The sequence below is a fragment of the Phyllostomus discolor genome, chromosome 3 (genome assembly GCF_004126475.2).
Source record: "Phyllostomus discolor isolate MPI-MPIP mPhyDis1 chromosome 3, mPhyDis1.pri.v3, whole genome shotgun sequence".
In the NCBI taxonomy this organism is placed as follows: Eukaryota; Metazoa; Chordata; class Mammalia; order Chiroptera; family Phyllostomidae; genus Phyllostomus; species Phyllostomus discolor.
The window spans coordinates 79,049,391-79,121,479 of record NC_040905.2 but is presented as its reverse complement, the minus strand read 5'-3'; positions in this window follow the sequence as shown (position 1 = coordinate 79,121,479).

Below are 72,089 nucleotides of genomic sequence, written 5' to 3'. Positions count from 1 at the left end.
GTTTTTTTTGTAAATCAGCTGTTCTGATCCTGTACCCATATTTTAAAGAATTGTTTCTACTTTCTTGTTTGAGTAAATTTTTTATCAAATATTTATTCTATCTATTTTATGTTTTACAAATATACAGGGTGGGGCAAAAATAGGTCTGGAATCATGAGTATGTGAAACATAGCTTACTCTTGTAGTATTACTTAATAATTGTATTTTTTCCATATGAAAAACTATAAAGCTATTGCACTTTTGTCCCACCCTGTACTCTCCCAGTTTATGCTTTGAATTTTTTATGAAAAGACTTTGATCCAGTTATAGTATCACATTTTCCTTTGTCATTTATATTTTTGTGACTTCAGAATCCCTTATTATACCTATACCATAAACAAAAGCTCATATTTTTCTTTAAAACCTTTTAGCTATGTTTTTCTAATTTATATCTTTATTTCTTTAAAATTGATTTTTGTATGAGTGTCAGGTAGGGGTCAAATTATATATATATATTTTTTCCATATGGATCAATAATTGGCCTGGTGCCATTTACTAAAAAGTAATTTTGCCATTGCTTTGTGAAGGTATCTCTGCTATATGCCAAGCTCTCTTATCATATGCTTGCTTCTGAGCTCTACTTCTTAATTTTTGTTCTTTTTGATTTTTCTAAATGATAACCTGAAGGTTTAAAAAGTGCTTCAGGTCAAATAAAAATTCAGTTGCCACTATAATAAATATTCACTGAAATTTCTTTAACAACAGCATTTAGTACAGGGACATTCCTAAATTTCAGACAGTCCTGGGCTAATTCCAAACTGGCCAGGGGCCATCAACATGTGGTTAATTATTCTCCATTCCATATCCTTATCTGTAAAATGGAAAAAAAGAAAATAATCTCTACCTGCTTATCATCGATCACTCTGCTTATCTCCTTCCTTTCACAAACCTTGTCATATGCTATCATTTTCATTTGTTTACTTACTTACCTCTTCATATTAACAAGACTAAAGAACAAGTCCATCCATTTACCATTTTGTTCCCATTGCCTACATGATAGTGCCTAACGTGTAAGTTATAAATTTCATAAATGTATGTCAAATGGTGAACAATTGAATGAATTACTACATTTAAAGGAAGAAGTTTAAAAAAACTTTGTAATTTTGCTATGAATATACATATTGCAATTTCGGGATTTTTTTTCAACCTATACCTAGAGCCAGTTATTTTAAGAAAACAGGAAATATAATCCATAAAACATTTTAATAATACTATAAAACCTCATGATTATTCAGTCCTTAAAGGACTAATATATACTCTACTTCTTAAGATATTGAGAGGTGAAAAGTTGCAATATGGTTTGGAACTGTTCTGAAAGGCCACATGGGGATTCTCAGCAAATGGATAGAAAATAGATAGGATGTATAAGTGAGTAGAGAGAAGTAGCAAAGATGCTACCTATACGGGACAATGGGACAAAAGGCTCACCTGGGAATGAATATGGAGTAGTTGAAGTGAGAATTTAATTAAAGAGTCAGTAGATATGGCAAGATGTGATATGAAATTTTAAAATTTCCCCCACTAACACACACCCCCTTTTTACTGTTATTTTAAAAAGGAAAGGACTAATATTGTACTTAAAATATTTCCTTGTGGTAAGCAAATTAGGTAAGAGGTTGAAATTCTTCATTCCTCCAATATCAGGACACACAAACAACATTAAAACCTAATTGACCTGCAATCTTAGAGAAACCAGCCCTTCTGCCAGATTTCCGGTATTTCCTGCTTCCTGGTAGGATGTGCTCTGAGCATTCTAACAGTACCTCTGAAGCGAAGCAATAATGGGGTTTTTCATGTTATTTTAACACTGACTATGAGTATCAGAATAAATAGGCTTAAATGGGCTGAATTTTGTAATTTAATTCCAAGCATAAGGCATCCTAAATTGAATTTGATTTTCACAAAGTCTATGTTTTATTTCAAAGTGTGGCTATCTTCTGCAATATCAAAGTAAACTTTGCTTGTGTTTAGTATGAAAAACACTATGGTATTAAATCAAAGAAAGCGAAGGGAAATTATATAACATAGTCTGTGAGAGGAATAATTAGAGATTTGTCAATATGATTAATATTTGCATTTTTACTGACTACAGAAAGTCCAGTTACTTTTAGTTGACTGTTCTGGGTTCTCTATCTCTCTGTCATTAGTCTAGTGGCCCATTAACAAATGTCTCCTGCTTGGACCAAAATTTTAGTCTGTCTAATTAAAATTTTTAAAACTAGCTGTGGCAGCCCTGCATAGGAGGTTCAGTTGGTTTGGAGTATCTCTTCATACTACAAAAAGCTGCAGGTTTGATTCCTGGTCAGGGCACACATCTAGGTTGTGGGTTTGATCCTAGGTTGTAGGTTGGGTCATATATGGAAGGCAACCAACCAACATTTCTCTCTCACATCTCTTTCTTTTCTTTCTTTCTTCTTTCTTTCTTTTCTCTCTTTTCTTTCTTTTCTTTCTTTCTTTCTTTCTTTCTTTCTTTCTTTTCTTGCTTTCTTTCTTCTTTCTTTCTTTCTTCCATCTTCCTTCCTTCCTTCCTTCCTTCCTTCCTTCCTTCCTTCCTTCCTTCCTTCCTTCCTTCCATTCTCTCTCCCCCCCACCTCCCTTCCACTCCCCTCCCCACTCTTCCACTCTCTTAAAATCAATAAACGTATTGTTGGGTGAGGATAAAAAAAAAAACTATGGCAAAGACTTATTAAGAAGAAAAAGAACCTTGACATTTATTTTGCATGGTTAAGGATGTTGATTTCAGTGATAATTTGGAAAAACTTATGATGTTAATAATAAAAGATCGATTTTTTAAAAGTTCACATATCTATACAAATATATTTAACTATAACTACAATTAAAGGGCAGTGAAATAGACTTTTTTTTTGCTGCTTGTCAGTTTGTTTTATTCACTAGATTGCACATATAAGTGAAATCATATGGTAATTTTCTTCCTCCAATTGGCTTGTTTAACTTAGCATAATACTGACCAGGTCTGTCCATGCTGTTACAAAGGGTAAGAGTTCCTTTTTTTGTGCAGCCATGTGGTATTCCATTGTGTAAATGTACCACAGCTTTTTTATCCATTCATCTACTGATGGGCATTTGAGCTGTTTCCATATCTTGGCTATTGTAAATCACATTGCTGTGTACATTGGGGTGCATATATTATTTCTGATTGGTGATTTGGGATTCTTAGGATACATACCCAGAAGTGGGATCACTGGGTCAAAAGGCAGTTCCATTTTTAATTCTTTGGGGAAACCCACACTGTTTTCCACAGTGGCCATGCATAGTGTTAAGAAGGTGGTCTAGTTTCATTTTTGCACATATCTGTCCAATTTCCCAATACCATTTTTTGAACAGACCATCTTTAGCCAATTTTATGTTTTTGCCTCCTTTGTCAAATGTTAATTGACTATAAAGAGATGGATTTATTTCTGTGCTCTCTACTGTTCATTGATCTACATGTCGGTTTCTGTGCCAGTACCAGGCTGTTTTGATGGTCTTGAAGTATAGTTTCATATCAGGTAGCATGATTCCTCCAACTTTGTTTTTATTTCTCAAGATTGCTGTGACTAGTCAAGAAAATTTGTGATTCTATAAAAATTTTTAAAATATTTGTTCTAGTTCTGTGAAATATATCATTGGTATTTTGATAGGACTTGGACTGAATCTATGGATTGCTTTGGATAGTTGGACATTTTAATGATGTTAATTCTTCCAGCCCATGAATATGGTATATGCTTCCACTTACTTGTATCATCTTCAATTTCATTCTTCAGTGTCTTGTAATTATCCAAATCCAGGGCTTTCACATCCTTGCTTAAATTTATTCCTAGGTATTTTATTTTATTTTTGATATAATTACAAATGGGATTTTTTTCTATTTCCTTTTCTGATAATTCATTTGGTGTGTAAAAATACAACTGATTTTTGGATATTTTGTATCCTGCTACTTTACTAAATTCATTTATTAGTTCTGGTAGTTTTGGTAAAATCTTTCAGGCTCTCTATATACAGTATCATGTCATCCGAAATTAATGACAGTTTTATATCTTCCCTTTTAACATGGATGGCTTTTATTTCTTCTTCTTATCTGAGTGCTATGGATAGAACTTCCAGTATTATGCTTAGTAAGAATGGTGAAAGCAGACATGCCTATCGTGTTCCTGATCTTAAGGGAAATATTTGTAGTTTTAGCCTATTGAGTATGATGTTGGCTGTGGGTTTGTCATATATGGCTTTTCATACATTGGGATATCTTCCCTCTATTTCCATCTTGCTGAGAGTTTTTAATCATAAATTGGTACTGGATTTTATCAAAACTTTTTCTTGATGTACTGATATGATTGTGTGATTTTAATCCTTCATTTTATGTGGTGTATCACATTTATTGATTTGAGGATATTGTACCAATTCTGCATCCTCCAAAATCACCATCCTCCACACTTCACCATGGTGTATGGTCTTTTTGATGTATTGCTGGATTCAATTTGCTAATATTTTGTTGAGGATTTTAGCATATGTGTTCATGAGGAATATTGCCTGTAATTTTCTTTCCTTGTAGTATATTTATCTGGTTGTAGAATTAGGATAATGTCCTTCCAAAATGAGCTTGAAAGTTTTCCTTCCTCTTGAATTTTTTGGGATACTTTAAAAAGGATAGGTGTTTGTTTTTCTTTGGATGTTGGGTAAAATTCACGTGTGAAGCCATCTGGCCTCGTACTGTGTTTGTTGGGGTTTTTCATTATTACTTCAATTTTATAAGTTGCATTTGGGCTATTCAGATTTTCTTATTCTTCCTGATTCAGTTTGGAAGACTATATGCTTCTAGGAATGTATCCATTTTGTCCAGATTGTCTAATTTGTCATCATATAATTGTTTGTAGTATTTTTTTTTACAATCCTTTGTATATCTGTGTTGTCAGTTGTTGCTTTTCCTCTTTCATTTTTGTTTTCATTTATTTGGATCTTCTTTTTTTCTTGATGAGTCTGGTTATAAGTTTGTCAAATTTATCTTTTCAAAGAACCAACTCTTGATTCATTAATCTTTTGTATTTTTTTGTAGATTCAACTTGTTTATTTCTGCTCTGATCTTTATTAGTTCCTTTCTTCTACTCACTTTGGGCTTTGCTTGTCCTTTTTCTAGTTCCTCTATGTGTAAAATTAGATTATTTGAAATTTTTCTTGCTTCTTGATTGGGGCTGCAATGTTATAAATTTCTCTCTTAGAGCTGCTTTCACTATGCCCCATAGGTTTTGGATTGTTGTGCTCTCATTTTCTTTTTTAAAACTATATTACTATTTATTGATTGATTGATCGATTGATTTGTTTATTGTTTTTCAAGTACAGTTGTCTCTATTTTCCCACCATCACTTTCCCCCATCACAGAGATAAAGCAAAATTTACATCATGAATAAAAAAGGGAATGAAGAAGGAGGAATGGAATATAAGAAGGGAAGCATATAGTATTTGGTTTAAAGATAAAATAAATAAAATAAAACAAAATAAAAAATAAAATAAAATAAAATAAAATAAAAATGAAGAAAAAAGTAAATAAATAATAAAAATATAGGAGTCAAATTGGAGAGACAGATCCACCACAGCACTATCAACAACAAATGAATTAAAATTAATATAGGTGGTATGGGAATAAAAGGGGGAAGGGACAAAGAAAGAAAAGCTTAAGTGATGCATAGGGGAATGGGAACTAATTTTGAAATGCTAGAAGGAGAGGGAATACTAAGAGTGAGGAACAAAAACCAGGCTAAGACAGGGAAAAATTAAAATTTGAGATGAATAGGAAAAGAAAAAAGAAAAAAAGGAGAATAAATAAAAAGGGCAAGATGAAAAAGAAAAAGAAGAAAGGAAAAAATAAAAAACAGACTAAGGGCAAAATTAAAAATTTTAGATGAAAAAAGAGTAAGATAGTGAACTGGTAAAACTTGAAGTACAAAATTAGTGAAGTTCTGGAGATAAAATTGAAACAAAATGGAACAGCAACTACCCTATCCACATCCAACTAGCAAAGATTGCTAAAGGTAGAGAGAGAACATGGGTATTTTAAGAGTGAGGAGGAAAAATGATTTTCTTGACCACTGACAAGAAAATTGGTTTTGTGAGGCTGGATGGAGGATGATTCAGCACCAGGATCCCACATCTACTCTCTCAGTTCTCTCCCCAAAGCCTCTACCTCCCCAGTCTCTCCTCAGGCATCTCCAGCCCACTCTGTCTGAGCCCAGAGTAAGTGGCTGCAAATGAAAATGTGTGTTGTCCCTTTAAATGTCTCTTTGTGTCTGCAGCCATCTGTCTCTAGGAGAGAGCAACCCTGCTACTTTTCACACTGCTTGTTATCTGTGTACTTTTGGGGCTCTGGTATTCTAGGTTGGGTATCCCAGTTTAGTGTTTAGACCCTACTCTTCTCAGGAAACCCAACCAACTGCTTAATTATTCCCCATGCTGCCATCTGTGGGCACCCACCCAGCCCTTTCAAGTCTCCCCCACATTCCTTAAGAGTCAGGTTGTGCTGACGTTGATTCTTCTGCCTGTCCGAGGTTATAAGGCTTCTCTCTCACTATTGTTCAGTTGTTTGTTCTGGTGGTTTCTCCACAATTTATTTATAATTAGGATTGGACCTAGGAGAAGGTTAGTGTGACTTCCATTTACTCATCCTCCATCTTGCCTCATTTTCCCCATGTTCTCATTGTCATTGGTTTCAAGGTGGGGTTTTTTTTTCTTTCTTGGTCTCATTGTTAACCCATTTATTTTTGTTAATAACATGTTATTTGGTCTCCATGTGTTTGTGTGTTTTTCAGTGTTTTGTGTGTGTGTTTGTGTGTATGTGTGTGTGATTGATTTCTAGTTTCATACTATTATGGTCAGAGAAGATGCTTGGTATGATTTCAGTCTTCTTAAATGTACTGAGACTTGTTCTGTGGGCTCAGATGTGGTCTATCCTAGAAAATGTTCCAAGTGCACTTGAAAAGAATGTACATTCTGCTGCTTTGGGTAAAATGATTTTGAAGATATCAGTTAAATTCATCTGATTTAGTAAATCATTTTTTAAAATTACTTTATTACTGTTCAATTACAGTTGAGATTTTGTAAGTCATTTAATACCACTGTTTCCTTGATGATTTTCTGTCTGTAATATCTATCCATTGATGTCAATGATGTGTTAAATCTGATTGGGTACATTCTACTACTTTGTCTTTCAAACCTCTGATTGACCCTCTGCATTATCTAACTGAATGTTTATTCCTTTAGTGTATTCTTCATTTCAGATACTGTATTCTTCATTCATGATTTCTATGTCCTTTGTTATGGTGTTAAAGTTCTTACTAAGTTCTTTGAGCATCCTAATAACCATTTTTTACCTCTATTTCTGATTAATTACTTCCCTATTTTCATTTAGCTCTTTGTCTAGAGAGTTCCCCTGTTCTCTCACTTGGTGTCTGTTTCTTTATCTCCCCATTTTGGCTGCCTCTTTCCACATATTAGGTAGATCTGCTATGTCCCCCAGTCTTGGTATTGTGGCCTTATGCAGTAGATTTCCTGTGGGACCCAATGGCACAGTCTCCTTGATCACCTGATCTGGGTGCCCCAGGAATGTCCCTTCTGTGGGTTATGTGTGACTTCTTGTTGTGAGTCTCGATTACTATTGGCCTATTAATGACTGGGGTCAGCCCTCAGGCTGGCTGACCTACCACAGTATATGAACTCCTGTGCAAGCACAGACCACAGAAAGTGAAATTTCCCTCAGCAAGGATGGGTGCCTGCCAATGTCTTCCATCAGATATTTGGCTTGTGAAGCTTATTGGATCCCACTCTGAGGTTGTCTGAAGCTGGCCACTTGATGTGTCTGTGTTAGGGCCTTTTGGAAGAGACTCTGGTGCAGGTCAGTGTCAGACACTGCCTTGACTGGCCCTGGGCAACCTGTTTTGAGTTACAAAGTGATCCACAGTTTGTAGCTGCTTCTACTGGGTCTTGGTGTGTGGGGGAAGGACAAAACTGTGCAACCAAGGCCTGCTTTTATCAGAACTGAGCCCGAAGGCAGGTTAGCAAACAGGCCAAGGCACCCTGAGATCCACCTATGCCTGCCAGCTGACTGTTAGACTCAGTCACTGAACGAGCCTTTGGCAGTACTGGAATTGCATGAGGTTGGTTCTCAGTGAGTCACCAGGTAGGGGAAAAACAGATTTTTTTCTTAACCTGATTATCTAATCAGGATAAATTTCTCCCTTCTACACATTAAAAATATTTCTATTATCTATGGTGTTTAATTAAAATTACTATGCATTAGATATCAACTTCCCTATTTTAGGAAATGAGGTTGAATAATAGAATAATTTTAAATGCTGTCTAATATAAGTAAACTTCAAGCAAATCTCAAACCAACAACTCAAGAAAGAACTTTCTAGAAGCAACTTAACTATTCTCAATTAGATCAATACAATCACTATGGTGACTTGGCTGTCAAACCAAGTGATTTCATAATGGCCTCTAGCTTTTTCCTGCAAAGATCTGTCACACATTTATTTTCTGATTTTCTTACATGTTTTTGAATAATAATATTATCTGTATATATAAATAAAGTACTTCCAACACTCCAGATAAAGAATATTCTAGAATCTTGAGAAGTTGCATGCCAACAGACTTTTTTGGAAGGGGGATGGGAAGAGAAGGGAGGACAATATTTAGTACAATACTGCTAGAGACAAGACTCTGAAATGAAGATAAAATTCCTCTTGTGGCTACTTTTCCTCCCCACCCTCTTATAAGGTGGTATAAGGTCAGAACACAGCTCTCCTGACTGTATTTAATGATCTTTTCATTATATCAGAAAACATTTAGCATTTCTGAGCAGAGTTGTGCCTTGGCTTTCCATTAACCTATCTAGAGTGGCCAAAGTCAGAAAGTAGTTGGGAATATGACTCAAAGATTTTCAGATGATGGTGGCATGACATTACATATTTTATCATCACTTAGGGTGAAAAATCTAAAGTGCAATAGTACCAAATTGTGGAAGGTACTATGTGATATTTCCTAGCAACAGATTTACTGTTCTAATTAGGTTTCTATTCCTGAACACAACAGTCAGGTGAAATTTCAAGAAATACCCCTATATTGTACAAACACAATCATTTTTTTTTCATTTCAATATTAAAACACACATGTATAAATACTCTATAAAAACACTTAAAATATTTCCAAAGTTAGCCAAAGATGAATTGTTGACAGTTTTTTCTCTTCAGAAATTTATAGCTTTTTAGCTTCAGTATTCAAAGAGATATTCAGAGATAGAGTTACTGAATATGAGTAATGCTTTCAGTTGGGCAGGGCTGTTAATTAACAAAATTTTATATTTATTAAATCATTATATTTTTCCAGCAATTCTTCAAAATTTATATGGATTACAGATGCCAGTATGCTCATACAGCCCCTCTGAAAACATCAAGAACAACAATAACAAAAGTACCCTGCTCTGTAGCATGTGTTGCTTTCCATAGTCTACAAACTCCCATCATGACCAACTCAAGCTACTGTAACAGTAGGTCACCAAATGCAGAATTGGAGGGAAATGCTCACAATCAGCCTCCAGCACACCATGGCCTTAGAGACAGGAAGTTCAGAGACCCCAGAGAAGGATCAGAGAGTGTAAGTGACTCAGATAAAGTCATATAATTAGTAAGAGTTCAGGACTCAAACCAAAGTTTTCTTGATTCAAGCTCAAGTTGTTGTGTTGTAGCAAATTGACCCCAGGTGTCTTAAAGTCCCCACTATTATACAGTGCATAAAATAATATTTTTAAACAGAAGGTGAATTTATTTTTCTTAAGCTATCAGATAGTTGGGCTCTGCCCAACTAAGTGTATCCAGTTTCAACATCAACTATTTCCCCTAAACCAAGATTATGTTCTTTAAAAAGTTAAACTTTAGTATGGTAAAATATACTTTAGAACAACTTGAAAATGACAAATGACTAACATATTTTGTGACATATGACTCACTAGTAAAATTTTTTTAATAATCGATTTTAAATTCTGCTAGATTATTCTCAATATTCAAGATTGTGATTATCAATTTGTTTCTAGTCTGCTCATCTCTCATTGATTAGCAACTCTCAGTCTCAGGGGTGTTTTCTTTCTTCTTAATAAGAATTATCTGAATTAATCTCAAATTAGTCATAGTTAGACTTTGTAAAATCTTATTGTTCTCCAAGATCTTGCTTTCTCTAAATTTAAAGAGAAGAAAATAAATAAAAAGCATCAGACAAGTTCTTTACTATCGAAGCACAAGAATTTTCATGACATATTTTCCCCTCATAATTAAAAAAGTAAAATATCCATTCTATCACACGTGTGCAAATTGTTTAAGAAATCTCTCATATTTTGAAAAAAAAGACACCGAACAAGAACATGTCCTATGAAATGATGAAATATATTACAAAGGTACAAAAATTAAAAGATTGCATCATGGGCCTATGTAAAATTGATTAATATAAAAAAATAGGTCAGGTTTCCCCAAATATATGCAACTAACATGCTTCCCCAAAAAGTTTCTGTACATAAATCCTCATCAAAAATACCATCTTCTGCCCTGGCTGGTGTAGCTCAGTGGATTGAGCGTGGGCTGTGAACCAAAGCATCGCAGGTTCGATTCCCAGTCAGGGCACATGCCTGGGTTGCAGACCACGGCCCCCAGCAACCGCACATTGATGTTTCTCTCTCTCTCTCTCTCTCTCTTTCTCCCTCCCTTCCCTCTCTAAAAATAAATTTAAAAATCTTTAAAAAAAAGAAGATAAAAAAAATGCCACCTTCTTTTTTCCACCTTGTAGAGATTTACAATCCATTTTACCATATTAAATATATGAGAATTCCAGTTCTACAGGAACCTATTGAAACATATATAACTCTAAATTTCCCAAACTTTCATGAACATGAATCTTTTTAAAGGGAATTTATAATATCTTCCAAAGAATACTTTGGAATATGCTAGAATGGATAACTTACTAACAGACCTAACTATATAGAATGTTAAAAAATGAGAAATATGAATTAGTAAGGATGGTGGAAAAATAACACTAGAACAACTGATTTCATTAAAATTTCTAAAGAAAGAAACCAAGTCTCTACCTCACTTCTTATACCAAAATAAATTGCAAGCAAGCAAATTTTTTTTATTTTTTTAAAGATTTTATTTATTTATTTTTAGAGAGAGGGGAAGGGATGCAGAAAGGGAGAGAGAGACATATCAATGTGAAAGAGAAACATCATTCAATTGCCTCTCATATGCACCCCAACTGGGGAACAAACCTGCAAACCGAGCATGTGCCCTAGTGGGAATCAAAAGGGTAACCTACTTTCGATTGCAGAACCAACCAATTATGCCACACTGGTCAAAGCAAAGCAAATAAAAATTTAAAATATAAAAACTAAAGGTTTAAAATATAAAATAAAATATTAGTTAATATGTTTAAGATATTGGGAATGGAAATACTTTCTAGATATAATACTGAAGAAATAAACTAAACTTTATAAAGATCACTACATTAAAATTTAACATTTCTACAGAGCACAAAAACAACATTAATAATTGTAACATAAAACTTAATGGTAACTTATTAAAACTATTTGTAGTATATACAAGGACTCACATATCAATAGTAAAAAGAAACACAGAAAAACAGGCATCATAATAGGACAGGAAATTCACAAAATAAGAAATGTTCATGGCATTTAAATTCCAAAACAATGTTCAACTTAAGTACTAATAAACTAAGTAAAAATCTAAACAATACTAAGTGCTATTTCTCACCTTTCAGATTGGCAAAATTTGGGGAAAATAGCAATGCCCAATGTGAATGGGTGAAGAGAGGAATGGTAAGTCTCACTCACTATTAGTAAGTACTGATGCAAGTTTCTGAGGAACAATTCTGCTCCATCTATCAAAATTTAAAATATGATTACCTTTTCACTCCATTCAACATCTAGAAGTATATTTCAAAGATGCAAAGACGTACACAGTTGAAAATAGGGCATATTTTGAAACAATTGCATTTTAGAGTGTGATGGCATGAAATTTGTTGTTTCATAGGTTTGTTACAAATTTTCCTTAATATAACCAAGATAGGCAAAGTTCTTGACTCATGACAACTCTATATAGTAAACAACAACAAAAATAAGCAAATGCACAAGAAAAATTAGCAGGAGATACAGTGATCTAAAAATAACAGAGTGACTACTTTATCAGCACAGGATGGTCAGCAACAGTGTCCCTGAGGAAGTTTCATTTAAGCTAAGACCTGAATGATAACCAGGGTAATTCTAACAAGAAATCATTTTATCCTATGTGTAAAGAGAATCCACTGTAAAGATGTTGTATAAGTAATTTTCGTTCTAAAACCATCACTGTACTGAGAATACAGTGTATTGAGAACCATCACTGTAACTTTTGCATTGAGAATAGGCTATATAGGGGCAGTGGTAGAATCACGGAGGCCTATGTGAAGACTCCTGCTCTAGACCAGGGAAAATACAATGACACCTTGAACTTGGGTGGCAATACTAATTATGAAAAAAGTGAGGGGATTTGGAATAATGTATTGTAGGGACAAAATAATACTGCTTACTGATTGATTAAGTATTGGATGAGAAAAGACATGAATTAAAAAAAGACCAATAATTTTAACTTGACCAACAGGAGGAATATTCTGATATTGACGCAGATGGGAAAGACAGAAAGAGAAATTTATTATGGGGTATAGAGCATTAGTGAACAACGCTTCTGTTTTGACTAGTTATGTTTGAGATGCCTACTTTGTATCTATTGTAAGGAGAGATATCAACTAGTCAAGTGCATATCTGATGTTGAAATTCCACAGGAGGTTAGGTCTGGAAAAATATATTTTGGAATCACATAATTAATATTTAGAGCAAGAAACCAGAATGTAATTACCAAGGACGCAGGGAGAAAGGACAGAACTGAATCTTGGCCGTGCCCATATTAAAGATTGACCGGGAAAGGAGAGAGAGCCTGAATTCTAGTTCTACAATCTAGGTCTACATATTTACTCATGTTAGCATCTCTGCTCATCAGTTTTATCATCTGTAAAATGAGAATAATCATAATACAGTCTCTCAAGGCCTGCTGAAGATTAATGAAGATAACAATAATGTACAGAGCACTATCTCCAACATATAGTACGTGCTCAACAATTGTTTTTTTATTGCAAAGATGTCCGCTTAACAGCAAAGGAAGTAGAAGCAACCTAAATTATAAATAATAAAATTATGTTTAACACTCATCAAAAACAAAGTTATACGCAAAGTGAGAGAAAAATAGAAATAGCTCCAGGTTGATATAAAATTAGTAGTTTGAAACAGAAATCAGATTGGTTTGATTTCAGCTAAAAAATAAAGAAAATTATAAAGGTGTGACATAAAAAAGACCTCAGAATTTAACTAGATGGTGTCTTAGAGACTTCTAATGTTTGGACAATAGAGATGTTAGAGTCTATGCCACTGACCAGCCATCTATGTTAATTATTGTACACCCCCATGTAACACATAGCCCATGATAAATGCTTGCTATATAGTTCTAAAATTCAGATATGAACTGTATTTTAACATTTCCATTAAATTTATTTTGAATTAAAGCATCTCTCCACTACATCTTAATTTTTAATACTGTGCAGACTACAAGAGGTAAAGCATTGATTACCTGAAATAAAAGGGAGAAAATCTTACTATATTTTAATTTTTTCATTAGGTCACTGAAGGCAAAAAAAATGATTCAGCTGAATATTTTCTTTGAGATCTCCTTAATGCAATTTAAAAAATCAAGACTTTGAATATTAGAAAGAGTGTTAATGAGACTGGTATAATTAATAGTACTTTGATTCAATAGTTCAACAAAGTGATGTCAAAATAGAGTTGAATCCTTCTGCTTCTTTAAGTCATCTAAATCTCTTAGAAAAACACTGCTTTTCCCCCTAGCATTCAGGGGTAAAATAATATCCTTCACTACCCAGAGTCAGATAAGAACTGAAGAAAAGACAAAATCTCTATATAAGTGTAGTCACTTATGTGCAGCTGCTAAACTCTCCAAACAGCAGCTGGCCAATTATGACTATCACCCTTGTATTTCAGAACAATCTGAAAATCATTTGTATTTAAGTTACAGCTTTAGTGCTTCTGCTATGTGTTAATTCTTTCTTTTTTTATCATCCCTTCCCCTCTTGTGTTCTCCCCACCCACTTCCCTGTGTCCCTATTTCTCAATACAAAATTCTGTCAAACCCACTCAGCATAATTTTCCTTTAAGGGAAAACAGTGTTAAAGTTCATTGCCCATATAGTTATTTTGGCAACTTAGAAAAACTTTCAGATCAGATTTTTCTTTAATACAAGTCTTAGTGTGTTTCTAGGAATACTGAGAATTCAGTTCTCACTGTTTATATTCAAAATTCTTCCATACACATTTCTTATAAATGTTAAAGTGAATAAACATAGGTTCTGAATTGTGAATGACCAAGGAAATTGTAAACTTTAAAAAAATTATTTGAAAACTACATGACTTTCTGAATTTATTCATATGGATTTTATATTTCTCACTTGACATAAATCTTTAGTCTGTCAGACTACAGACTACATAGGAGAAACCTCCTGTTTCTGTACACCCTCCAATATTAGGCTCTACCATAAGAAGAAACCTATGAAGCTCCTGACTCTAGTTGAATTTTTGTGTCAGGGACCCATTCAGTATAGGGGATTATGTAACTATTGTAGGAGAAGGGAGGAGAGGAGAGAGAGAAAAAGGAAAAACAGAGGCTGCATGCCTTTTTGTGAAATAAACCAAGGAGATAGAAGAAGTTCTAAACACTTCCTGTAATGTCATATATCACTTAATCCTTATATCAATCCTTTGGCCTTCTTATTCACATGTTACAGACAAGCACTTCAGGAAATTGATTGCCAGAGAGTTTGTTCAATACACTAAAGGTCACATACCTAGAAAGTATGAAGTAAAAAAACCAGGACTGAAGGTCAGATCTAATAGATTCCAAGACCCAAACATTTGCAGTATATGTCTTCCTTGGGATGTTTCTACTTGCAAATGGAACAGTGAAGAATTCTCTCATTTGCACAACAGTGTAAGCCATACCTTAGCAAGTGTGTTTAACATTGCTGCCAGGGCTGTTTTTTAGGGTAACATTGATCAAGGAATACCGCAGATGTTATCTGGCTGGTGTCTCCTCAACACCTTCCTTCTACCCCCACTAAGAGTCTTACGTACCAGGCAAGGGAATTGCAGGAGCCAGAAACCATCAAGAGTCAGCCATGGGTGGAAGAAAAGAGGATAAAAGAAGTTGAACTGGAATCAGAGAAATGGTGCAGTCAGAAAATCCCATAGACACAGTGAGAACAGTGCCTGCATACTCATTGAGAAAGCAAGTGTTTTAATTACTGTCACAATGAAGACATTGATGGTGGTCAACTGGTCTTGGCCAGAGAAAGAGCATGAGAAGACTATTCCCAAGTCAAGATCAGTAAAATGACTTGTGTTCTTTGCCCTAACCCTGCTCCCAAACTGCATGAGTTGAAATGTAGAATTTTTCTCATTATTTGTTATCCTGGACTTGCATGGGGAAAGTTAAGATTGAAGTTTTAAACTGAACTATACTGCTATTTTAACAGTGGAGAATAACCAAAGAGTAGTGAAAGTTGCTTCAAATGTTAAGGAAGCAGAAAGAAAAGATTCAGCCTAACACAGCCGGGAGTTAAGTATGGGGAAAAATTAAACTATATATTTGCACCCATGAAACTTCTGCTTCTACAGGACACATGTATTATAATTGAATCCTCAGGAAAAGAAACATAAAACAGTAGAGTGGATAGAATGTTGCTGTGTCTTTGCAGGCTGGAGAGTTGACATTCAGAGATGTAGAAGAATTTGGCAAATTAACAATTAGCAAGTGATAGAACCCAGATACAAACTTGGGACTTTCTCACAACAGATTGCTGCAATATTGCTTTAAGGCAACTTAACAATACACATCCCAAACAGTTTTCCATTGTAAACTGTGTTTACATTAATTGAACTCAATTATGCATTATTATAAAACCACTAGAGAAGATATTTACAAAGACTTCTTTCTGTTATTGGAAAGTATATATGATGTAAGAAAGGAAAAAGATATAGATATATATATAGAGAGAGAGAGATATAAAATATCAACCATAAAAATACACAAACAGAATGAGTGGAAGGAATTACAGTATTATGTCAAAATGTTGGACAACAAGAGGTTGAGTAGAAAACAGAAATTATGGTTGAATTTTTCTGCTTCTTTACATTACATGTTTTATAATTTCCCTATAATGATCTTTAATGACTATACAACTACAAAAAGCTAAGATTTGGTAGGCAGGGGAGACAGTTGTACTAGTATACTATACACTTTGCACATATTATTTAAGCATTGTATTTATTTAGCTTATTTTGAATTTACTAAAAGTTGTCAAAAGTTTTAAAATTTAGATGTTTATAAAATAAGTAATGTAACCCAATAAGGAAGATTTAAAAGAGCAGCTGAGTGATTATCAATTGTTTGAGAGTTTACTACTTGTATTCCACTTCTTAAAATATAATGCCAGTTTTAAACATTGCTGTGATGCCAAATTCTGGTTTCATATGTTTATTTCAGTTAGTAATAAAGAATGTTCAGTGAATAATCTTACTGTCTAGAGTCTATCCGAGAGTCCAAAAGGTATAAACTCTCTCCGCAGCTTTTTCTCAAGTTACAAAACATGAAAGCCCAACTCACAAAACCGCCCCTATCCCACAACAGAAGTACAGCCTTCAGTGGGCACAGCCGAGCACCCATTTCACGCACAGAATTACACGGACTCCATTCACACACGGCACAGCCACACAGTGAAGCTCCGGAGGCCTCCTGCAGCTGTCTGGAAGCCACTGAGAAGCCGTTACAAGTGCGAAAGCTGTGAGAGGCACTGAAAGTCCTTTTGTTTTAATGCCACATTCCTTTGCAGGGCCTCACAGATTCATTTTCCCTCGCATGGTATTTTTGGTAAGGATTCCTCCGTGTATAACACTCCTCTGAGGTCAGAAATGCAATAGAGTGATAAGCATTAGGGCAATTGTCTTACTACGAATTCCCCCAAGGATTCTGCCAACAGACAGATCGGAATGTCTGGCAAAATCATTTTAATTAGAGTGAACCTGACCTGCAAAGCATACCTCAGGAAGGAACAGGCCTTGAGGTCCATTCATGTTCAAACAGCGCCAGGAAGGGGGCTGTTCATTTCACCAGCTTCTCCTACCAGCTCAATTTTACTCAAGTGTGCCTCCGTTTCCCTACTTGTAAAATGAGAAAACAAAGAGAAAAATCCCCTTCTGAGGAAAGTGGAAAGATCCGTGCAGTGTTCCCCTGAGCCTTTACGAAAGAAGTGACATCACACGACTGAGTTCCACTTAATGGAGATGATGATGACAATGACGATGACGATGACAACAATGAAGCCATGGCCTTCCCAATACAAAATCTTGTATAAAACAGTAGCTAGAGGTTAACTTTAAACATGTGCCCAGAAGTGGTTTTATTCAAATAGCTATTGTCTGAAATATGAGTCCTTGGGGAACTTTCTCTCTGCTACCCATACTCCGTTTCCCTTCACCTCTACATAGTCTTTGCTCCGGGCAGTTTTACAGTTCCATCAATGACAGTATTTACTTTGTCCTTCCTCTAAAGAATGTCTAATTTAATTATTCCACTTTTTACATAACCTCTGTGTTTGAAGATAGAAAATATAAAATGCTAGGTATAGAAACTTTTTGTGCTACATTTAAAGAGATCCAGTGTAATTTAGATTTGGGAAATAAAACACTATATACTTTATCTATCTATCTATCTATCTATACACACACACATATCTTTTGTTGAAGTTTGGATTGAAAATATTCAAGAAAACAAAATTCAGAGAATAGTGCTTAATTAGAGAAAAGTAAAGGGAAGATTTGGGGAAGAGAAAGTATTAAATAAAAGAGAGGTAACGCATATTTGTGAATAGAGAAAATAAAAGCATTGTGGGATCTTTGTTCTATGAAGTATGATAACAAATGCTACTTCATCCTACATGTGGTTAAGGGTGAGAAGGGACTAAATTAAAATTTTGTATATTGGAATTTAGAGGAAAAATATGAAACAGCTTACAAGATGAAAAGTTGGTAATAAAATTGTTACAATAAGATATGTCAAATGTATATGACCATATTTTTTAGACACTAAAATCCAGTACAGCTCACCAAATAATAAAAATAAATACTTATACATCCTATAGCCTTCAACAGTTCAATAGTCTGTCAGAAGAAAGACAAAGTAATGCTGGTTGACCTGGTATGATGACAACTTTTTCTACATGATTAAAGAAACAAATGCCCTAAACATGAAACATTTCTCAGAACAGCTGGGTAACTTTATAGCCCTCTGTAACTCACATCCTTTAACACCAAGACTTAATGTCTGAAGACTTATAAAAAAAGGATAAGTAGGCAAAATATACAATAATGAACATGACATAATCTTGTACCATGTCAGACCATTCAACCATAAAGCACTTTATGATCCATATAAACATTTCAGGCTCATCCAGGCCCTTAGATTGTAGCTAAAGGAAACTAAATGAAACCTCTATGACTCTCCAGTAGTTGCCTCTGAAACTTTAAAGGTTCAGTCAAGGTCCATGTATCTTAAGCTCAAAATGCAATCTTAAATTGTTACTATCTACTGAATATTTTCATTTTCTACCTACTCCCTTGAAATTATTTGTTCCCTAGCCATCTTTCACCTATAGGGTAAACACCTTTAAAGATTTCCCTTTTTATTCTTCCCCTGTGAAAGTAATTTCGACTAGGGTCATATTAGATTTGCTGATGGATGATTTCTGAAAAGTTTGTGTGCTAGTTCCTATTCTATTTTAGAACCATCACCTGCTTTCCTCATGCATATTTTCTCTCCTCTGTAGGACACACCTACATGGATTTGGCATGGAGTCAGCACAATAAGGGGAACACTCCACAGCCTACAATGAAGGAATTAAATCAAGTCAGATAACAAGCCCATCGCTTATTAAGTACTTAGAATTTAAACATTCAAAAGCCCATAGAAAATAAAAAAGACTGGACATCTCACATAAAACTCCAAGGTAGACGTATTGATACCAATGGCAGAAGATGGCTTTGCATTTAATTTATACAGGATTAGCTCATTCTTCCATAAAAGGATATTGTTAGTGTATACTTGAAAAATAAGATGCTGGGGGAAGGAGGAGGGAAGTGATGACAGAGTTACTGCCAGGACACTGGAAGTATGGGAATGAGAAGTGAAGTGCCAAATACCTCCGGACCACCCACCACCCACTCCTTCCACCAAGAATAAAGCAGCCTCTGAGGAGGACACAAAGCCCACGGATGACTAGGAGCTAAGAAGAAAAGTCTGTCAAGATGACCCAGACTTGAACTTAGAGGAGATAAAAGGAAAGCTGTGATAGCTACATTCAATTCATTCAATAAACTACAACTCTCAAGAATGTATTAACAAAAAGCATCCTCAAGGTCAGGTTTCCTGAAGAGTCTTTATAACCATGTCCCTATGAACATAGAATGATCTTCAGAATGAATGGTGGTTTCTGGTGTGTTAGCTGGTCAGCTCCACGCGTTCACATGAACTGAAGGAGACAAAAGTGGACGAGGAAACAGGTGGAAAGAGAGCCAAAATGAGACAGGAAACTAAAGCATGAAGAAAGAGTGGACATATAAGAAATAGGAAAGAAAAAAAGAGAGAAAGAGGAGAAAAATAATAATAAAGATGGAGTATTAAATACAAATAGAAGAAAAACTAAAGAAACATGAGAAAATTACATTTTTAATCAGATAAAGCAAGTTAAGAAATGTCATCTTTAGTCAATTGTAATATTATTCTAATTTTATCTAATCTCAAATATTTAATGAAAAAGAATATCTAAAACCATTTCCCCTGTTTTTACCTATTCCCATGATTATTACATATATTCTCAACCTTCAGTTCCATTGGTGGGGAATTTCACAGTTTTCATCTGTATTGCTTTAGTTTCTAAAGGAGAAGTGCAATGTGAATCTAAGCTTGTTTTACACATAGATGTATTTAAAAAGAAAAAGCATGCATTTCCTAATGCAGCAAAAACTCCATATATCTTTAAAAGGAATTGCCTCAAAGCTTGTTGGTTTTCTTACTCAGAAAAAAAAAAATATGGCGCTAGTGCATTGTTGTCACTTCCCTTGAACTTCGTAGTTGTATAATGGTTTAACCCTGTCATCATCACCAATCGAGCACATCTGAGCTCAGAGGCTCAGTGGTGAGTCTTGTAATCTGAAAAAGCAACTTTCATCAACTATGCACTTTCCAGAGTTCAGTGCCTGTCAATGGAATACATGGCTCCAACCTGTCCAATTAAAGGAATCCCTGAGCTGCTTGTTAAATTCCAGATTCTTGGTCCCATTCAGGAATTAATGACTCTGAATCTAGCATGAAGGGAAATTGACTTTTTAGCAAAGGTCCCAAATGATTCTAAATTCAGGCACCTTTAAGATCCATGGCAATAAAGAGCAGTCCTTAGAGTATAAATGATGTGTGCTTTTGTTTTTCCACCATGAGTGATATGACAAAAAAGAAATATTGTGCCGTGGGAACTACTGCAACAGACTTATAAAAGTTTCACTAAGAGGTTTTTTTAAATTGTATATCAAACTGTCATTTGATCACCTTCAAGAAATCCATATAGAAGCCAAATAGTATCCCATGGGAACAAGTAGGCTTGAAAGAGAAAAAACTGCAACTTGATTGCTTATTAATGGAACCAAGAGCCAAATGTTCACTCCAGCCACCTGTGAACGATCCATGTTTGACATGTGGCATGGAAAGTGGTCATTTGTTTCAGACTCTGTGGCCGGCAGACTTATGGTGACTTATGGTGATAGAAATAGAAATTCATTTCCTTAAGTTTTAGTCCAATATAAGTTAAATTCTCGATTTATTACTTTATGACCTTTGCCACAGAAACTAGTTGAATGCTATAAACAGAAAATTCTTTCTTTCTTTGTGTAATGCCTCAGAAGATGAAGGACTTTAAGAATCAAGAAGTGTTTTCATTGTGGTGTCTCATGTGGCACAAGAAAATAAAAAAATTAAATCCTGGTTAAGCTAAGAATTGATTGAAGTGTTTTGTAAATTCTTCCAGAGTTATCAGCCACTCTAAAGCTTTTTAGATTGGCACTTTAAGAACTACTTGGCTTAATTCTTTTTAAAGTTCATCACCTATAATTAATGGACTGGGAGTGTGAACATTTTTAGGTCTGAAGTTTATAATCCCTTGGATTTTAAATGTACTTGACCTCTATCCTCTTCTTCCCTGTAAACATCATATTCATGCAGAAACAGAAGATAACTTGCTACTCATTGTATTGATTAGCTCTGAATTCCAGTAAATAGATAAAACGTTGTAATCTTAGATACTTTGAGCCTTTTTCTTCCAGGTTTTGCTAATTCCTACATAGTACTAGCATCACCCTCTTTGGCAAAACATTAGTTCACATTTTCATTTTGTTATAGTCCCTTGGGACTGTCAAAATTGACTAAGACCCACCACCTTAAAAGCCTCATAAAAATTATCCGCCACATTTAACACTGACTTAGACACTGAAAGGCATTCTTAGGTTAAAAAAGTTTTCTTTATTTTTTACAATAAAAGTAATCTTAAAATACACTCAAATTTTAGTAAAAAAATAAAATCTAGGGCTATGTAGTAATGTTTAGAACACCATGACAGTCTTTAAAAATATGTGAAATATAATACATTAATATTAATATTTGGTTATAGTGATATTTATGTGAACTAGTTCTTGATTACTCTTTTAATAATGAAATATAAAATAAAATGATGAATTTAGTATAAAAATAAGAACAATCATTACTGAGCACATGCTATGCACCAAATACTATTGTATAAGTTTATATGCAAAATCTCATTTTATGCTCAATTTTACCAATGGAACACTTGCTTTGAGAGGTTAAGTAACTTCCCTAAGGTTATCATCCTACTTGGTAGCGAAATTCAAATTTAGGTCTGCCTGATCAGAAAGCTCACCTTTTAAAATATACATATTCCTCCCTTCCTTAATTTTGAATGTTTTTGTAAATATGTCCTATTGGATAAGAATCATCTTTCTCAAAAATTAATGCTGGTTTGTTTCCATCTATGGTAAAGGAAAAAAAAAATACTGTATTTATAGTCAGAAAGCCTATGCTGCCATTTGCTCATTTTTATGACTGGAAAAGTCAATCGAGGTCTCTTAGCTTCGGTTTCCTCTTTTAGAAGGTGATCAGGAAGGCAGGTAATGGCATTTTCTCATCTGAGCTGCTTGATATGTCCAAAGGAATGAATCCCAAGCCACCCCTAAGTGTTATAACCACTACTATCCTACATAAAGCACATGGCAAAACAACTTTAACTGCTGACATCATATTTTATAGGAAAGGAGATGGAGCTGGGTATACCATCCCCAGGAATGTGACCTGTTGTCATGGTAGAGGATGATGTCTGAGACCAGGGAAACAAGTACACAAGAATTTTTACACTGATATGAAACCAGCCTAAAAATTTCTGAGACTTAAGAAATTTTGGATTATTGCCCTGGCTGGTGTGGCTCAGTGGATTGAGCACCAGCCTGTAAACCAAGGGGTTTCCAGTTTGATTCCCAGTCAGGGCACATGCCTGGGTTGCTGGCCAGGTCAGGTCCCCAATAGGGGGCACATGAGAGGCAACCACACATTAATGTTTCCCTCCCTCTCTTTCTCTCTCCCTTCCCCTCTGTCTAAAATAAATAAATAAAATCTCTTTTAAAAATTAATTAATTTTAGATTACTGCCCTGACAAATATGGCTGAGTTGGTTGGGCATTGTCTTACAAATTGAAAGGTCACTGGTTGGATTCCTGGTCAGGACACATGCCTAAGTTGCAGGTTCGGTACCCTAATGTGGCACAAACAAGAGGCAACCAATTGATGTTTCTCTCTCATATTAATGTGTCTCTCCCTCTCTTTTACCCCCTCCTTCCCTTCTCTCTAAAATAAATAAATAAATAAATAAATAAATAAATAAATAAATAAATAAGAAATAAATTTTTTGGATTACTTGGTCTCAGAATATAAAACATAAAGCCTAATATACCTTTCCTTTGTCAGTGAGAATAAAAATTAAGCAACTTTTGTTGTGTTGGACAAAATTTTGCCTGTATCCTCAGATCCACTCAGTCAAATTTGTCTGTAGATACCATGCAATTGAGGTAGGACATGTCTATTTTGAAATTGCTGTATGATTATAACTATATAAAATTTAGCTCAGTCTATCACTTTGACCTTAAAAATTTCCTCAATATGCAACCTACCTGCATACCCTAATCTGACATTAAATAAACTTTAAAATCTGCCTGACTAGACTTCTGGCCAAGACAGAGGTGTAGGTAGACATGCTTCTCTTCCTCACACAACCATAAGAATGATCACAACCAACCTCAAAACAAAAAGCAGCTAGAACTGCCAGAAAATTGACCTGTATGGAAGTCTGACAACCAAGGATTTAAAGAAGAAATATTCATCCAGATGGGTGGAAGGGGTGGAGACAGGGAGCCACGGAGGAAGGGACACTGTGCGGGGGCAGCGAGGCAGTGGTAGTGGTGGCCAGTAGCACGGGAGGCCCCATATTCACAGATAAAAACTGAGAGGGACACCTGGGGAGCGAGTGATCCCAGCCCCAGGCCAGATCGTGCAGCCCAGGGTTCCAGCACCTAGAAATAAAGCCTCATAACTACTGGTTGTAAAAACAAGTAGGGGGTTGGAGTGATGGGAGAAACTGCCGGTTTCTCAGGAGAGTCTGTTTAAAGGACCCACATGGTCCTAGAACATACATACCCACCCACTCTGGGGTTCAGCAACAGGGCAGCAGCTAGAAGGGTTCCAGTCACATATGGGAAGTGACTGGATACAGAGTGAGAGCCAAACAAGTGACATTGCTCCCTCTCTGACCCCTCCCCGCTACATACAGCACCACAAAGTGCTAAAGTGGGTTGCTTCACCCACCCTGGTAAATACCTAAGGCTCCACCCCATAAAACATAACAGGAACACCAAGAAAGGGAGTCAAAGCAGCTCTACCTGGTACACAGAAACAAACACAGGCAGTCTGCTAAATTGAGGAGACAAAGAAATATAGCCCAAATGGAAAAACAGATCAAAACTACAGAAAAAGAACTAAACAAAATGGAGATAGCCAACCTATTAGGTGCAGAGTTCAAAACACTGGTTATCAGGATGCTCAGAGAACTCACTAAGAATGGCAAAACACATGTGGGAAAAAGTGAAGTCTACACAAAGTGAAAAAAGAAAATTCCACAGGGAACCAACAGTGAAGGGAAAGAAACTGGGGTTCAAATCAACAATGTGGAACATAAGGAAGAAATAAAGTCAACCAGTACAGAATGAAGAAATAAGAATTTAAAAAAAAAAAGGAGAGAATAAGAAGACTCTGGGACATATCCAAACATGCAAACATCTGAATCATAGGGATACCAGAAGAAGAGGAAAAGCAAGAAATTGAAAACTCTTATGAAAAAAGAATGAAAAAAAACTTTTCTAATTTGGCGAAAGAAATAGATATACAACTCCAGGAAGCACTGAGAGTCCCAAACAAATTGACCCAGAGGGCCACACCAAGACACATCATAATTAAAATGCAAAAGGCTGAAGATAAAGGAAGAATCTTAAAAGCAGCAAGAGAAAAAGAGACAGTTACCTACAAAGGAGTTCCCATAAGGCTGTCAGCTGACTTCTCTAAGGAAACTTTTCAGGCAAAAAGGGACTGGCAAGAAGTATTCAAAGTGATGAAAAGCAAGGACCTACAACCTAGATTACTGTATCCAGCAAAGCTATCATTTAGAATTGAAGGAAAGATAAACTGCTTCCCAGATAAAGTAAAGCTAAAGGAGTTCATCATCACTAAGCCATTATTATATGAAATGTTAAAAGGACCTACCTAAGAAAAAGAAGATCAAAACTATGAACATTAAAAGGGCAGCAAATTCACAACTATTGACAACTGAATCTAAAATAACAAACTAAGTAAACAAGCAGAACACAAACAAAATCATAGGAAGAATGAAGATCATTTGGAGGCTTATTAGCTTGGAGAGGGAAGGAGGAGAATGGGGGGAAAGGTACATATTTCCTAATAAGAAGTATAGTTGGTAGGTACAAAGTAGACAGGTGATGTTAAGAATAGTATAGGAGATGGAGAAGCCAAAGAAATTATATGCACAGCCCATGGACATGAACTAAGACAAGGATTTCTGGAGGGAAGGCAGAGAGACTGGGCAGAGGGGGGCAAAGGGGGAAAAAACTGAGACAACTGTAATAGCATAATTGATAAAATATACTAAAAAAATAAAAGTAAGAAGAAAACAATTTAAAAATCTGGCTGGTTAAACTTGCTATTAAAGGTGTCTCCAAAAGGAGAGGCTGTCATTATTTATCAGAACTGTTAGATTCAGCCCTCTACCAGTAAATAACCCCCAGAAGACCAACTTTTCAGATGTTATATAAAGGAAGATATCTGCTACAGTTTGTCTGTGAAAAAGTATCAGTCAATATGATTGCAAGCTCAGAACATTAAAAAAAAATCTCTAATATCAAAAATTTTAAAGTTTCCAGATCACTTGTAAATGCTGTTAGTAAGAGTACAGATTTTTAAACTCCTTTTAGGAAACACAATTAACAGAGTGTATTCAGAGTATTTAAAACATGTTAATTCCCTTCAATCCAATAATTCCACTTCTCAGAAAGTTACCTATGAAAATAATATAAGAAAAAAAGGGAGGGAAGGAAGGAAGGAGAGGGAGAAAGAGGGTGGGAGGGAGGGAAGAAGGGAGGGAGGAGACAAAGAAGGAAACAAGGAATAGAGAAAGAAATAAAGATGGGGAGAGAGGGGAAGGAGGAATGGAGGGACAGAAGGAGAGAATGGCAAAGAAAAAGTACAAGATACAAAGAATAATTGTTTGTTTTGTATTATTTGCAATATAAAAAGAACCTAAATATTCATAGAAGGACAACAGCTATATAACCCATTGCATACACACAAAAAAGATTTACTAAGCAGTCAGTAAAAGTATCTACAAAAAGTTTATAACATGAAAAATATTTGCTACAATGTTAAAATTTGAAAACCAGATGTCAAATCAAATGAAATATAAAAAATACATGAATAAAAATGGATTGGAAAACTGTATTTAGCACTTATTATCCTTGTAGATAGCAGGGATAAATTGTTTTCTATTTCTCCCATATTTCCAAATAGCCCAAAATAATGAAGTATTACTATATAACATTTAGTTTTTTTAAATGTATCAATTTTCTAAATTCTTAACTGTATGCAGGCTATCTAATTATATCACCTTTTCAGAATTAAGAAAATGGGATTTTTTTTCCTACCTAACTTTAATTCTGAAGTTCAGACGACCTTTAATATAATGAAGTTTATTTCTTCATCTAATGCGTGTTCAGTAAAGAATAGAGAGAAATACAAAAAAAGTAGAAGAAATAAGATAAAATTTCAATAGTAATGTTAGTAAAAGATAACTGGTATTAACATTAATATACATAACACATTTTTCTGGAGTTCGTTCTTATATTTTTCCTCTTATTTTATATAGTTATAATCATATGATATATACAAATTTATTTTTTCTGTTTTTTACTATAAAATCATTTTTAAAGATACCTAAATTCAATACCACAATGACACATAATTTAATATTAACATAGTTCCTGAAACTGAAATATAAGAAGTAATAAATTAAAAAAAATACACTTGAATCATGCTGAATCCAATGTAAGTTGCTCTCTGTAAACATGATGTTCAACTAATTAAAAAGAATATCTTTATAGAATATATTTTGAAACAGAATGGATTATTTTATGTCATAAACTATCAGTTAATTCATAATAAACAAACAATTACACCAAAATATAAAAAGGCTGGAAAATGTTTCTACTCTGTGGAATCCTGGTTGGAAAGAGCCAAGGCTGGCATTTTTCTTATGCTCACTTTGGCTCAAATTTGTGAATGGGAACATAAAAACGTCATAAAATTAAACAGAGAAGAAGAAGGATAGAATGAAGGAGGAGGAGGAGAATGCCTGGTGGTTGTCCAGACACAATTGTTAAAGCATCACAGACTTGCATTCACGATTATTAGAAATTGTGGGTAAAGCTCAGGGAACGTTAAATTTCACATATCAAAAAGTCATATCCCACACATATGACTCAGATCAATTTTAAGTGGCACGGGGCACATCACTAAATATGGCTCTAGTACTTTGCACTGTGTACAAATAACAAATGCCTGGAAGAAAAAGTGGAACATTAGTACTGTGCATCCTGTATCTATCTGTCTGTCTGTCTGTCTGTGTCTGTCTCTATCAATGAGAGAGAAATGGATGAATGGAAAAAGAGACAAGAAGGAGAGAGAGGCAGGAGAAAGAGAAAGAGGGGGCCAGAGAGAGACAGAAAGACATTCAGAAAGAGAGATAGAATGTACACAGAAGTAAACAATATCAAAAATGATGTGCTCAGAAAAATATAATGATCAAATTTGACACGAGAGATGGTAGAAAACTTACATATAGTAAGAAACATGGACAAAACTGGAAAATTCATTTAAAATTCTACCTCTTAAAATGTTGGCATCGACTGGACTAAGACTAAGGGGTAATTATAATGAAGACACGGTCATAATTTAATATGCGTAATTTTGATTATGTGATTTATAATGAAAATGTATTTACTTCATTACTTCTGTAATAATTTTAAAAACTAAATAATACTGTCTTTCTATAATACAGATAAGAGCATATTAATTACTCTAATCCCTAATCCCCATGTGATCACATTTTGGTTCATACAGTAATGCTCAGTGCCTCCCCCTCTTTCAATTACATCATTTCTTTTTGTTTCTTTGAATTCTTGTAATATTTTATTACATTATTTAACCATTTTCATAAATATTCTAATGTTTGCAAACATACCATGTATATATGCTCAATATTTAACATTTCTTCATTTTGAGATTTTATAAATTATTAAATTTCTTTTATAAAAGTTTTCTCTTTTACAAGGTAGGGGAAATCACTAAGGAAAATTGTACAGTGGTACAAAATAAAAGGAAAAAAGATAATGCAAAGAAATGAAAAAATACTATAATATCTTAGAAATTAAAAGAGTGCTGTGATAATTCTGGTGCAATCTGAATTTCATTAAAATTTATAAATGTTAATGTCAAAATAAATAAATGATTAATATAATGCCATTTCTGGAGATCCTGAAAGGCAGCATGACTTAGTAAAGACAGAAAGGTGAATAAAATAAAAATAAAGTAATGTTCATTACAATTACCTATCAAAAGAGAATTTGGCAAAACAGCAAATGCTCTAAAAAAAACTGTTTTCCTTTGGTTTGTCCTGGTTTGGTTTGGTGTGGCGGATGGTGATGATGACGGACACTTAGCATAAATATATACAGGAGCAATGCAGATATTGTCGTGAATGCAAAAAAAGAAATAATATTAAAAAATTACTTTTTTCTTAAACTGAAGTTAGGGATAATGACTAGAGATATTTCCCATCTATGTGTTAAGAAGCTGAACATGACTGGAAAGGAAGGTTTGGCCCACTGCTTGGGGTAAATGATTAACTGCTGACAGGAAGCACAGTCAACTTTTTCCAGGTGGACTATCAAAGGGAGCAATCTTCACACTGGAGTTCAGAACAGACAAGGTTAAAGGAAACTGAAGATGGAGATAAGGAAAATGGTAATAGATAAACTCCCCACCTTTTAATGAAGCTGAGTCTCCAGGCCCATACAAGTTACTTCTTAGCCTATGGAGAAAACTTTGAAGATGTGATTGGCTGCTCCACTTGGCGTTATCTCTGAGGAATCAAGCCAGAGTTCCAGGGGCAAGTGTTCTATATAGTTCAAAGTGTAGCTTTTAGACCTACAAGTGGGCTTAATACAAAGTTTCAGAATTATTCTTGAGAAGTTAGAAAAGGATGTAGTAAGCAATGGAGAATTGCAAAAATGTACTATGAATAAGGAAAGAGATTTTTAAAATAAGACTCCTATACACAGTGTACTACATTAAAAAACAGTGATAATATAATTAATAATATTCTCATCTATAGGGTGAGGAAATATTGCTGAGATAAAAATAGTGTTAGTTAGAGCTTCAATCTTATTCCAGAAGTCAATGTAAAGCAAAAACTCTAGTGATGTGCCACGTGATTCTGCTATTGACCATACCTTGACTCACATTTATATTAAATGGCATAAAAGGAAGGTAAGGTAATTGAATTGATAGGGAAAAAAAAACTCTATGTGTGATACCTAACTGATCCAATTGTAGGAGACTAATTCAAAGTGATAATCGGGTTTAAATAATGAAACTATAGTTTTAAAAGAAAACCTGGATATATATGAAACATTGTACTAGACTTATAAAATTATTTTCCTAATTAACAGAGGGGGAAAAAAGTTAGGAAAGCTTGGTATAAGAGCAATTAGAGTAAAAAGTAGTGAGGGGAATTGGTTGATATTAGTTCACCATCTAGACAAGTGGTGGAAGTAAAATGGGAAGCCCATTTTAGGGTCAGCACCATCTGTGCTCACTAGTTCGGTTTTACCAGCAATAAAGTTAAGGTGTTTATACCAAATCAACTTCTCAATTGGATCAAAAATCATGAGAAAGAGAGGTATGATCAAGTGGTTCACATATCTGATTACCTTTGTCCCTCTTGTTCTCATTTTACAGATGAGAAAACTGAGGCTTAGAGAACTTGCCTACTTACCCAAGTCAACCTATAAGTAAAAACAGAATTTGAGCCAAAATCTGATTGACTCTCGAGCCTTTACCATTAACCACACTTCTCCAGCCCTCCTTGAGGAGAGAGGTTAAGATCCTTCCCACACTTGGTAGACCTCTTTTTCAGGGGAATATTCACTACCTGAAATCTGGCCAAAGAAGGAAGTGGGGAGAAGTAGGGCAAGGGTGATGGGGTTTTAAAACTGCGCAGTGTGAGCTATGGCAAAAGGACCTGGAAAAGCTTTACTCAGAAAGGAGATACAGAAAAGACAAGGACACTGTTATCCATCATTTCAAGGGACAGAAAGTGGAAAACAGATTAGATGTATTCAATGTGTAACCAGAAATCTGACTTCTTCTGGGTGAATCAATGACAGCTGTGGGAAGGCTGATTTTATTAATATTTAAACAAATATTACAATTAAACTATTCAAAAACGTTCTTGACTTGCTTGAATTCTACCTCAAACGGTGACTGGATTTTAAGAATCTGTAGAAGTAACCTCTGCTCTGGATTTTTTAATTTATTTAATATGGATGCATTGAGCACCTACTATAAGCCAGGCACTTTGCTAAATGCTGAGAATTCACTGTTGAACAATAGATAAGGATCATATTTAGAAAGTAATTCATAATTATAACGATAAAATGAAAACAGTGCTGAACATGAAACAAGGACATTTCTCTTATACAGCTCCATTTTGGAGAGAGGGTGAAAAAATAAGAAAGCAAACAATGAATAACTTAGTTTGTGATATTGATAAATGTTGTAAACAAACAAACAAACAAGTGATGAGTGACAGAGTATGAGTCAGGGTGAAGGTGTACTTTAGATAGCTGCTCAAGAGAGTCTTCTCTAAGAAATGACACTTGACAGCTGTGTTGAGTACTTTATGACAAAACAGAGCTCACAGAATCTAGAGGAAAAGAATGTCAGTAGGGATAACAGCAAGGATGAAGGTCCCTAGTTTGAATGGGCTTGTTGTTTAAATGGAAATTAACTACAAATAAGGAATCACAAGCTTACCTGACAGGGTAAACTTATGTCTTACACTAATATGATAATGATAAACTTGAGAATGTCACTTTTGAATCTAAATCTTTTAAAAATAGATGAGGCAGAATTCACTGGAACTGATGTGAAAAATTCATGGCATTAGCTGTCAATGAGACAGCCATGTATTTTGTGGCATGTTTTTAAGCTACACTGATAAACTTTATTACTTGTAAACCTGTAGAAGGTATTAACTTCATTTTTCCTTTCAGTTTTTCTAAGTAACAGATTTATTAACTATAATGATGAGCAAACTACCCAAATTATATTTTCAAAACAGATAAGAACAGTATCTCTATCACTGCTCCCAGCCTAGGACCTTGGGTGAGCACCGTACAGGTGCTGGGAGCTGCCAGCTTGTCTTCACGTCCCTGACAAAGTGTGTGCTTTCCCCAGGTCATAGCGTCTCAGGGCGCCAAGTTTCCCCACTTGAAAAGAGGATTACAACAGCTGCCTAGCCATCTTGATGCAACTGAGCTGGATAATTTAGACAATGATATAAAGATGATCTGAAAATTGTAAATTATTAGATAAGACAAAGATCTTCATAGAAACATTAGCATTATTCTGCATTGGAAGAGAAAGAAGTCTTTGTAATTTTTCTCTAAGTTGCAGAGGATTTGAAGCCCACCCAGCACAAGCTTCTAACAAAGAAGAAATAAGAACCAAAGCAAATTGAAACATGAGAGCAATATTGAAAGAAAAAAGGATAGTAATTAACATTTATATGGAAGAGTAAAGAACAGGGAAATATTTAGCTGAGAGACAATGTGGTTGCAAAGAAAATGTGATATAAAACTTCATATAATAAATAAGAGAACAATTCAGACAAAACTTCAGTCAAACATGAAAGAAATATACCACGGCACTGGATCCCTTAACACTTTTTCTATTTTTATTAAAAGACCAAAACTATCTTGACACACATACAATACTTTGGGTACAAATCTGCCACAGTTTATGTTGTATCTGTAGAAACAGAAAATCTATGAATTCTTACAGCTTTCCTTATATTTATTCCTTGCGAGAATATTATTATTAAACTTCTCTTCCCAAAAGAATTTAGTATTGCAATGTTGCGGAAACAGACTGGGAACCTCATTGTCTCACTGAAAAAAAAAACATAGCTTTATTTTATAGAAAACAGGATGTCTATGTAGTTTAGGAAGGTATTTTGTCATTTCCCTGGCTCTATGTACAGATAAGTGAAAATGATAAATTGAAGCATGCCAAGGGACAGACAAACGCATAAACCAATGAAAGATCAATACTTTAGAGGGTAACAGAGACTTAAGAAGGTTGAATGCAAATAAGACTTTGAAATACAACAAGTTTCCAGAGGCTGGTCAGTGAAGATTTATGACCTACTTTGCAGATCATGTTCATCTGATATTACTAAAGTCTTCACACACAATCACGTCACTTCAACATGTATCCCCTAGTCTATGTGGAAAATTAGATCAGACAAGATTTCTCTACGCCCAAGTTTTTATGCTTCCCTCACTCTCTTCACCCCCATCCCCTGAAATAGCCTGCAATTCTATTCAGAGTCCTTTGGCTCAAATTTTGTAGACTTTTAAGAACATGCTATGACATCAGAGGACACAAAGGGATGAGCAACATTTAGGTCTATCATTTAAAACAAGAGGTTGCATTAATTATTATATACCAGACAGGGGACAAATTGTTTTACATATATGCCTTTTTAACTCTTAAAACAATTTTTTGATGTAGGTACTATTTTCATTTTGGAGATTAAAGTACCTGAGACTGAGAGAGGTTAAAAGACTTGCCCGGGGCACACAGCTCAGTGAACTGTGCAATCAGGATATGACCCATTATCTGTAAAGGAATGACTAGAAAAAGCAAAGAACTGAAGTGTGACGGGAAGGGCCATGTTCAGTTTAACTTCTATGATTTACAGAAATACAAACTTAAAAAGCCTGCCATTTTTTCCAGCAAGGTTTAACAGCTCAAGAGGATGAATGAAGAAAGCTAACTGCTGACATCATCAAGGACTGAGGACTGATACATTAGTTGTGGTTAAAGAACAGTCATGGGGAGGGAACCGAAAAAAAAAAAAAAGGAATATGCTCTCACAGCCTAAATACCATGTTTTTAAAAGTCTAACATTAAATTCTTCATCACTGCAGTTTCTTGTAAAATGAATGAAAATGAGATTCAGGGCAGGTTGGGTTTTTTGGGATGGGGGTCAGGGAGGAGGGTCATAGAAGACGACCATCCTCTTGGCAGAGTGAAGTCTCTAGGAAAAGTAAGTCTGAGCAAAGCTGCATTTAGGCTTCCTGATCTTTCTGGGGGCCTGGGTGACAGTGAGCCAGCGAAAGACAGGACGCTGAGAAGACAGATAGGTACATCAAAGCGTAACTTGTTCAATGTCATAAAGTTATTCTCCTGGCAAGGTTACCACATCTCATACATAAAGAAAGAACAATTTTATAGTCTCACCAGACAGTATTTACAGTAAATATAAAATGTTTTAATTTAAATAAGGAGATTCAGGATTAAAATTTTATGACAAATCATGTGTCTTAAAAGGTCAGAAATAATTATCCTCTATGCTACTTTATTAACTTGTAAGTCATGCTTTGGGGAGGGGGAGAGAGTATTAGGACAGTTACATCTTGAGTCAATTTTTTTAAATTATCACTTTTAAGATAAAAGAGGGGGGGAAAGAAAGAATATACATAATGTCAAGTGGTGGGGGAGGCCTCTGGAAAGAGGGAGGCTAAGTGTAAGGGAGGAAGCACAAGAGCCTCAGTGTGGGAAGGGGGTGTATGTATCCAGTAGCCAGTTCAGGACTGTTTAACAGACTGAACGTTGGGGCTAAGTGTGGGTAAATGACTGTGGCATCTTCCACTGCAGCATTCCCAACTTTTCTGTGAATATCTATGCTTTTCCTCTACCCCCACCGTTGTTAACCTGCTTTCAGGCCTTTTCCCCCAAGCAATAGAATATGGTTTCATATTAAGGAAAGGATAAGAAAGAATAACCACACACCAAACTTTTAAAATTTAGATTGCAAAATAATGAACCTTGAAAATCTGCATGTGGTGAGGGTGAGTGTTGGGCATGGAGCCTGGGATTCCCACTAGGGCTGTTGACATTCATAATGCAGAAAGCCTGTGAGCATTATTACCTTTGTAAAGATGATTCAGAAATGAGTGCAGAGATTCAATTCCCAATTCTACAATTCTATTAAAAGTTCGATAAGAATATTTTAAGTGATTTTCCAGCTTTCTCAGACTAATTTCTTAAAGCTAATGACCACATTCTTAATTTACATATGCAAGTTCATTCTCTCCAAACCTTAGAAAGGACGTGTGTGTATAAAACTGCCTTCACCCAAGGTATTAAAGTGCTCCTGCCAGGGTTTCACACCAGCAAACCAAAACTCACATAACTTGTGTGTCTCTATGAATGCCCTGCTTAACCAGAAATGCAGTGTATCAGTCCGCCATCCCCCAAATACCACACCACCACACCAACTTGGGGTCTCCTCACCCCAAACAAGGTTGACTATGGGCCCCAACCAATCAGATATTTCCCTTTATCTCTCCCTGGTCTTTATTCTTTATCCTATAAAAGCATCCTGTCTCCTGCACCATTTTGCAGTTCTCTGAAAGGAGACCATTTGAAGTGTTAAGTTTGTTTGCATCATCCCATTCTAAATGGTCTTCTTCATCACTATCTTTATCAAAAGCACTGGGAAACAAGTTGCTGAATTTTTTTGCATAATCCTATCACATCACTGTATTGTAAAAACTGAAAGTCATTTATTTTTTATTGTTAACACTATTACAGGAGTGCCAATCTCCCCCTTTGCCCACCTCTACCCAACCGCCTCACCCCCTTCCCTCGGGCCATCACCACTCTGCGGTCTCTCTCTGTGGTTTAAGCACATATGTTCTTTGGCATTTTGTGTCCCTAGTCTTCTTCCCAGTCCACTGTAACAAACAACACTTTAAAGAAATAAATCATGGTGTCTTTCTACTTTTATTTATTTTTTTAAAAAATTCCCTTTACTCAATCAGGGAAATAATTTTCTAATGGCATCCATTTGCACTGTTTCTAATGACAACTACCAAACTTTTCAGAACAGACAGGATTACTAGTATTTAAACAAACTTTTAATATGCTCCAGGGATTCTAAAGTATTCCTGTTTGGAGATCTTTGTTCTCCACACCACATATTTATGGTTTCTCTCTATTTTTCTTTCTCTCAACTTGTTTTCCCATAGTATTTTTACATCAGAGCATCTCTGTTAGCTATAAATTTTTGGAAGTTTATTTTTAACCCTTGCACTTGTACCACATTGCATTTATAGAACAGAAATCTTTCTTATGTAACAAGCCCCTCTTTTAGGTTCTACAGTGGCATTTCAGACTGGCCAGTTGGACAGACACTTCATTCAGCCACTGACAGTTCATTCTGGCCATAGGAGCACAGCTGGGGAATTAGGACTTTTTTAGTCATCGAAGTACTTTTTATTAGAGAAAGTTTCATCATCTTCAAAAATGAGCTAATTTCTTCCATATATCCTAAAGTGTCATAAACAACCTAAGAATTGCCCAATCAGTTCTTTGTTCTTGCTCAATAGGGAAAAAACAGTGGGAAGAACCAAGAACAGTAACAAAAAAAATACAACTTGAGAAAAAATATCTACAGTGATTTATATATGTCATATTTTTTAAGACACTTGCACAATTTTTATTCTGGGATAACTGCCTTAACACAAGTCAAATGTGCTTTATCTGGCTAGAATTCACATAACTTCAACAGTTATTTATATTGGAACTAATCAATAGGAATACACAAAGAAAAAAATCAGTTCCCATTCTCAATATTCTTGTGAGGAATCAGTAGACAACAGATTATTCTAATAGCAGTTTCCACTGCATGCTATGGAGGCACAGAATAGGATTTAATAGAATTTGGGATATGTGTAGTAGGAACACAGATCAGGGAACTATCTTCTGAAAGAACTCTTCAACTGAGTATGAAAGAATGAATAGATTTAATCAAGGTAAAGTAAATGAGGAAGGAGAATTCCAGAGAAACAATAGCTGGCACAAAACACCAAGTTTTGAAACAGCATAATATTTACAGACAACTTGGTCAGCGTTTCTGGGATTTGGGGTTGAGGAATATAAATTTCAGATAGTCAATGACACTGAAGACATGAGCAAGACCTGCTAGTAAAAAGCCAAGGACATAGCACAGAGGAATTTGAACCTTAATCAGAAAATGAATAAAAATCCTTGTATAAATAGGTATTCATTTTGGATAGACCACATCAGCAACAAAGACAAATTCTAGAGGAGCAAGATTAAAGGCAAAAGTATGTAGGGAAGACAATATGTTTCTTCTACCCATTTTTATTGACTAGGACCTTGTAAATTAGATCAATAAAAGGTTAACAAAAGAAAAACAAACAGATGTATTAACACATGCATTGCTCACACACAGGAGTATTCAGTGACTCAAAGGGATGGTTAGAACTTGGGTTTGTATTGTATCTTAGCAAAGAATAAAAAAATTGTAGAGAATTGAAATAACATTGAGTTCTAAGGGAGTAAATTGTGGAAAGAAAAATATATGGGGAAACAAATGGTAGATAGGGCTAGTTAGAAAGATTGTTTGTGTAGACTCTCAGTGTCATCCCTGTGCTGATAAGGGGCTAGAGTTGCCTCATGATTAAATTCTGTCCTTTCCAGTAGAGAGAGGAGGCAAGACAAATTTATGTCCTGCCTTTAGGCATATAGAGGGAGGACAGAGAGCTTTACTTATATCTGCTTCTTCTCGATTGCCTTCAACTCAGAATAATTCTTATGCCAAAGGGGCACATTTTTGAGTATATATTCTGCCACCCTTCAGATGCTATTGTGAAGGTTACTGTAAACAACAGGAAGAGATGATGGACAATCTAAATAAGGTAGAGGTGGTAGGGATGAATGCAGGAGGACATAGACAATGTAAGTTTAGAGGACAAAAAAATCAATATAATTGTACTAACTGATTCTATAGCAAAGAAAGGGAGTGTTTTGGTGTGTATGACTAGATATACATTCCTATCAACTAAGTCCTATCAACTAAGGAGAATGTTTTTTTAATAACTAAATGAATAAAAGATGTAGACTTGAAGAAGGTGACTCCATCTTTAGATCAGAGGTGCCCAAGAAGACACTGGATTTCTTAATATAAATCTTATGGACTAAAGCAAGTCCAAATTAGGAATCAATCATGTAAATTGGTAAAATGAGGCCTGTGACTGAGATTGGAGTGTTGAATTAGAACTAAAACTCGAAATGATCACAGGCAAGAGTCTTAGAGACCAGAAGGTTAAAGACACCAAGGAGAACTGTCTCAAAGCTGAAGAAGGACACCAGAATGGAGAGAGTTATAGAAGCCAAAGGAAAGTGGGAGTTTCGAAGACACAGTGGGCAAAATTGTTACTGGAACGGCTATCTCCTGTCAAGTAAAAACTGGAACCTTGTCTTTACCGACTGAGAGGTCATGAAGGATCTTTGGCACGGAGTATAGGATGGGGAATGCTTTCATTGTAGTGTAATACAGTGATTTTCAACATTTTTCATTTCATGGCACACACAAACTAATTATTAACATTCTTCAGCTCACCAAAAATCATAGAGGCATAATTTTAATTCACTCACACTTCATGGCTATCGTTGTGTTGGGTGTTGTTACTTTTTTATTTGACAATCTAAGGGAAAAGAGGCTGGTGCCCCTGACTAAATAGTCAGGTATTGTGTGTTTTAAAATTCTTATAGCACATTGATAGAAAATTGCTGGTGTAATGGATAAATAGAAATAGAGAAAAACAATGATATATAGAGGCTCCTTTAAAATATATATGTATTAAATATATATTCCATAGTCAGAAAATATAATCAAAGACTTCCTCTCATAACCAAACTCTCCCCATGAAGGGACACACACTTTTTGTTTTGTTTTTGAATGGGAGGAAAGGAGTTTGTTCTCAGGTTTAGGAGAAGCAGTCTATACGGAAAAATACATTGATGATACAGTGTAACAAGGATAATTGTGAACCAGTGGGGACTGAGGCAATCAAGTCAAGAGCAAATGTAGCAGAATTTTGCTTACACATGAGGAAGGCCACCACTGCCTTTCTAAAACTGCAGGGAAGGAAAGACTGATGTGTGTCTAGTGTATGCAGTTATTGGATTAACCTATTCAAATTTAGTTTGCAACTGTTGCTATATACCTTCTAATGAATCAAACCTACAAATCTTTATTTTACCACTTTCAGGCTGTTCTCAAGAGTTTAAGCATAGATATTTGAAATGCCATGGTGAAACTATTCAACAGAGTAGAAGACAAGCAAACTGAAAATACAGACTTAGACTCAGCATTAAGATAAAGCCATCTAGAGTGGAGATGAGGGCAGCAGGGTAGGTGGAAACTGTGTGCACTTCCTCCCAGTCCCTAACTGGAGTTCCAAATGAACTGTGGAAAAATCAACCATAACCAAGACAAAATGAGCTGAACAGAAGTCTTACAGCCAAGAATTTACAGAGGCCATATGGAGACTGGTAGGAAGGGTAGAGGGATGAAAGGAAGGCTGGCCCCATGCCCACACACTGTGGCTGGGTATCTCAAGGGATATTTCAGCTGAAAAGTTTCTCCCTGAAGAAAGTGGTATCTCAAACTCAGGCTGAGATCCCCAGCTAGGAGGATTAGAGTCTAGAAAAGGTGCCAATATAACATCTGGCAGCAGAGATCAGTAGGAATTCTATCCACCAAGAAGAGAAGAGAGATTGTTAGAGACCCAGGCGCCCTCTCAAAGGGCCAGAGCACAGGATCTGCTTCTCAACCACTTGCCTTGCGATCAGGTGAGGGAGTGCAAGTTGGAGGGACTAGAGTTTTGCAAGAACAGAATGGTCTGTGTGACTCTGGGTGGGGGGTACTCTCCCAGTGCCCTGTCACCCCTCCTGAGCTTATGTCTTGTGGAAGAGTCCATTGCCTGAGCCTGTGGTATGGACTGTCTTGAAGGGGTCTTGAGAATGAACCCAAGGAGAATGAGAGGCAGAGATGTGTGGCACTCGGGCAGAGACCAGTTCCCCACCCCACCCACAGCAACAGTGCCCTCATTGGCCGAAGTGCCCTGTCCCACATGGCTAGCAGGAGAGCCACTTGCCAGCCAGAAGCAACCCCCCAACCCAGCAGTAGCAGCGACAGTGCCAGGCCTGTTCCAACACTCAATGGGAGACCCACTAGTCCCATCAGAAGAAAATTATTAACTCCACCCTCCTGATTCATCATGGCACTGCCTGGCTGAGCCTGTGACATTCAGTAGTGCCAGCTGGACACCTAGTGCACAAGGCACTCCAGGAAGTCTGGGCAGACTCTGGGAAAAACTGAGTTGTGAAGCTCATGGTGGGGGGCCATTTTTCTTCCACATTAGCACCATCATTCCTGGGCAGAACCTTCCTTTTATATGACCAAGTGCTGATCTGTGTGGGTCTGCTCAACACTGCTCACCTCACCCTGATGAGTCCCTGAGACACATTCCTACCAAAAAGTTCCTCAGGCACACAGCAGGTGGAAACTAACCTTGTGTAACCTGAGACTGCTGATAAGTGGTTTCAAAACCAGCACAGGCACCAAGTTTGAATGTATATCAATCTAGTGAACACCATTCACCACTACCTGGGGACTCACTGAGAATCTCCCTGAAGCAACTCACATACTGCCAGAGGCTCTTTCAGTAACTGAGCCTAAAGACAGCTAACAAGTGAAGGCAGATCATGGGGAGTCTTGGGACTTTTGCTGACCTGCCCCTAGTCTCAGTGCTAATGGAAACTGGACTTGAAGCACAGTCGGGCTCCTCCCATGCATGCCCAGGCCCAGCAGATACAGCCACAAATTATAGGTGGCTTTGTAGTTCCAAATAGGTAGCCTAGGACCCATCACTAGCAGCACATAACATCAAAGGACATGGATTCCCTCCAAAGGGGCCCCAGAACCAACACAACCAGGGGTTTAGACCACATCAGAGCATGGCCTAATAACATCCACAAGTAGCACAGACAAAGGGGAATCGCAACACCCAAAACTGTTGCACCAAATTCAGCTTTGTGGAGCCAGCATGTTCACAGCAGTTTATACACTGGGCCTGTGGTTAATCCTTATAGCCAGTGAAGGGGCAACCCTACACACATTTGGGCCAACAGCAATCAAGTGTCAACTACAATAAGAGGGTTCGCATAACTAACACAGGTAACACTATTGGAGCACCTAGCTCAGGAGATTAGAAGAAAGCACCTCAGAGCCCCAAAAGGTACCTACTACATAAGGCCATCGTATGAAGGCATAGAAGAGCCAGATAATACACAAAAACAAATACAAGACAGCCAAAATGGGAAGAAAAAGAAATATGCCCTGGAAAAACAGGAGAAATACTCAGGAAAAAAAACTAAATAAAATGGAGGTAAGTAAGCTACCAGATACAAAGTTTTAAAAAGTGGTTATAAGGATTGTCAAGGAACTTAGCAAGAACCTCAGCAACATGAAGAAAAATATAGAAACCATAAATAAGAGCCAATCAGAAATGAAGAATATAAAATAAGAAATAAAAGATACACTAGAAGATCAATAGCAGGCTAGATAAATCAGAGATTTGAAAGACAAGGTAGCAGAAAACATGTAATCAGAGCAACAAGAAGAAAAAGCAATTTTTAAAAAAGAAGCTAGTCTAAGGCAGGGGTGTCCAACATTTTGGTATCTGGGCCACACTGGAAAAAGAAGAGTTGTCTTGGACCACACATTAAATACACAAACACTAACTAAAACTGATGAGTAAAAACAAAGTTTTAAGTAAATTTTTTTGTGTGTTGGGCCACATTCATAACCATCCTGAGCTGCATGCAGACAGTGGGCTGCAGGTTGGACAGCACTCGAAGGGACCTGCTAGACAATGTGAAGTGTAACAATATCTGCCTCATAGGCATACCAGAAGAAGAAGAGAAAGACCAAGGAATCACGAACTTATTTGAAGAAATATTGGCTGAAAATTTCCCTAATCTGGTGAATGAACAAAAAGCCACAGGTCCAGAAAATGCAGAATATCCCAAACAAGATAAACCCAAAAAGAAGCACACTAAGACACATCACAATTAAAATGGCAAAGTTTAAAGACAAAGAAAGAATCTTAAAAGCAGCAAGAGAAAGACAGTCACCTACAAGGAAGCCCCCTTAAGACTGTCAGCTGATTTCTCAAAAGAATATTTCAGGCCAGAAGGGATTGGCATGAAATACTCAAAGTGATGATGAGCAAGGACCTACAACCAAGACTATAGTATCTAGCAAGACTATCATTTAAATATTGAAAGTGGAACAAAGAGTTTTCCACACAAGAGAAAACTAAAGGAGCTCATTACCAACAAACCAGTATTATAAGAAATGTTAAAGGGTCTTTAGAAGAGAAAGAAAAGGAGGGGAGGGAGAGAGAAAGAAACTATAAAGAACAGAGGGGCAATAAATACACACATATCAATAATTACCTTAAATGTAAATGGATTAAATTTGTAATCAAAAGACACAGGTAGCTGAATGGATAAGAAAACAAGACCCATATACTTATATATGCTGTCTACAAGACATTTACCTCAGGACAAAAGATACACACAGACTGCAAGTAAAGGGATGGAAAAGGAAATATCCTGCAGATGGAAATTAAAATAAAAAAAGGGTGGCAGAACTTATATCAGATAAAATAGACTTTAAAAACAAAACTGTTGAATTATAACAAATAAAGAAGGACAATTTATAAGGATAAAGGGATAATTTTAACAAGAGAATACATGAAGTATTAAAATTACATGGTCATATAAATAGAGGAATAAAAAGCATTTACTAAAATCCAGCACCCATTTATAATAAAAACTATCAGCAAAATGGGATTAGAGGGAACATACCTCAACAGAATAATGGCTCCATATGACAAACCCACAGCTAACATTTTACTCTTGGGGAAAACCTCAAAATCAGGAAGAAGAGAGGGATATCTACTTTCACCACACTCATTCAACATAGTACTTACTGGAAGTCCTAGACACAGAAATCAGACAAGAAGAAGAATTAAAAGGCATCCAAATTAGAATAAAAAAAGTAAATCTCTCATTATTTGGAGATGGCACGATACTATATTCAGTGATCCCTAAAGATGCCACAAAAAGACTACCAGAACTGATAAATGAATTCAGTACAGCAGCAGGATACAAAATTAATATTCAGAAATAAGTTGCATTTTATACACCAATAATGAATTATCAAAAACTTAAGAAAACGAGCCCATTTACAATCACACACACACAAAAATAAAATACCTATAAATTTAACCAAGGAGGTAAAAGACCTATACTCAGAAAATTATAAGGCACTGAAGAAAGAAGTCAAAGAAGATACCAATAACTGGAAGGATATACTATGTTCATGAATAGGAAGAATTAACATCATTAAAATATTCATAGTACCCAAAGCTATCTATAGATTCAACACAATCCCTGTCAAAATACCAATGGTGTATTTCACAGAACTAGAATAAATAAGCCCAAAACTTATATGGAACCACAAAAAACTCTGGATAGCTTCAGCAATATTGAGAAAGAAGAACAAAATTGGGGGTATCACACCACCTGATATCAAACTATACTATAAGGCTATAGTAATCAAAACAGCATGGTACTTGTATAAAAACGGACATACAAATCGGAGGAACAGAACAGAGAGCCAGTAATATACTGACATCTATATGGTCAATTAATAGTTGACAAAGTAGTTAAGAACATACAATGAGGTAAAGACAGTCTATTCAATAAATGGAGCTTGGGAAACTTGATAGATTAAAAAAAAAATGAAACTAGGCCTTCTCCTTGTACCTTATAACAGAATACATTCAAAATGAATTCAAGGCTTAAATGTAAGACTTGAAACCATAAAAATCCTAGAAGAAATCATAGATGGTAAAATCTCTGAAATTTCTCTTAGCAATATGTTTTCTGATATACTTGCTATGACAAGGGAAACAAAAGAAAAAATAGACAAATGAAATTACATCAAACTGAAATTTTTTGCAAAGCAAATGAAACCACAAAAAATAAACAAAGAGAAAATCTACTAAATTGGGTAAAATATTCACCAATAATACATATGGTAAGAGGTTAATATTCAAAATTTATAAAGAACACATACTACTCAACACCAGAAAAACAAACAATCCAATTAAAAACTGGGCAAAGGCCCTGAATAGGCACTTCTCCAGAGAAGACATACAGATGGCTGATAGACATATGAAAAAATGCTCAATGTCACTCATTTTCAGAGAAATACAAATTAAAACCACAATGAGATATCACCTCACACCTCTCAGAATGACTATCATCAATAAATCCATAAATGACAAGTGTTGACAAGAATATGAAGAAAAGGAAACCATAGTGCACTGTTGGTGAAAATGCAGATTTGTACAGCCACTACGGAAAACAGTATAGAGTTTCCTCAAAAGATTAAAAATTGACCTACCCTATGATCCAGTTATTCCACTTCCGGAGATTTATCCAAAGAAACCCAAACACTAATTTGAAAGATTATTGCACCCCTATATTCACTGTAGCATTATTTACAATAACCAAGATATGGAAGCAATCCATGGGCCCCTAAATATTCTATATGATTAAGTTAAAAAGTTGTGGTACATGTATACAATGGAATATTATTCAGCCATCAAAAGAATAAAGTTTTACCATTTGCATCAGCATGGATCTACCGAGAGTAATTATACTCAGTGAAGTAAGTCAGTCAGAGAAAAACAAACACCATATGGTTTCACTGACATGTGGAATCAAAGGGACAAGATAAATGAATGAACAACACTGAAACACACATAGATACAGAGAACTAGTATTGCCAGAGGTGAACAGGGTTGCAGCACTGGGTGAAAGAGGTGCAAAGACTAAGAAGCACATATGGGTATTTGCAAAGTAGTCACAGGAAAGGAAGTAAAGCATAAGAAACATAGTCAATAATATTGTTATAATGACATATGGCACCAGCTGGGGTACTGGAACTATCAAGGGAAACACTGTAAAGTATATGGTTGGTCTAGCCATTAGGCTGTATACCTGAAACCAATGCATAATAAATAAGATAAAGCCATCTAGTAATAAATATTAAGTAACTGCTGTGTTTAAAACACTATAAGTGTTTTACAGGCATAAAATTATTCATGGATTATTTACAAAATTCAAATTAATTTAATCTCATTATTATTTCCCTATCATAGATGAAGCAACTGAGTCTTAGAGAAATTAAGTACATTTCCCAATGCACTGCACTGTGAGCAGCAAGTGAGTGCATAAAATGAAGATTATTGCTCAGGTCCATCTGGCTCCAAACATGTTCTTAACCACTCTGTCATATCACCACGTAAACCCCAACACAACTTCCAGTTTCCTTCCTCTCAGCATACAACCTCCCCACAATAGAACTAATGTTAGTGTCCCCTCAAAATTCATGTTAAATTCTTACCCTCCCATGTGATGGTGGTAGGAGGCAGGGCCTTTGGGAACTAATTAGATCATAAGGGTCAAGTCTTTGTGAATAGGATTAGTGAGTGCCCTTATTAAAGGTATCCCGAGAGCTCTCATACTCCCTCTGCCTCGTGAATTTACTGCAAGAAGACAGCAGTCTGCAACTTGTAAGAAGGTTCTTACAAAAATCAAATCCTGCTGACACCCTGCTGTTGGTCCCAGAACTGTGAAAGCTAAATATTTATTGTTTATAAAGAGCACAGTCTATTTCATTATGGCAGTCCAAACTAAGACACTTTTCTTGCAGATATCAGAGGCAATCCCCTTAAAAGTACCAACTTTTCTTCCTTTAGATGTATTTATATAAGCACATCATTCTCTCCTTCAATCTGAAACTGGCCTCTCATCTACTCACTGTCCCAATAACATGAGGAATAATGGAAATCAACTTGTCTAGTGATCATTATATATATATCAATGACTTATTAGTTACTAATAATGGAAAAGACTCAAACTTAACACAATTGAATCAGGAACTCTGAAGCCTGTGCAAATTAAAAGTTGAGGGGCTCAAATAAAAAGAGAAAAATGTGTGTTAGAAGAATGCATGTATTGGACATAGAAAACAGTATCTTCTGTCCAGTGGATCTGTGAATTGCCTATGTAAAAAGAAAAAAAAAATCAATCAATTTAGTACTTAAAACCAAAATTATCCTTTACATTCCTTCACTGATTAAAAGAATAGTAAATAAAGAAGTAATTTAGTTTTGAAATCCTAGTGTTATTCAGTTACCACTGAATGAAATATTATTTAAAGAATGTGAGGATTTCATTCCATAAAACTAAAAGAGGATTTATTTCTTGTTTTAATTCTACAAAACAGAGCAGTTAATTTCACTGATTTTGTAAATTCCCGAGAGTATTTTTTCACTCCATTTACTGGTTCTCCCTATGAGCTGCTAATAGTTTGGTCTAATTACGCAGGACAATTTAAGCATTTGGATACACACATACACATACAAAATTTCTTCAGCTATAAAATAATATATTGTAATATATATAGATTCACACCATGGAAAAAAGTATAGTATTGAAACCTAAAAAGTAGCTGAGGATGATAATGGAAGGGATAGTATTATGTCTAGAATGCTACATAGAAAGAGCTTCACAGATAAGATACTCAATAGAGAATGGAGAGAAGGAAGAAAGGAAGGAAGGAAGGAAGGAAAAGAAAGGGGAATAAAGAAATACTGTTTCAGAATCTGTGAACCTGAATTTAAAAGAAAAATTTTCACCAGCAGTATATTGCATTTTATTCACTGTTATTGCTGGAACTTTTATTTTTAATTTTCTTCACTAGCTGGTTACCTTGACACTGTTGAATTTCTAGTAAATCTAATTTGAGAGGCCTCATTAAAAACCTCTCGCTTCTCATATCCAAAGTAAAAGAAGGAGTTATATCTCTTCAGTAATAACAGGTGTTAGCTGCTTCAGTTGTTGCTGAAGGGCTCTGTGACATCTCCTTCTCGGCTTTAATTTGAAAGGAGAGATTCTTTTCCTCATGTAACTTGAGTTTTCCCTGATGAGAAAGAGTTAGAAAGAAATGAGCTCTCCAGATCTTTTGATTTTTATAAATGTAAGTAGTCACTCAGGTTGAAGAGTTTGTTATTCTCAACATCTTGGAAATAATTTTCTAGTGAGCATCATGCCCCCTCAACTTTCAGCTAGTTAATACACTATGTCTTTACATACAGCTTTTTCATTAACTCTCTAAGTGATGGGAAGGAAAAGAGCTACGTCTTTTCACACTGTTGAAACTTGTTTCCTCTTTCACTTTCATGACTATGTATAAAAATCACAATTCCATGGAATCACTTTAGAGTAAGCTTTAGTAATTTTGTAGGTACCTTTTGGAAGGTACATTTACATAATCCAAATGCCTAACCCTTTTGTTTTTCATTGGTTGGGGTGGTTACAACAAACTAAATTATTGCAATCTCTGATCACATAAACCCAATTTGAAACTTGCCCAGTGATGCAATTTTGTATGTTAAACTACATAGTTCCAATGAAAACCTTGACCGTGAATTTCAAGAGATGACAAATATTTATTAAAGTATAATTTAGTGTGTTAACTACATACAATTCTCAATCTCATTTATATAACAGAGAAGGGTCATTGTACTTATGATATATCCATGGGTAATAAGCCTCCTTGGAATGAGATGCTAAATGAGCCCTATTTTATTGGTTTCCAGACACAATTACATCTAGTTTCAAGTCATGTGTACACTTTTTGCAGTGTATGGACATTAAAAAATAATGAGAGTAAATTGATTGGTTCCTCTTAAATTTATGTGAGGCAATGTTGTGGTTTATGAAGGGATTTCTAGCATAGCTGCACATTTGGCTATATTTATTTTCTTGATAATTGTCCTACAGAGATTGATGTTTGCTATCTATTCGCTTACTTTCTTTCCTTTTATGCTTTTAATAAGACACCTTTCAAAAACTTGTCTCAATCCTAAAAGATAACATTACATGAAAAGAAACAAAAGAAATGATCAAAAGGCAGAAATTGGTGACTTACAATACCAGATAAAAAGAATTAAAATTCTACCAGCTGACTACACAATAAGTAAGCTACTCTCTGCATTCACAGTGAAATAAAGAATTCAGGTAAATTTATTTGCATAATAAAAGCCTAAAATATTGCTTTTACCTAAAATATTCAGATTATTAATGGTAAGATGTTTTTATATTACATATGCAAATAATTACACAAAGTCTATCATTTATAATAAATCTCTAAATTGTCTTCCAGCTCATACCTCCATGGTGCTATTTGCAAACAGATATTGAACTGTTTTTGAGAAGGGAAACACAGTAGCCTCTAGTTGTCAAAATACAAACATGAAAGTTAGTTGTAAAATAAGATATTGCAAAATTAGAAGACTGTGGGCTAAAGAAAAATGTAGCTTATAAAACTGGTTTCTAAGTGACTACGTTAAGAGACAAGGAAGATTATGCAGCCATCTTTACTGTGAATGAAATAGGGACTACCAAGATTGCTAGACTTATAACACATCACCTTTTTTGTAGTCTCAGGAGCAAGTGGATTTGGGGGTATCTCCTGTCCTAATAAGAGAACTTAAAGATCCTTTTCCTGGGTTGGTATGAATTATGGTCATTTTTTATGGCAATTTTATTCTGTATACCTAGTTCTTCAATTCCTGCTGGTCCCCTGGTTCCAGAATTGTTGCTTTTCCTTAGACTATCAAAATCGTTCATCTCTTATGAGCAATAGCTCTCTCCTCAACATTGATTAACTCAGCACATATGACCCTTGTGTGTGATTTGTCAACATGTACAATATCTTTGAGCAATAGCTCCAAAGGACTGCTAACACCCCTTTATGTTCTATCATCTCAATATGCTCTTCTTACTATTTATAACAGGTCTTGCCAATAGCTACATTTTGCACATTTTCTCTTCCCTGATGTCAATGAAAAAGTGTATTGTTTTAAATATTTATTCCTGACTTTAATCAGCTATTCTTGACAGGGTCTTACACTGATTGAAAAACATGATGTCCTATGCCTGAAACTCCTCATAGATATTTATCAGAATTCATAAACCAGCATTTGCGTGACTTTGAGATGTGAGATGCTCAGGCCAGATAATGCTTATCTAATGATGCTTAACAACTAAAATTGTAACTAATGGGAGTTTAAATAGGTAGTGTAGTGACTATATATCTCATTGCATTAGTAATACTTATTGATCTCACCCTGTAAGAAAGCTTGGGTATGAATCCTTGAGCTTCTAGAAAGGTCAGGAGAAAAAGAAAACTATTCAAGATTCCAGAATGTCTCCCAAGTGGACTGAATGAGCAGAATATGATAAAGTGATGATTATCTCCTCTGGCATAGAATATGGAAACCAAAACAAAATAAAACAGAGGTAGACAGAGGTTATGGCAAATTTTATAGATTTCAACATGTTCCATCAGCAGTTCCTCAGATCACATACTGAACCAAGTCCTGATTCCTGCAGTAAGAGAGGAACACCACACCTGATGCTGGAAAAGGCACCAAGAGACATTACCTTAAGTAGATCTCCCACTTACAGCCAGCAGATAATGAACTCTGAAGCATTATTTTTTTAATATTTTGAAGGAGCACAGTTTCCTAATGAAGAAATGTAGCCTAATGTTATGAATGTTTTTCTTCAAGAGATTTTTAGATTACAAAAATATAAGAAAATCAGAGTAAGCATGTTAATAGTATCAGCCTTTTCAGTCTTGAAACATAATCAGTGGTTTTGATAAGAACAATGTTCATTTAAAAATCTCTTTTATTTTAATGCGTTTCATAGATAATGAGGAAATACCATTATATATAAAAATTGACAATATAATTCAGTATACTATATAATATATACTATAAGATACCACAGATGTGTAAGTTTAATTACATATATGTATATATACATTATATATTAAAACTTTTAATTATCTCTTATGTTTTACTGTCTCATCATCTTTTCTTAAATTTTATTTTTAAATTATAGTTTACATTCAACAGTATTTTGTATTAGTTTCAGGTGTACAGCATAGTGGTTAGACAACCATATACTTTACAAAGTGGTCCCCCTGATGTTTCCAGTACCCATTCGACACCATACATAGTTACCACAATATTATTGACTAGATTCCCTATGCTGTACTTCACATCCTGGGAACTGCTTTGTAACTCCCAATCTGTACTCCTCAATCCTGTCACCTTTTTACCCAACCCCCCAGCCCTGCTCCCCTCTAGGAACCATCAGTCTGTTCTCTGTGTCTCTGTGTCTCATCATCTTTAGTAGCAAAATCAACATCAGCATCTACAGCATTATTCATAATCAGTCTCATAGCCCTTCTACAAAATGTACAAAGGGACTTCTGGAACAAGCTTGTCGCAGCCTGAGGTGCAACTCTTTTTGGACGTTCGCACTGGTCCAGTTACTCCCATCATTAAACCCCTCTAATTCTACTTGTGCAATGCCCTATCTGGATGGCAACTTACACACAAGATAGAAAGGCATGGGGTCGGTTAATTTGTGTGTCCTTCTTGCTATTTTCTTCTGCGCCATACACTTGCTTCCCTCCCACCAACATTCAGAATTATTCCCACACAGCATGGAATGGAGCTGAGGCAAACTATTTGAAGGATAAGACTCCAAAATGGAAAGAAGCAGATGTAGCAACATTTCTCAAGTGACAGCATTCCACAAGGAACACTTGCTAATCCAACCAGAATCTGTGTAGGCAGCTTCACATATGTATTTGTAAGTTACATGAATGAGTGATCTATTCCACACTGCTTGTTCTTTTAGTATTTCTCGTTCTCCTCAGGGAAAGAGCTGGGCCAGGAGTTGACCAGATGGACTGCACAATGGTGTGCTGATGCCATTTGTGCAGTGAGTGGAAGAGATGATTTCAGAACTCTCCTCATTCTCAAAGGATCCAGGCTTCCATCTGTTGGGAATAACCAAATTCAATCCTAATAGTCCAGGTTAGACACGAAAACCACTCAGTTATTTAGAGAACTCCCTCATCAGTGCCAGTCTCGCAGTAGTTTCCAGTTTCATGTCACAGCTTAAAGCCCCATATTTGCAAGGGAGTTAAGGTCACAATAGGAAATATATGACAGAAGTGGCCAAGGAGGGACAATATTTTGCTCTCTTAAGAAAGGAAGGAAAAGAGGTGCACTGTGTTGAATTGTTTTGCTTATGTGATAAATCCAGGGCCGAGCCAGGAGGAGCACACAAGCTTTCTAGTTCTCACCTATGACAATGCCAAGCAGTTACACAAAAGAAAAAATTTATTGCTCATGACAGCAGCCAAGTAAAATAAGACAAAGCAAGAACCAGTAACTTATGTTTTTACCATTGCCAACACCCTTCCCACCATTGTTTTAAGCAATATCTTTTGGTTTTAATCAAGTCCTCAAAAGCTACCCAAATTTTTCTATAGAGCTGATTGTCTATTATCCTCTAGAAACAAGTCCTTGCACAAGCCCGTCTAGGCTGGAATTGAGATCTCCTCGCCAAAATCCCAACCATGAAAGTTGTCATTGAAAAGAGCCAGCAGTGAACTCAAGGCCCTGCCAGCTCGTTCAAAAGAGAATCTTTGTGTTGGCTGCTGCACTCGTAAGGAAATGAGGCTGAGAATGGAAAAAAGAACGGTTGGGATACACATCTATGGGAAGGTTAGAATCCACAGTGAAAGAGGTTTATTCCCTGGCAGCTGGGATTTATCCACCTCAATAACTAGGGTGAGATACTTAGCAGTTTTTTTCTCACTTCTCAAATTTAGAGGAGTGTGCTGGAAAGACAGAAAATTAGACTTTGAGGGGAGCTATTCCCTGGTTCTGCTAAGTATAGATCCTTTTGTGAAATGTAGTCAAGTGGAAACTAATTCTCCTAGTTTAAGTCAAAACCTCCACGATTCATAATCTTCATAAGAATGGCACTGGTATGGCTGGGGAGAGGTGAACTATACACATGGAGGGACAGAAGGAAGACTTCCCCTGAGTGGAAATGAGCAGCAGGTAACTTATGTTTACACCTCTCTGAGTGGACACAAACAGACTTTCTTCTTCTTTTTTTTTTTTAAGTCCTCACCCAGGGTTATGTTTTTTATTGATTTAGAAGAGAGAGGAAGGGAGAGAGAAAAAATAAAAAAAGCATTGATGCAAGAGAGAAACACCAATCAGTTGCCTCCATATGTGCTCTGACCAGGGATCAACCCTGCAACCTAGGTATGTGCCCTGACTGGGGACCCAACCTGCAACCCTTTCGGTGCACAGGAAGATGCTCCAACCAACTGATCCACTTGGCCAGTGCAACTTTCTTCTATTAATAGCTCCATTTGACTACTAATTTGGGCACATATTAGGTTATTATAGCAACTCCTAATCTAACGCCCCTCAGGGCACACCCCTAACGCCCCTCCTAATGCCCCTCAGTCTAACAGAACTAGGTGTCTCAAGGACAGAATATACTTAGGAGCACAGATTTTAGAGCCAGGTGGTCTGCTTGCAGATCCCTGCCTTACCACTTAAAATCCTATAACCTTGGGCACATTACTCTCTCTATCCCTCTGTATCAGCCACCATATAGGACTCTTCAGAGGCATAAAAGAGTTAAGGTGCACAAAAAGTCAATAACTGTTGGCCCTGTCTACTTCCACCTACAAATGTAAACAGAACATTTATAGGAGGAAAATATTCTTACTAAAAGAGGCCTCCAACATGTTTCTTATACACCTCTATTCATACTTACTGAAAATTTACTGTGTTCTAAATCCTAAAATTAGGTTGTTTGAGTGGCCTTGGAATCAGACAGCATGGGTTCAAATCCTGGCTTGGCCACTTAATGCACATAATTTTACTAAGTTTCAGTTCTTTTACATGTCAAACAGGGACAATAATGCCTAACTCTTGATTGTTTTGTGTTAAATGAAATACCGGCTAGTCCATATTCTCTTTATCTCTCAAGAACTAAGTAAGACTAGCTCAATAGTCCATTTCCACACTGTTAGAGTTTAAATCTACTTCCAAGATGACAGGGAAGTGAAAAAACGAACATTTTCTTACTCATGGTCTTTTCTACCTCTTGAACAATTATTCCTAAATATGAGTTGCCACAGGTGCATTAAACAAATAAACAAAACTCTGACAGTACAGGTTTTGTATTTTAGAATTTACTAAGAGCCACTGGTTATCAGATGGGGGCTACGTGGCATACCCCAAGGCAAGCAAATTTAACAGCCATACTGCACATTCTTGTTCTCGGGGTTTTGCTCACTTGGGTTTTGGCTTGTTGGGTGGTTGGTTGGTTTTCACTTGCATTTGTCCTCTCCCGACATTTCTCCTCCCCCAACCCCATGCAGATTTGAGTCTCACATCCCATAGTTGACAGCTTTCTCTTCCCTCCCAGATTGCCCTTGAAATACCAAATTCAGCAGAGCAACTTGGCTCTCCCCACTGTGACCCCTAGACTTGCATAGACTAACCCATCGAGCACTGAACATAAAAATGCCTTCCCTGTAACACCGTCCTTCCTCCTCAGAAAACAATCATTATTATAAGTAGAATTTTCAGAGAATTTTAGTAGAATGTTTGTCACATATTAAACACTTTTTGGTAGCTATAGAAAAAGATAAGTTTAAATATAGAAAGCTGAGTAAATCAAGTTTCCTGCCCACAAACAGGTCCCGTCTGGTCAATCACAATATGTTAGCTCCACATCCCAGAGTTTATGCAAGTATGCATCTGTGCAGATAAACAGGAAGCCATGTGTGACAAGGGATCCTCTTTAATTCTATTGATGCCATATGCAATTATTTCTTTGCAGAGGACAAGGACTTAAAAGGAACAAAATGTTCTACATTTTTGCACTGTGCACATTTCATCCTCAATTGAGGTTTACTCCACTTCTAAAAACGCAACAAAAAACACACCCAGGATTAAACTTGACTTTTCCTAATATGCAATATTGATTGATTCTATTCATTTAAGCAACTTCATGGCAGGGCTGCAATAGGTTTGCAAACAATCATCTGTTCTTAAATTATTGGTGGTATGTATGTATTCATGAATTGAATCTAAAATAAAGTTGGCAGAAGACGTTCACAAATAAATTTACTCAAAACATTTAGATGAGAACTGGCTCTCTTTGGTTTAATCCTTCAGCAAACATTTATCCAGATGCACTTACTCCACCCTGTCACAGGAAGGAACTAGTAATTGTTTCTGTGTACTGATATGCTCTTATAATTAAGGCTTTGGGGATGAGGGTAAAAAGCTGCTTGGTGTATTTAATTAAAGTTAGTAGGAAATTTAAAACCATGGGAGCATTGTTAGTAGTACTTAGTATTTAATACAAAGAAACCCAGGTGCTCAGAAATTTATGCCAAAAGTAGACACTTGCTATATTCAGAAAGGAACATCATACATTCAGTTTTTAAATTCCTCAAAAAGAACTGCAGAATCTTGGATCCTGAGTGAATAGAACTATGATTTCATAACTCAATAGACTACTCAACCAAGATAGATCAAATCAAGTACCTACTATGTGCTTAATTCTAAAATTCTTAATCTTGAAAGAAAAAAGAAAATTGAAGAAGCAAGAGAAACCCATTTCTAGCCTGGGAGATGAGATTAAAGAATAAAAATAGTTAAGTGAAAGTAAAAGTATACAAAACTAAGTGCCAGAATGAGACAGTCACTTCAAAGTACAATAAGAATTCAGAACAGAACAGCAAAATGCAGAGTATAGTCATCAAGGAACACTTGCCTCATCAGTCACCATACGGCAAGGCTTGGAGAATGGCAGACAGCTTGAAGGAGCTCCTAGTGACCAAACCCAAACCACACTGAACATAACAATAATAGTAGTAGCAATAGGTTATAACCAGTGGAAAAATTAGGAATCATTGAGACCATACTAATTCAAACAAATAACATAAAAAATAAATGCACTAAAGAGAAGAAACAGCTTTTTTTTAATGGTAGAATTCTAATTGATAAATGTAGAAGAAATGGTGGAAATTAAAATTCACCATTTTGCAAGCACCCCAGTGGTAACTGTTGCAGGGAAGAATCATTTTTGGATTCTAAAGCTAGTGTAAAAAAGCATAAGAAGAAACAGGTATTTGCAAAATCTCAAACTCCCCATAATGTACTTACAGTACAAAAAGAGAAATAGTAACTCTACTGAATAGAGTAATATCCCCTCAAAATTCATGTTCTTCCTGACTTCAGAATGCAGCCTCATTTGGAAACGGGGTCACTGAAGATGCAGTAAGTAAAATTAACACTGGAGAAGGGTGGGCCCTTAACCCAATACTCAGTAGCCTTATAAGAAGAGAAAGACAGGAAGAGACACACAAGGTAAATGCCATGAGTCCCTGGAGGCAGAGATTGGAATTTTGTTGCCAAAACCAAAACATGCCTGAGGGTTCCAGTATCCAGAAGAGTCAAGGGTAGGACTTTTCCTAGATGCTTCAGGGGAACACACCCTAGAAAGCCCTGACTTCGGATTTCTGACCTCTGGAACTGTGACAGAACAAACATCTAGTGTTAAGCCATCAGCCTGTGGCACTTTGTTCTGGCAGCCCTAGGAAACTACTGTAGTAACTTGATAGTAAAAAAAAGTGACAGACACCATTCCAAGTGATCGAAGTGAACACCATTAGTGAAAAGACCTAACGACACATTCCTCTTGATGTGATGTAGTAAGAAGGGCACGATGTCACTTTCCAGTACTCCTAACAAGAATATATAACATCAAGCTAATAAGACAATATCAGATAATTTCAAATTAAGAAACATTCAGTGACATAATTGCCTATTACTCTTTAAAAGTGTCAAAGTTGTGAAAGATAAAAAAAGACAGAGATGAGAAATTGTCTCAAATTGGAGGAGACTAAGGACACATAACAACTAAATGAAATGGATTCTGAGCCAGAAAGAAAAAAGAAAAGAAAGAAAAAGACATTAATATGGACTACTGGCAAACTTTAAATAATGTCTTTAGATTAGTTTATTTCCTGGTCTGGATCCTTGTACTATGATTATATAACATGTTATCATTAGGGAAAGCTAGGGGAAGGGTATTCAGAAACCCAGTGTACTGAAGCCTAACAGTGTTGCAAAATAAAACAATTTTAAGTAGAATTGTGAATAAAATCTAGGGGGAATACGATAGGGTCAGGAAAGCTAGAGATGGGAAGGGATCCTTTGCCACATACAGGCCGGTTTGAACAAAAGCCAGAGATGGAGGTCCTGGGTCTGTGCTGCACGCAGCAGGAGAGCACCTGCAGCCCGTGTGGGACCTGCTGGGTAGGAAATTCAGACGGGAATCGAGGAGTGGTGAGGAGTGGAGTCTGGGAAGGGTTCTGGGCAAAAGAACAATGTGAGGAAAGCATGATAAAATGACAACTTGTCTGGAAAAAAAATTCAGGATAATTCTGCTTATATAGACTCTTCCTGTCACATGAATCTAACCCTCGTTAGGACCGTAGCTGACTGAGGAGTTCGAAGTGCTTGTCAATATTTGTTTCTCTATTCTGGGAGTTTTCTCTCTGGTGTTCTCATTCCTTCTTCCTTAGAGGCAGAGCTGAGGTTTAGGATGAAGGCGGATAGCAACAGAAGTGTTTTTTAAAAAGTTCCAATACAGGTGACAAGTATTAACGGAACAAACATAAATAATCCAAATGCAAAATAAAGAAGTTGGGTGGATTAAACCAAAGGAAGAACTTAGGTCAGAGCAATCACAATGTAGGTAATAATAAGGATTCAAATTCTTAGAGAATTAGCAGAGTAAAAAGAAACTCTAAAATTGTTCTCTTTCTCTGCCCAGGTTTGGTCTGATTCCTTCTGGATTATATTCCAAGATCTACACCACAGAGTAAAGATGAATATAAAGAATCAAAGAAGGATTAAAAGAGGCATGTGACAAAGAATTTAGAGGCTTCAGAAATAACTGTAAATAACAAAAGGTCCTAATATAATGCAGTTTGAAAAGATTAGTGGAAAAAGGAATTAAAAATGGACTCCATCATTATAAAAATTCATTAATTTCAGCTCAGCTACTGAAATTGACAATCACTACAGATTAGGCTGAAATTTACCTTTATACAAACTCAAAGAAATATTTTGTTAAGCAGATTAATAATATAAACTAAAGTCTGTTTAAAAAGCTTTTGCGGATCTAGTATACCCAAAAGAATAATTAATAATGTTGTGGCAACTAAGAATCAAACTTTACTGCTGATTTTTTAAAGGCTAAGCTTTCACTTATTTTTAAAGATGTTTTTATGTTGAGGTTTAAATCATATTGTTTAAAATCTCAACTTTTTCTTTGTTCCTATTATCAGTCCCTAAAGAACTCAAAATCATGAAGCAATAAAACCTTTGTGAACTAATTTAAACTTTTCTTTTTTTCTCTCTTACTCATCAGTCTCTAAGGAGTCTGCTTGCCACAAGTTAAGCATAGATAACTCAATGTGTAAATATACATAGGAACTTGTGAGGGCGTGGGAGGGTGGCCAAGGCTTTGGGGACCTGTATGAGAAACAAGTGGCCTGCACTTTCTAAAGACAGAAAATATTTCTCACACACAAGCAATGACTGAGGTCCCAGGGAGGTCTTTCAGAAATGAGAGTAGGAAAGAAGAAAAAAAGAAAACCTAGAACAGTAAAGACAAGTGGCTTCTATCCAAGATTATACACCAAACTAGAAAAAAAATTCTACCACTGGGAAAAAAAAGTCAAAATTACAAAAGGGTTCTGTCCTTTTCTTTATCTTATTTCCTAATTTAGCAAAATCCTTTGCCTTCTCCCCAAAATGAGCCATTGTCCAAAACCAGCTCTCTCAGCCACCTAGACTCCCCTAAGCCTTCCCCCTCTGCACACTTCCTTGGGAAAGAGAGTCAGTAATCCCACTGGGCTGGCCTTGCTCTCCTGTGGCCCAGCTCCCGACAGTCCCCTAGCAAGGGCTGGCAACTGTGCTGCTTGCACTGAAGTGTACAAGTTCCTGCGAATCCACAGACTTCCCTCTGCACTCACCTTTCAAATCTTCAAAAACACAACCAAGTACAATATACAAAATCAAGATGCCTTAAAATAATTCCATCATAGACTTGAACCTCGCAGTCTCTCTTATTTTCCCAATGATGATTCCTAGAGGAGAAAACTCAAGTTTGCTCAAAACTATGCTTGCTGCTCTGTGGGAGCTTTGACTCAGTTCTTTTCTCCCTGTACCGTCGGGTGTATATGTTTGGAGGTATTTGTGGTAATGAAGGCTCAAGAGAAGTCATAGGTTATTCTTGGCTTTTGCTGTCAGAGAGCAACAGACTTGCTGACAAGGGATCCTTGTAACTGGGTGTGCTTCAGAATTACCTAAGTACCTCGTTTTATGAACTGCAGTCTCTACTTACATGAGTGTGAGTCTAAAGAGGTAGAAATAGACACCAGCAATAACAATAACAACAACAATAACAACAAAACTGGTCTCTAAATAGTGGTGAGACTACCATCACACCCTCCCTAGTCTCAAATTCGTAATGAAACAATCTCTAATGCTCTCAGGAAAACTAGTAACCACAATATTTTAAGAGGTCAAAAGAAGCTGGCTCTACTTGTAACCAGTGAGTAATTTTATTGCCTAATGCCTAAATTAGATGACATGATTCATACATTTTGGAAAATTAATATTAAGTCATGTATTGCACAGAAACTTTTAAGTTGCAAGTGATAGACATTTAACCTAAAGTGGCCCAGTTCCAAGAGATAAAGGTGTATGTGAAGGAAAGCTTGTTAGAAATGGGGAGAAATATACTGCCTCATGTAAATGATAAACCAATTCCTTTACTGCTATTAGGTTTTGCCGTATCATATCAAATGATCTTCTCTATCCCCACATCCAACTTGTTTGTGACTTTATTCTCACACAGATCAACTCAAATAGTAGCAAAAATAGTCTTTTCAATGTCCAGATTTATATCACCTTACCTTAACAGTCATGAAAGATAAAGAGCATCTCTTCCTGTACAGTTCCAACAAAAATGTCCAAGTTTAAATGTCAATGGAAAACACACATATATGTACACAGACATGAGTGAACCACACTACCATGGCCACCATCAACAATACTCATGTTCATATTTATGTCACATGCCATCACTGTGCCAAGGGTGGCATGCTCTAACTGGCATGTCTAGTTCATATACCAACATCTAGAACTTCGAGTAGGACAGAGAGAGGACCAGCTGCACCATGTGAACAGAGAATGGGAGTGGAGTCACTTTCCAAAGGAAAATTGAGTGCAATTACCTAAAGTAAGGAGAATGAATGTTGGGGATGCAAAAACTAAGATCTCTTCCAAACCAAATATTTCAAGCTTCTGATCATTATATATTTCAAGGCATTTTTCCTCCAATAACATTATAAAATTCAATCTACTAAGTCTATTTAAAAAAATTTCTTTTGTGACATATTTGTATCATAAAATATCCATTTTTACAACATACCTATGGATGGATAAATGAATACCCAAATATCCATTGGAAGCTAACTGTCATTAACTAAAGACTCTTCTATATCAATTTGGGTTTATGTGACTCTGAAGCTTTAAAAATTGTAGAGTTCCTTCAAGCTCCCCAAATGTGACAGACAACATAAACTGAAAAGTCATGTGATAAAAACACCTTGAAATTCTGGATATAGACACAAACAATAGCATAATAATTACCAGAGGGAAAGGGGGTGGGGTAGGTAGAAGAGGGTAAAGGGGAAGATAAATGGTGATGGAAGGAGACAACTAGGGGTGGTGAACATACCATACGATACACAGATGATGTATCATAGAATGGTACCTCTGAAACCTCTATAATTTTTTGACCAATGTCAAAAAATAAAATTAAAGTAAAATAAGTAAAAAGTAAAATTAAATTAAAAAATAAAATGAATGCAAATGTTAAAAAAGATGCATTGATTGCTTCTGTAATGGCAATGTGAAGAGATAAGCAAAACTGTTCCTCATAAACGATCATAACTAGTAAAAATTACTAAAAATATTAAAACATTTAAAGTCCCTGGAAATTGTCCTAAGGGCATACAGCATGTGGTAGGCTAGATAATGGAATAATGCCACATGAAAATGGAGTCAGGTCCTAACTCCCAAGACCTATAACTGTTAAGTTATAAAGTAAAATTGTCTTTGCAGACGGTACTGTGTTAAAATGGAGAGATTAACCTGGATTCTCCTTGTAGGCCCTAAATTTAACAAAAATGTCCTTATAAGAGTGAACCAGAAAGAGATTTGATAAAGACAAAAGTAGAAAAAATAACATGACCATGGCCATGGAGAATAAAGTGATGTGGCCACAAACCAAAGAAAGCCAGTGGCCAACAGAAGCTGAAAGCAGCAAAGCATAGATTCTCCCCTAAAGCTCCTAGCTCAACCCCACTGGCACCTTACTTTCAGTCCAATAACACTAATTTAAGGTTTTTGTTGCAATAAAAGCTACCAGGTTTGTAGTAGTTTGTTACATCTGAAATGGGAAACAAACAAACAACAACAATAGCCAATAAAGGAACACAAGAAAGTGTACTTAATTGAAGAAGAGACAGAGTCTATGGTACTTCAGCCATGACCCAGTGTTACTTTGATACTCAAACCAGGCAAAGACATTATAAGGAAAGAAAATTCAAGACCAATTTTACTCTTATGAATACAGACACAAAAATCCTAACCAAAATATTATGAAATGAGACCCAGCAAAATATAAAAGTTATAATATACCACGACGAAGTGGACTTTATTCCTGAAATGTAAGGTAGATTTCACATTCAGATCAAAAACAAGATAAGAATGTCTGATCTTATCAACTCAATTTAACATTGTATTGCAGGTTCTAACCAGGGCAATTAGGCAAAAATAAAAAATATTGCCCTGGCTGGTGTGGCTCAGTGAATTGAGCATCAGCCTGCAAACCAAAGGGTCACTGGTTTGATTCCCAGTCAAGGCACATGCCTGGGTTGCAGGCCAAGTCCCCAGTAGGGGGTGTGTGAGAGGCAACCACACACTGATGTTTCTTTTCCTCTCTTTCCCCTTCCCCTCCTCTCTGTCTAAAAATAAATAAATAAAATCCTTTAAAAAATATCTAAAATTGGAAAGAAAGATAAAAGCCTATCTCCATTTATAGATGACATAATTTTGTATATAGAAAATCCTAAGGAATCTGCTAAAAACATAATTATTTTGAACTACTAAAATGTTAGTTCAGCAAGTTGGTAGAATACAAATTTTTTGAAGTTTATATTAATGAACAAAAAACAAAAATAATTTTATTAAATTAACATATAAAAATTAATTGTACAGGGTCTGGCACAAATAATGCCCCTTTTCATTTCAAAAACTTTTATTACAAAACTCATAAACATGTAATTCTGTAACATAACAATACCACACTCAAGCACACCATATGACATTTTAGTTGAGATGTTCAAATTAAAACTACAAATTATTATGCTGATAGTTTTACCCTACAAACCACACTCAAGCAGGTGTTACTTCTGCTGGACCCAGTATTTCCATACTCATAGTAAATAATAAAAAAATTATATGAAGAAAACAATTCCTTTTAAAATAATATCAAGAAGTTATGAATTAAAAGAAGTACAAAACTTTTACTCCAAAATCAATAAAACACTGTTGAAGGAAAGAGCTAAATAAATGCAAAGACATTCCATGACCATTCATTGAAAGACTTAATATTGTTAAGATGGCTGCCCTGACTGGTGTGGTTAGGTTGGGCACTGTCCCACAAAGCGAAGCATCACCGGTTTGATTCCCAATCAGGGCACGTGCCTAGGTTCAGTTCCTGGTCGGGGCATGTATGAGAGGCAAATGATTGATGTTTCTCTTTCATGTCAATATTTTTCTCCCTTTCTTTCTCCCTCCTTTCCTCTCTCTCTAAAAGATAAATAAATAAATAATTTAAAAAGTAAATATTATTAAGATGGCAAAATTCTCCAAATTAATCTATAGATTAAATACAGTGCGTATAAAAACTCACCTGTCCTTTCCCACCACCAGCACTTGACAAGCTGATCCTAAAATTAATATAGGAATACAAGGGATTCAAATCAAAACAATCTTGAAAAGGAACAAAGTCTTTCGACTCACACTTCTCCATTTGAAAACTTCCTACAAAGCCCCAGTAAGTGCACAGCAAATGTGGCACTGGCATAAAGATCGACATGTAGATCAATGGAATAGAATTAAGAGTCCTCACTTTTAGGATCAACTTCTTTTTGTCAAGGGTACCAAGATCAGTCCAAGGGAAAAGAATGGTCTTTTCAACAAATGGTGCTGGGAAAAGTAGAAGTCCAAATGCAAAAGAATGAATTTAGACTCCTACCTCATATTATACACAGAACTTAACTCAAAGTGCATCTAATATGAATTTAAAAGCTGAAGCTATAAAACTCTTAGAGGCAAACATAATCATAAATCTTTGTGTCCTTGGATTACTCAGTGTTTCTGAATTGATGACAGTATTCTAAAATTAATTGTGGTGAAAGTCACAAAACTGAGTATACTAAAACCCACTGAAATGTTTGCTTTAAATGGATGAGTATATGGTAAGTGAAGCATATCTAAAATGCTGTTAAAATTTGTTTAATATCTAACTGAGTTCCCAAAGAAGGGAAAGGAAATCCATACAGTCCAGAGAGAGCGCGAGAGAAAGAGAGAGAGGGAGAGCGAATGAATTAGAAATTCAATGCACATGTTAGGGTACAGTTTCCCTCAGCAGAATTGTTTATCTCATCTAAACAATGGTGATTAAATACCAAGAAGAAAAGAACTTGGACATAGGAAGAGCAGAATCTGAACATGAGGGCTTGTAGTGGGATTCTCAATGAAGTTATAGACTAGAACAAACCACCTATCAGCACAGAACGTCATTAGAAAATCTTATCTAGGATTGAGGTACTCAGAGCAATGGCCTATACTTCTTGTCAGTTTGGATTTCCAATTTACACTGTTCACATAGTTCACTAATCTCCAAAATAAAAAATTACATAAAAACTTGTCCCAGGCTGATGAGAATTCTGGGCTCCTGGAAAAAGCAAACATGAAATCACCCTAGAGACCTCACATCAAAATCCCCACTGAGGATAAGCCCACATGCTAAAATTACAGAATACAATACAACACAATCTCCAAGAGCAAGAATAGACAGCTAGACAAATATTAGCATAGAAGACACCCTTCGAAAATAAAGTGATGTGACAGCAACTATTAAAAACAGTATGTTTAAAATGTTAACATGAGCCAAGTTAGAGAGATTTAAAAGAAACCAATAGAAATTCTAATAAAAAAAAACAATCATTAAAATTCTAGAATTCAGTGGGCAGATTATACAGCAAATTAAACAAACCTAAAGTGAAAGTCAGTGAACTGGAGAGAGATACAAGAAAATTATCTAGAGTGAAGCAGAGGAAATCAGGCCAAAATATGGAGAAGCTTTTAAGAGACACAAAGAAGAACAGAAGTTTCGAAGTATTCTAAAATGATTAACAATAGGAGACACTTAAGAGAATGGGGAGATACAATATCTCCCCATTAAAAGAGAAAATATATGTTTAGAAATAATAAGATTTGGGTGCTGAATTAGGAGGAAGAATGATTCCTAAACAAGATAAATAAAAGAAAACACTCCTACACAGCAGAGTGAAACTGCAGAACAATAAGGACAATGAAAGTTACCTGCAGGGGAATTCCCATATGACTGTCAGCTGATTTCTCAAAAGAAACTCTGCAGGCTAGAAGGGACTGGCAAGAAATATTCAAAGTCCTGTGAAGAGGGGACCTAAGCCAAGATTGCTCTACCCAGCAAAGCTATTATTTAGAATCGAAGGGCAGATAGTTTCCCTATCAAGAAAAAACTAAAGGAATTCAACGTTACCTAACCATTACTATATGAAATGTTAAAGGGACTTAGTTGAGAAAAAGATCAAAACAATAAACAATAAAATGGCAATAAATATATATTTATCAACAATTTAATCTCAAAAAACAAACTAAGCAAACAAGAACACAGAGACAAAACCATGGGTACAGAAATCACTTGGAGGGTTATCAGCTGGGAAGGGGTATGGTCGAATGGGAGAAGAGGTGAGGAGATTAAGAAGTACAAATTGGTAGTTACAGAGTAGCCATAGGGATGTAAAGTACAGTGCAGGAAATGGAGTAGTGAAACACTTACATGGATGACTCATGGACATGAACAAAGGTGTGGGATTGCCTGAGAGAATGAAGGATGCAGGATGGAAGGGGGCAAAAGGGGAAAATTGGACAACTCTACTAGCATAATCAATAAAATATAATTTGAAAAAAGAAAGGAAACAGGACTTCTGGTCAAGATGGAGGTATAGGTAAACATGTCTCACTTCCTTGTACAACCACAGCAAAAATTACAACTAGACTACAAAACAAATATCTCCCAGAATTATCTGAAAATCAAGCTGTGTGGAAGTCCAACAACCAAGGATTTAAAGAAGCCACATTCATTCAGACGGGTGGGAGGGGCAGAGATGCAGAAATACACAAAGAGGTGTGGAGATGCAGAGTCTCGCAGAGAAGCACAGAGAGGCAGAATGGGCAGTCCCACATCCACAAGTGATGGATAAAAATTGGAAAGGATACCTCACAGTGAAGGATCCCAGCCCCAGACGAGACCCCCCAGCCCAGGATTATAGCACTAGGAAGATAAGTCCCCATAACTCTGGCTGTAAAAACCACTGGGATTAGGACAATGGAAGAAACTGGGATTTGTAGGAGACCCCTCTTAATGGGCCCGCAATGGGCTCATGACTTACAACTCACACCCTCTAGGATTCAGTAACAGGGCAACACCTGAAAGGGTACCAGTGGCACAAAGAGAGAAACTGAAGTGACTGGCAACAGGGCAAATGCCAGGAAATAGCTTTCTCCCATGTAAAACTCCAGAGGCTGGAAAGCAGCATTGTCCCCTCTCCAAGCCCTCCCCCAACACCACTGAGTGCCACAGACCAGTGATATGAGTTTCCCTGCCCTGATGCTTATCTAATGTTCTGACTCTACAACTTATAGGTTTGAATTTTTATACTAGGCCACCCTACTAAGACAAGGAGTCAAAACAGCTCTACTTAACACACAGAAACAAACACAAGGAGATTGCCAAAGTGAGAAAACGAAGAAATATGGCCCAAATGAAAGAACAGAACAAAACTCCAGAAAAAGAACTAAACAAAATGGAGATAAGCAACCTATCAGATACAGAGTTCAAAACACTGGATATAAGAATGCTCAAGGAAACCATTGTGTACTTCAACAGCATAAAAAAGACCCTGGCAGAAATGAAGGTTACATTAAATGAAGTAAAGAAAATCTACAGGGAACCAGCAGTGGAAGGGATGAAGCCAAGAATCAAATCAACAACTTGAAACATAAGAAAATGGAATTCAATCAAAACAGCAAAAAGAAAACAGAATTTTAAAAAATGAGGATAGGCTGAGGAGCCTCTGGGACATCTTCAAATGTACCAAGTCATAGAGGTGCTGGAAGAGATAGAGCAAGAAATTAAAAACTTAATTGAAAAAATAATGAAAAAAGCTTCCTTAATTTGGTGAAGGAAAAAGACATACAAATCCATGAAGCACAGAACATCCCAAACAAGATGGACCCAAAGAGGATCACACCAGGACACATCATAATTAAAATGCCAAAGGTTAAAGATAAACAGAGAATCTTAAAAGCAACACAAGAAAAGCAGACAGTTACCTACAAAGGAGTACCCATAAGACTATTAGCTGATTTCTCAAAAGAAACTTTGCAGGCAAGAAAACACTAGCAAGAAGTATTCAAAGTGATGTAAAGCAAGGACAAACAATCTGGATTTCTCTATCCAGAAAAGCTGTCATTTAGAATGAAAGGACAGATAAAGTGCTTCCCGTATAAAATAAAACTAAAGGAGTTAATCATCAATAAGCCATTATTATATGAAATGTTAATGTGAAAATATTTAAGAAAAATAAGAATATCAAAACAATGAACATTAAAATGGCAATAAATTCACAATTATCAACAACTGAATCTAAAGAATAAACTAAGCAAACAAGCAGAACAGGAACAAAATCATAGGTATGGATATCATTTGAAGGGTTATCAGTTGGGAGGGGAGAGGAGGAGAATGAGGGAAAAAATGCAGAGATTAAGAAGTACAAATTGGTAGGTACAAAATAGACAGTGGGATATTAAGAACAGTATAGGAAATGGAGAAGCCAAAGAACTTATATGCATGATCCATGGACATGAACTAGGGGGGTAGAGGGGAATTGCTAGAAGCAATGGTAGTACCAGGTGGAGGAGGGCAAAGGAGTAAACTAGGACTACTGCAATAGCATAATCAATAAAATATACTTTTAAAATAAATAAAATATCTTCAATGAAATGAGAATAAGAATTTACCTTTTCCTAAGAAGACCAAATCTTACACTAATAGCACACTTTTTATCTGCAAAAGTTGAACTGAAATTATACCCTGTAATACAAAATTTAAAATACCTCAAAAAATTAAGTCCCTTTAAATAATAACATTTAATGAATAAATATTTAATCTCATTCTTCTTTTACACTCTGACCTCCTGGTAGCCTTCCTCATGGGCCAAAGCTACCTAGAAACCACAGAACAAAAGAACCTATGGCCACTGTACACATAGACTGGGCTCTTAGGGAAGAGAACAGGTAGAAAGAATAGAAACAGATCTGGAGAAACAAATGAAAGATACAGAACTTGCTACTTTTTTCAAGTTATGTAATATTTTAGTGAAGTATAAATTAAGTTTTGAGTGACCATGATCTCTAAATATTTCATAATGTCTGTACACTTTAAACATCAAAATAAATAATGGCAGTATGGACTATAACCCCTTAAATAAAATAAGATAAATTAGTATATATTGATATAAATAAATAAATAAATAAAAGAAAATGAAAAAAGCCAGTAGAAGGATAACTAATAATTATGGAATGATGGAGTCAGAAAAATCACTATTTACCATTACTGTAATAATCTATTGAAGAAAGAATCATCAATGAACACTAAGACTAGTGAGTAGAAGCTTAATTGGGTACAGGATAGTTACTTAGTCAAAGAGTATCTCTTCTCAAATTATCTTTAAAGCATAAAAAGAAAACATTAATTTTAGAGTAATGTTGTATTAACTACTTTGACCAAGTGATCAAAGTTAACACAAAAGCTGACAACATGGGTCTTTCAATATAACACACTAACAAGGACACATCATTTATGCAGTAAATGAAGAACTTCAACCTAGTTATAAGGAAAACTCAAGCAAATCCAAATTGCAGGATGATCTATAAAATAATTTACTTGTACTCTTCAAAAATATTAATTTCATGAAGAACAAAATAAGGCTGGGGAATTGCTTTAGATTAAAGGAGACTGAAGTCCCAAAACAATGAAAGGCAATGCGTAATCTTGAATTACACCCTGGACTGGAAAAAAAATTCTCTAAGGGAACTTAATTGTATAATTGGCAAATTCTGAATGTATACTATAGATTGAATAGCAGTACTGCATTAACATTTTTATTTTTTTCTAATTTTGATAACTGTATTGAGGTTATATAAGAGATAATTCTTGTTTTTAGTAAATAAAGAATGCAGTATTTAGGAAAGGAGAGATATGATATCTGTGACATACTTTCAAATGGATTAGAAAAGAAACATATTTATATGCACACACACCTAAATAGAGAGAGGGAAAGAGAGAGAATATAATAAATTAAAGGGGGTCAAATGCTAACAACTGGTGTATATAAATAAAGGATATGAGAGTTCTATACTATTTTAGCAAACTTAAATTTGAAATTATTTCAAAATAAAAAGTACCAAAAGCAAACAAATTAACTTAGAGACATAAATTCTACAAACTTGACTATACATATGTTAGAAAATTTTACAGTTATTCAAAATAAACTTAATGACATGAAGCAAATTTTTCCATTTGTAATATATGTGACATGTGGAATAAACTGTGAATGATCAAAGAGCTAGCTGGAAAATCATATATAAAGTTGCCAAGTTTAGCTAGCAGGCCATTTCTTTTAATGGAATATGTACCTTTGTTTCTGCAAATACACAATGGAGCTTTCAATTAAATTTTCTTCTTTAAGTATATTTTATTGATTATGTTATTGTTGTCCCAATTTTTCCCACTTTGCCCCCTCTACCTGGCACCCTTCTTCCCTCCAGCAATCCCTCCCACCTTAGTTCATGTCCATGGGTTGTGAATATAAGTTCTTTGGCATGTAAATTTCATTTCCTAAACTATTCTTAAAAACCCCTTGTCTATTTTTGTAAAAATTATGTTTTTAACCCCTGCATCTTTTCCCCCATTCTCCCTTTCCCAGCTGATAACCCTCCAAATGCTCTCCATACCTATGATTCTGTTCCTGTTCTTCTTGTTTGCTTTGCTTAGTTTGCTTTTATTTTTAGATTCAGTTGTTCATACTTGTGAATTAGTTGCCCTTTTAATGTTCATAGTTTTAATCATCTTCTTTTTCTTAAATAATTATCATTAATATCTCATGTAATAATGGCTTGGTGATGATGAACTCCTTTAGCTTTACCTTATCTGGAAAGCACTCTATCTGTCCTTCCATTCTAAATGATAGTTTTGCTTGATAGAGAAATCCAGGTTGTATGTCCTTGCTTTACATCACTTTGAATACTTCTTGCCAGTCTCTTCTTGCCTGCAAAGTTTCTTTTGAGAAATCAGCTGATAGTCTTATGGGCACTCCTTTGTAGGTAACTGTCTGCTTTTCTCTTGCTGCTTTTAAGATTCTCTGTTTATTTTTAACCTTTAGCATTTTAATTATAATGTGTTGTAAGCGGAGGAGGAGCCAATGGACCAGATAGACACCTTAGCATGCTTTCAAGATATCTTGGCTTTCTGAGCTCTTGTCACTGGCTGGAGTGGCATAATACGCACTTATATTTATTAATTATTCTCTTCATTGTCTTTGTTATTTGTTCACGTTTTTACAACCAAATTTAAATCTCACTGAAGGGCTATACAAGTCTACCAGAACCTCCTCTTTACCCCATGAGAACAGAGACCAAATATTGTCCTTTGAATTAATCTTGGAAAGCGTGTTGAAGAAGCTTTTTTTTTCTTCTCCTTAGTTCACACATACACACTAGCCATCTATTACTTTTACCCCTCACCCAAGGATGTTTTTTCATTGCTTTTAGAGAGAAAAGACATGAGAGAAACATTGATGTGAGACAGAAACATCGATTGGTTGCATCCCATAGGGAAGCACCCCAATTGGGAATCGAATCTGCAACCCCTCAATGTACTGGATGAGGCTTCAACCAATCGAGCCACTAGCCATGTTTGAATAACAAAGCTGGCATCAGGCATGCAAAATATATTGAAACTTTAATTCTTTTTTTTAATATATTTTATTGATTATGCTATTACAGTTGTCTCATTTCCCCCCTTCTCTCCCCACTCTGTACACCCTCTCCCACCCACGTTCCCCCCCTTTAGTTCATGTCCATGTGTCATACTTATGAGTTCTTTAGCTTCTACATTTCCCGTACTATTCTTGCCCTCCCCCTATCTATTTTCAACCTACATTCTATGCTACTTATTCTCTATACCTTTTCCCCCTCTCTCCTCCTCCCACCCCGCTGCTGCTAGCCCTCCATGTGCCCTCCATTTCTGTGGTTCTGTTCCTGTTCTAGTTGTTTACTTAGTCTCTTTTGGTTTCGCTTTAGGTGTGGTTGTTAATAATTGTGAGTTTGCTGTCCTTTTACTATACATGTTTTTTCTTTATCTTCTTTTCTTAGATAAGTCCCTTTAGCGTTTCATAAAATAAGGGCTTGGTGATGATGAACTCCTTTAACTTGACCTTATCTGAAAAGCACTTTATCTGCCCTTCCATTCTAAATGAGAGCTTTGCTAGATAGAGCAATCTGGGATGTAGGTCCTTGTCTTTCATGACTTGGAATATTTCTTTCCAGCCCCTTCTTGCCTGTAAGGTCTCTTTGGAGAAATCAGCTGACAGTCTGATGGGAACTCCTTTGTAGGTTACTGTCCCCTTATCTCTTGCTGCTTCTAGGATTCTCTCCTTCATTTTCACCTTGGCTAATGTAATTATGATGTGCTTTGGTGTGTTTCTTCTTGGGTCCAACTTCTTTGGGGCTCTCTGAGCTTCTTGGATTTCTTGGAAGACTGTTCCCTTTGCCAGATTGGGGAAGTTCTCCTTTATTATTTGTTCAAATACGTGCTCAATTTGTTGCTTTTCCCCTTCCCCTTCTGGTACCCCTATAATTCAGATGTTGGAACGTTTAAAGGTGTCCTGGATGCTCTTAAACTTTTCCTCGTTTTTTTGAATTCTTATTTCATCATGCTTTCCTGCTTGGTTGATTCTATCTTCCTTCTGGTCCACTGTATTGTTTTGAGACTCAGATTCCTTCCTTTCACTATTGGCTCTCCTCCGCGTATCTTCCTGCATCTCTTTTATGGTAACCTGCATCCTTTCATTTAAATTGCGCCCAAAATCAACCAATTCCGTGAGCTTTCTGATCACCAGTGTTTTGAACTGTGCATCTGATAGGTTGGCTATTTCTTAGTCGCTCAAAAGGATGAGTCCTGGGGGACTGATCTGTTCTGTTGGAAATATATCTTATGTCTTTCCCTATCTCTCCTTTTTTTTTTTTCCTGGTCTGGTCGCTCTTGTTACAGTGGGGGGCGGAGCCTTAGGTGTTCACCGGGGCTGGGCACCCCAGTCGCTAGATTGTGACATTATATGTGGGGGTGGGGGCACAATGGCGGTAGTTCCGTTCTCCTGGGCTCAGACCCTTCTCTGGGATCCTAGGCTGCAAGCTCTGCCCTGGTCCACAATCGCTGCCTCACTGGGTCCGCCAGCCGCAGCTTGTGTACTCAGGGATCACCGCTGCGTTCTTGCACCCCAGATGGCTGTCGCGCCGATTTCGCGCCAAATTTTCCCCAACCTCCACGCACCGCCAACCTGCGCCAGCCCCGAGCCTGCCCAGCTCGTCGTCTCCTACCAGTCTGGATGTATGGGTCTACTTCAACTTCTTGGCTGTCCAACTTCCATTCAGATAAATCCTTTGTCAGTTCTGAGTGTTATTCTATCTGTAAATTATTGTTGTTCTAATCTTGGTTGTGCGAGGAGGTACGGTGCATCCACCTATTCCTCCATCTTGCCGGAAGTCCCAAAACCTTAATTCTTGTTATCATAATATTAATTACCTTCTCAGGTCCTACAACAGCTTAAAATGTGGAGATTATTTATAGTAGCTCTATTACTGAGAAAAATGCCTTGGTTAAGGTTGTTGCCTAAACATGTATCAGAAAGAAATCAGATGAAATGGGGTGGCTGGCATAGGGTAGCATGAGATGGAATGGGATGGGATGAAAATAAATGTAACTAAATGAGAATGACTGAAATAGAATGGAATTTATGTCTCAGGGAAGGACAAAAGGGAGCTGTACTCAGTCAATTATGCATGATGGCATGTGTGACCTCAAGCTCTGTAGCATTTCTGTTAAATAATAAACCTCATCATTGTGAAGAAATCCCCCTTTCACCAGCTTATATCATATAAAAACAACCCATCTTCCCTCAAGCTTATATTTAGCAAATACAAAGGTTTGTTTTAGAAAGGTTAATTTTGGGTGTGACTGACAGGCAAATTGAATTTTGTGGGAAGATGTGGGTCAGAGAGGGCAGTTACAATAAAAAAAGAACATGCTGTCATAAAAGTGTATCAAAATGAACAATGATTTTACCCAAGCAAGAAGGAACTGTGTCCAGGAAGGAGAAGAAAAGCAGCAGTAGCAGCAGCACCTTGGAGTAGGACCTCTTCTTAAAACAATGCTAAAAGCAGTTCACAAAATAATAAACACTTGCTTAGAATCTAGTGTCTGCATAAGAGAGAAATTTTCACCTGAAATCACAATGGAACACAATGAGAAAAGGGTATGATTCCTCAGAGATGGAAAATAACACAGGTGATAAATGCAGGGAACCAGACTGATACACTAAGATTTATCAAATCAGAATCAGTAGATACTCTCTGAATTTATATGTTATCTACCTGGATATAGTTGACCAGTTAGTTCTCACATTTAAATACAGTGCTTTTGCTCTCTAAATGGATTCCTGAGATTATGATGTATTTAAGACCTATGGCCAAGAAGGGACTCTTAGAAAGGACAGAATTTAATGTCAAATGAGAGGAGAGGAAAAGGCTGCTCCATCACTGCTTAGTATTATAAAAAGGGTTATATTCATACATAATTTTATAGTATAACAATTTCTTTAATAGGAATGAGCTTCACAAAATTGCATGGGTAAATAGGGAAAATATCCACAGATTTTGATGCTATTTGTATGTGTGATTCATGATTGGGTTAGTGAGAAACACACCGTAGGTTTTCTGACACTGAATCAGAAAGAGAAGTTCTTGATCCCATGTTTCACAGCCACTGAAAAGTACTAGAGATAAACCTCTAACCCTTCCTGTTCATCACTATTATCATCTTAATAATTGTAACAGCTACACTACTGAGCACTGATGACCTCGAAGTTGCTGTAACAAGACCTTCATAATAGCCCCATGTAATCCAACGAGTCAACTATTAGTATTCTCAAGTAGTGTCTTATTCCCAGTGCTAACAAGCAGTGAGTCTAAATTTTGAATCAAGGTCAGTTTGGTTTCAAAGCCAATATCCTCAGCCACTAC